At 43.7% G+C, this 72089-nt stretch overlaps 2 protein-coding genes across 2 annotated transcripts in view; one reads left to right on the top strand and one right to left on the bottom strand.

Annotated features, from left to right (window-relative positions):
- Nucleotides 1-30803: 30803 nt before the first annotated feature.
- Lrrc58 (leucine rich repeat containing 58) lies at nucleotides 30804-51305 on the bottom strand. The gene is made up of 4 exons (XM_038344973.2): nucleotides 50765-51305; nucleotides 39700-39828; nucleotides 38608-38885; nucleotides 30804-36363 (listed from the first exon to the last, which is right to left on the bottom strand). The coding sequence occupies exons 1-4, from the start codon at nucleotides 51247-51249 to the stop codon at nucleotides 36155-36157; spliced, it is 1101 nt and encodes a 366-aa protein (XP_038200901.1). The 5' UTR covers nucleotides 51250-51305; the 3' UTR covers nucleotides 30804-36154.
- A 9430-nt stretch (nucleotides 51306-60735) lies between these two features.
- LOC119825602 (V-set domain-containing T-cell activation inhibitor 1-like) overlaps nucleotides 60736-72089 on the top strand; it is an 11768-nt gene continuing 414 nt past the window's right edge. Inside the window, exons 1-3 of the mRNA XM_038346585.1 lie at nucleotides 60736-60787; nucleotides 64329-64730; nucleotides 66205-66489. Coding sequence (XP_038202513.1) covers nucleotides 60736-60787; nucleotides 64329-64730; nucleotides 66205-66489 — 739 coding nt within the window. The remainder of the gene's footprint in view (nucleotides 60788-64328; nucleotides 64731-66204; nucleotides 66490-72089) is intronic.

Below are 72089 nucleotides of genomic sequence, written 5' to 3'. Positions count from 1 at the left end.
AACTTTGTTTTTTAGTGTCTAGATTGCCTTTCCAAGCCCCCTCAGGTTTTATGTGAATTTAGTTAGGACACATTGGAGTGCCAATTTGTAGTTGGGTGCCAATTTGTTGTAGGAGGCCACTTGTCATTTCTAGCTGCTCAGCCCCAAAATAATGCCACAAAACCATATTATTTGCAATACTGTTTGGCCAATAGCTTAAGCATATTTCTTACTCATATCTTAAATTAACCATCTCCATTAATCTGTGTATCACCACGAGGCTGTGGTTCACTGGGTAAAGTTTCAGCCTCTGTCTCCAGTGGGCTACATGGTTTTTCCAAACTCCACCTTTCCCCTCCCAGCATTCACTTGAGTTTTCCCCACCTAGGTCTACTCTTTTCCCCTACCACAGGCCAAGACAGTTTCTTTATTCATTAACCAATAAAAGCAACACATATATAGAAGGACTTCCTACATCAGAGAGCCACCATGTGGGTGATGGGAACCAAGCTGTGGGCCCCTGAAGAACAGAGCTGTCTTAACCATCTCTCTAGTTCACTTACTTGGCTTCTTTTTTTTTTTTTTTTTTTTTTTTTTGGCAGGGTGGAGTTGGGTCAGGGTCTCACTAAGTAGCCCTGGCTGGCCTGAACTCGCCATGTACACCAGGTTGGCCTCAAACTCAGAAAGATTGGCTCTCTCCCCAGTACAAGGATTAAAAGCATATGCCACCATGCCTAGCCTCCAAGAAAAGTTTTGTTGATCCAGAATCTTGCTAGACTGGGATTTTCAAGTCCTTACCGCACCTTCAGCCCAGGCCACATTTTCAGGCTCTTGGCATTTCCTAGTTAAGAAGCTCACTTTTGATTTTTCTCTCAACGTCTTTCCAATTACCCTCAGGAATCCATGAAGGAGTGCCGGCAGTGCCCATGGACAGCCTGATGTTCCAGCAGAGGCAGTAGCCATGGGAAGCTTAGCGCACACTTGGTCAGACATTCCCACTGTCACTCTGGAACAATGCCATGCCATCATAGCAAGAGAAGAATTCCAACCAGCCAGAATGGAAGTTTCTGCCTGAGACCTTCCCATGCCATTTCCTGTTCTCACTCCAAGAAATGTTCTCCAACTCCAGGGCTCTGGCTAATCCAAAATCAGCCTTTTCTATCTGTGGGAACTGCCCCCGCCCCACTCCAGGGCTCTGACTAATCCACATACAGCCTTCTCTATCTGTGGGAACTGTTGTCCCTGACTCCAGAGCTCTGGCTAATCCACATACAGCCTTCTCTATCTGTGGGAACTGTTGTCCCTGACTCCAGAGCTCTGGCTAATCTACATACAGCCTTCTCTATCTGTGGGAACTGTTGTCTCTGACTCCAGAGCTCTGGATAATCCAAATACAGCCTTCTCTATCTGTAAAAACTGTAGTCCCTGACTCTAGGGCTCTGACTAATCCACATACAGCCTTCTCTATCTGTGGGAACTGTCCTCCCCACTTCAGAGCTCTGGCTAATCCACATACAGCCTTCTCTATATATCTGTGGGAACTATTGTCCCTGACTCCAGAGCTCTGGCTAATCCACATACAGCCAGGCTTTGCTATCTGAAAGGTTCTGCATCTATGGACTCTGTTGAGCACACACTGAAAATACTGGGGAAAGGAAAATTGTGTCTGTGCATAGACATTTTTTCTTGTCATCATTCCCTAAACAATAGAATATAGAATTGTTTACATTGCATTTACATTGTAATAGGTACCATAAATAATCTAGAATTATACAAGAGGATGTGTATAGGCTATATGCAAATATTATACTATTTCATATGAGAGTCATGAGCATCTGGAGACTTCGGTATCTGCAGGGGCTTCTGAACCAACCTGTCTCAGATACCCAAGGATGGTTATGTACCCAAAGATCCAACTGCTGCTCCCAAGACTGACGTCCCAGAACCATCATTTCCCCTATTACGTTCCCCATCACAGCATCACTGTGGAAGGCTATCACACTTAACATCCCTCATACCAATATCTATTCCAGGTTTAAAAAAATCAACTTCCCAGTAGATTAAAAAAAAAGTGTGGTCAGTTTTGAATAGGAACCTGCAGCCTGAAGGAAGGTGGTCTTCCCCTGTCCAGGGGCCATCATGCACACGACTTTGGTTCCACTGCTAGCTGTCGCCACAGTCCAGTCTGGTGGACTGGGATGATGACTTGGCAGCCCCATCGCTTAGCCTTTTGTTGCTTTTGTCTTAGGATTTTATTACTGTGAAGAGATGCCATGACTACGGCAACTCTTATAAAGGCAAGTGCTTAATTGCATCTGGCTTACAGTTCAGAGGTTTAGTCCATTGTTACCATGGCAGGAAGCATGTACCACAGTCAGACATAGTACTAGAGGACCTGAGAGTTCTGTATCCTGAGGACAGGCAGCAGGAAGAAAGAGACTTGAGCATCTGAGATCTCAAAGTCCACCTCTAGTGACACACTTCCTCCAACATGGCCACACCTCTCAGTGGTGCCATTCCCTATGGTCCTGTGGGGCCATTGTCATTCAGACCACCACACCTACTAGCCCTCGGCTGATGGATGCTGGATGAAGGGGTACTTAGACCCCAATCACCACCACTTAAGTAAAGGAATTATGATAGAGCTGAGAATCAGCACCAGCCTCTAAATCCTCTTTAACTTGGAGCATTTGCATTTTGTTAGGAGTAGTAAGGTGGGTACTGAGACCTGCACTGGTCCTGTCTGGGAATCACCTCCCTTAGATTAGATTGCACCAAGCCTCTCTCTAGACTGGACAGGACATCAGAGAACAGTTTAGAAGTACTTTCTACAACCATATCTCAAGATTTTGCCTTTGTTGGATGCATATCCCAAGAATGACTCAAAATCTGACCCAGTTTCTGACCAAAAGTTACATGGATACCTATGACAGACTAAAGTCCTGTCAATACCTTTGTCATTAGCTTTCTTGCTGGCCTGCTATCTGTCTCTATTTATCTGTCTGTCTGCCTGTCTATCTGCCTGTCTACCTATCATGTATCTTTCTTCCTTTCTATTTATCATCTATATATCATCCATCCATCCATCTATCTATCTGTCTGTCTGTCTGTCTGTCTGTCTGTCTGTCTGTCTGTCTGTCTATCCATCCATCTATCTATCTATCTACCTACCTACCTATCTACCTACCTACCTACCTACCTACCTACCTACCTACCTACCTACCTACCTACCTTTCTATCTCAGACAGAGTCTCACTATGTAGTCTGGCTTTCCTAGAACTCTACATACTCCAGGCTGGCCTTAACCTCACAGAGATTCTCCTGCCTTTGCTTCTTGAGTACTGGGGTTTAAGGTATGTGCTACCCACCAGCTTTGTCTGTTACGGAAACTTGGCCACCCATCCCCTCACCCTCTTGTACCTTCCTTACACCATACTGGCTCTTTGGTCCTGATTATAATACCTGATCTTATTATAATTCAAATTATAAATTTGTCCCTGGAGATGCCCTCTACACTGTAGCTGCAGGTCAGAGAGGCATCGGCCCTTCAGAATCCTACCCCAAAGACATTTCTTCTTTTGACTTATTTCTCCCATGGAAATCCTGCAGAGACTTCCCCTCTGCCCATAGACTCTCATGGCAGGAAGTCACAATTTAATTGACTTAACTGGATATAGTTAGCTTGTGTAGGCTCCATCCATGACAGAATCAGAGGAACTAAGCCGGTGACAAGACCGATCCCTTCATCCTAGCATTTGAGGTGTAAGCATCCCACTTTAATGAATCCTTCATTCTAGCACATTCTTTTCACTGACCCCTCCAAATCACATCTGGGAGTGTGCCACGTTAACAAGCCCTTCTCTTCTCAGCCATTTTAACAGTGCATGCTTGATGTGGGCACACTGGAAGCTCATAGTTTTCTGTGTGCTAATTATCTCCGTCTCTGGAGAGCAGGGTGCTCTAAGGTTGGCTTCAGTAGCACGGGATCATCTGAGGCTGTATCGTCTGTCTGTATGTCTCATGAGTATGACAAACAGCTCAGAAAAACGCCTTGAGAAATCTAGATGGAAACCAATGCCCCATGGAAAGACATAAATATTTGATCAGGTTCTGAACAAGACTCCTTCTCATGAATGTTTTAACACCTCAGTAGCATAGTGTTCAGAGGCTGATTAGCGTCAGCTTGTGCTGAGACTGGGAAGCTGGAGAGGAGGAGGGGCATATAACAGTGAGGGAGGAGGCATGGTGCACTGTCTCTTTTAAGGACCTAAAATACATCTAAGGAATACCTGAGGGCTCCTCTGATTTGCATGGGTGCTCATTTTCCAAGTGCTAGCCCCAGCAGAATATGAGGTAGAGCAGCTCCTAGCAGCAATGTCTCCAGAAGGACACCACAATGCCTGTCACTGAACCCGTCAATTTGCCATACTTCTCTCCGCACGGGGACACAGGAGGATTTTCTATTTCAAGTGAAATACTTAGGACTAAACAGAGGCAGAATCTATAAGCATAATCATAGCCGCTTTATTCAAAATAGCCCCAAACTGGAAACAACCTGAGTGTCCTATCAATAAGATCATAAATAAACATAACAGTACTATTCATACAACGGATACCCCCTTTCAAGGTGGTATTTATTTTATTTCAATAAAAGGAAATAACCTATTGATATACTCAACAGCAACAATAAATCTCACAGAGACTGCTGCAAAAAGATGTCAGACAAAGAGGATATCTATGCAAATGCATTTACGTGGGTGCAGGAGCCATTAACATCCAGGAAAGAGGAATCTACTGCTTCTGGATGGTGGGGGTGGCTAGAAAGAGGCATGAGGGAAATTTGAAGGAGTGAAATTTTGTGTATTTTGTTTGGGCTGCGTGGTCAAAACTGAACCGACTTCCAGCAGGCAAAGCTTAGGAACACCATTAAGATAAAGGAGTTCGCTGATCTCCAGACCATAGTTTCCCTATAAAGTATTGACTACCTGACTTCTAGTATTTTACTATTTTTTTTTTTAAATCTTGGTTTCACAAGCTTGGTGGGAGAGAGATAAGGCTTTGTGTTATTCATTACCTAAATTGATTCAATAATATCTGCTAATTGCTTATCATTTGCCAAGTAGGAACATAGCCATAAAACAACAAAAAAAATCTCTTGCTCTTACCGTGTTTCCAGTGGAGGATCTGTCTAACTGACAGAGACAGAGACAGAGACACAGCATTGAAAAGTGACAAATGCCAGGGGCATTCTCACTAAGGTCACAAGAATCGGGGGGAGATGAGCTCAGCAGTGAAAACCATAGGCAACAGATGTGACCTAGTGAAGTCAAGCACACCCCATCATGCAGGGCTGTGGTCACCTCTGATGGAGGACTGGGTTTTATTCAAGTGTGAGTTGAAGCTATTGGAAGATTTTACATGGGGGAGGGGGTGATAAATCCAACTGATATCTTAAGACATCTGTAATTTCTGCATTGGAGGCTGAGGCAGGAGGATTGAGAATTGGAGGCCAGCCTGGACTACATAAAAAGATCCTGTTGCAATAAATGAATGAATGAGTAAAAGAATAGCATCCGTGTGCATTTCTTCCTCTTGTCTTGTCTCTTTACCACATGTACTACCTTAAATTTGGAGGGGGATGGAGGAGAGAGGGGAGACAGAGAGAGAGAGAACACCCCTAAAACAAGAGATCTGTTGTCTTTTATGAGAGATTTATAAGAACAAAATTCATATAATATAATTAATATTTTCTCAAAAAAATCTTTCTAATATTTTTTTCTTAATCAGTTTCTGATTTAACCTTTGTCCAGGCCTGGGTCACATACATCTAAGTCTCAAACTCTTATTTTTTTATATATATTTTAAGATAATTAAAAGGGCTGGAAAGATGGGTAAGTGGTTAAGAGCACTGACTGCTCCTCCTGATTACCTGTGTTCCATTTCTAGCATGCACATGGTAGCTGACAACCACCTGTAATTACAGTTCCAGGTGGATCTGATGCCCCCTTCTGTTCTCCATGGGAAGTGCGTGCATGTGGTGCACAGACATATATGCAGTCAAAAACACATGCATAAAATAAAAATAGTTTTTGTTTTTGATTGTTTGTTTTTTATTGTTGTTTTTTTTTTTTTTTTTTTTTTGGTTTTTTCGAGACAGGCTTTCCCCATAGTTTCTAGAGCCTGTCCTGGAACTAGCTCTTGTAGACCAGCCTGGCCTCGAACTCAGAGATCCGCCTGCCTCTGCCTCCCGAGTGCTGGGATTAAAGGCGTGCGCCACCACCGCCCGGCTAGTTTTTGTTTTTGAGACAGGGTTTCTCTGTGTAGCCCTGGCTGTCCTGGAACTAGTTCTGTAGACCAGGCTAGCTTTGAACTCACAAAGATCCACCTCCCTCTGCTTTCTAAGTGTTGGGGTTAAAGGCATGCCCCACCAACCACCCAGCAATAAATTTTTAAAAATAAGATCATTAAAAGTTAATGAAAAGAAAGGTAGATAACTTCTGGGTATATATAAATTTTCTCATAATAAAGTGTTGGTATGAAAGAAGTGAGGGCTTTCTGCAAACAAGGGCTCCATCTGTTTTCTGTTCACCTATCAAGTCCAGCTTCTCTGCTCAAGTCAGCCTGCACTTCACAGCTCCTATGCTTCACAGGAGCCCTGGCCCAAGTTACTCCCTGAAAAACATTCAAGATCTGAAACAAAACATGCATTCCGTAGGTAAACTGCTTGCTGTGGAAGTGTTTGGATCCCCAGAACACAAATAAAACCAGATGTTATAGCGCATTAAGGCCTGGATCCCAGTCCTCTTTCCAGGAGGGGAGAGGCAGAGATGGGAGAATCCTTGGATTCTGGCCAACTATCCTGGTGCACACAGCAAACAAATACAAGAGACCCTGCCTCAAACAAGGTGGAAACAAGAACCCACACCTGTGGCATCCTCTGACTACATGTGCCTGCACACACAGACGCACAGACACATACAGACATGCAGGCGCACAGAGACTTTTTAAAAGGTAAATTTGAGGAGCGGGTGCACTTCTCAGGGGCCCCATTTTCTTCCAATACATCTTTCAAATACCTTTATGGACAAATAGGGAGCAAGTGAAATACAAGAGCCCTCATGAAGGAACAATGTGTCCAAGGCCTCTTCTCTGCAGGTGACCCCGTTCCTTTGATCATCCTTCCACTCTTTAGGCTGGAAGCTGCTTCCTGCTGTTTACCCTCCTCGCCTCTGCTGGGGGGACTTTCTATTTTCCCTAGACCAGGGCATGTCTGTCTCCAGATTGTTCTGCCTCTGACCAGGTCAACGCTAGGCATCAGGGAACAGAGAGAAGCTGAAAGTTGGAGGTGAGAGGCAGGTAAACAAAGAGACTATGCCAGATACAGTAGTGGTCCCGAAGGGGAATTGGACAGACAAAATGGGGACCAGAGAGCCCCTCCACTTTTTCTGAGAGAGCCCTGATTTAAGCTAAGTTTACCAAAGCATGTTAAAACCCAGACTCCAAGTGTCTGAAGCCCCCAGACAAGTGGATCCTCCTTCACTTATCTGTACACACCCATGTGTTCCTTCAGCAGCAGTGAAAACAACAACAAACAATTTACAAACTTGAAAGCCTGGCTGGTATTCCAACTGCTGGGAGAATCCTGCTATTGGTGGAGAAAAAGGTTGTTTTTTTCTTTACCTACCTGGCTGCCTAATTAACACACCAACACATAAGGTGCTTTTAAACTTCCACTGAAAAACCTTTTCTTTTTACCTCAGTATGCACACAGTGTCACCCTCTGAATCTCGTTTAAAGAACACAATGGAAAAGCCAATTTATTATAGGGTCAGGGCACAATTTACCTATTCCCCGTGCGTGCACCCAGAACAACAGTACATGGGTAAGAGCAGCCACGCCATCCTCCCCTAAGGATCTTACTCTTGAAATGGCAACATTTCAAGGACAACCAAGAAAGCAGCACGTGGTGCCTAGCTTTCTAAGTGCTGGCCAGAGCCAGGAACACTCGGGCGCCTGGAGCACTCCTCTGGTGCCCAGGAACAAAGCCATCACACAGAACGTACCCAGTGTAGTAAAACTTTTTTCCCAGACTTCAGAGTCAGGATGGGAAACTCTGCCCTGCCCTCCGGAGGAGCTTGCACCTGCAGGGTAGATTTGGGGTCAAGCCTGGAAATCTCCAGACTGTGGGGATTAGTTCTGAGACCTCTTTTTCAGCAGTTTGCCGCTTTTTCAACGAAACAGAGGAGTCACACTTTGTTCACACCCAGTTACAGCACTCTCTCCTCTTTTTGTTTTTCCCTCGCAAATTGCCATCTGCATCCCTGATGCGTGGCCACGCGTTCTTCCCTAATACTTTTTGGATTTCTTAAATCATTCCCGAATTCCCTGCTCAGGTTTTGAAGAGAAGGAAGTGCCCCTTCCCTCTCCACTTCTTACTGTAGAATTCAGGTGCCCCGTGTTTTGTGGACACACGGCATCCACCAAGAGCTCTTACAAAATCTCGCGTGTGGGGTCCTCAAGGGCGCATTGCTCACCTCGCGGGGTCCCTGGCCGCTGTGGCTGGGATGCGCGTGCTCTCCAGGTCTCTGGTGGGCACTCGGGGCTGGAAGGCGGCGGGAGGGACGCGGACGCGCCCATCGCCACGCTGACAACAGGAGTGGCAGCTGTGCGGTGTGCGCGGTGCCCTGCGGGTCGCCTCCTCCCCTGCCTGCACGCCGTCCCTCCTCTGGCGCCACCCCGCGCCGGGACCCGATTCTGCGCTCCGCCGCTGGCCGCTCCACCACTCCCTCATCCTCCCTTCCTCGGACCTCCACTCCCATCTGCCCACTTCGAGAGTCCCCGGGGCAGCTCCTCGCAGTGCGTTCAAAGTGCCCTGAGGGACGCTGTCTAGGAGCCCGCGGGCGGAGGATGCTCAGGTCCTGTGCCTGGTTCCTTAGACTCAGGTCCCAGACTGATTCCTGTTGTTCGAGAATTAGATAGCCATTAGTTTTCTCCGGGCCTTTGCGTCCCTCCCACCCCACGCCTTTCCTGTCTCTCTCCTTACTTCCCTCTCTCTTTCCCCCCTCTATTCTTTCATTTTCCTTATTCTTCTCTTTTATTTCTGTACTTTTTGATTCTTTGCATTGAGTTTAAGCTTATTTTAGAATCAGAAAGACAAGAATGTTGCTTATAATAGGAATGTACCTGTGTAGGACTCACTTAAGGAAAACCCGGCTTGGGCCCAGGTGGGGAGCGAGTGTGAGCTGGGTCCTGAGAATCTACTTTGAATTTCATATCTTCATTTATTTTATTCTAAAACTATGGACCCAAGTGTCCATGTACAGGATGTAGGGACGGCGATGTCTGTAGGATTCACTCAGGCAGGGAGCCACTTCTCAGACCCCCAAACACCACATTTTTACCACATACTTTAGGGACAGGAGAGGAGGGGGAACAGACTAGGGCTGCAGGGTTCAGATCACATGGCAGGGAGGGTTGGGTTTAACATTTTACATCCCGACTATGCCACTCAAAGGCTTCTTTTCACAGGAAAACACTCCATTAAAGAGAAAAGTATAAGGAAAGAAATAAAGCAAACGCTTTTTATAAGAAAATGAGCAAGACGTGACTTCTGGTTCTGCACAGCTAGAAACTGTCATGGAGGGGCCGAGGAGGTCCCTTTGATTCTCCACCTTTGGAGTTACTCTGTTTAAAAGGCCGTGGCGTTGTGGGGTGGGGGAGCTGGAACAATGCCCGAGGACCTGAGTCAGTTCTGACACCCCTGTTAAAAGCCCCAGTGACTATTTTCCCAAGGCCAGAGGAGGGAGTGCACGGGGTGCGGGGAGGAGGTGTGTGTGTAGGGACAGATCTCCGGCTTTGCTGGCCAGACAGTCTCAATTGGTAAGCTTCAGGTTCAGTGCGAGTGCCTGTCTCAAAACTAGGGCTGAGGACAACTGAGGAAGACAACGGCCATCAACTTCGGGCCTCCACGCGTATGTACGCGTGCGCGCTCATTCACACACACTTTTCCGGGACAACCTTTCTCTGCCAATGCTCACTTCAGAGTGCAGAGCTGGATCTTGAGCCTGTGGTTCCACATTAAGGATTTCCCCTCTGATCTCGGCAGCCTTTTACCTTTCTTTCCTCAGAGTCCCTCTAAACCAAGCCGGTTACTCTCAGTGCCCCTCAATATTGGTCTCCTTCCAGCTCGGTCCCTTTCCTCACCCTCTGTCCTTTTCCATTAAGCTGTCCCGCAGTTCCTCAGGTACTGGGCACCGATTTTTCATCTACCACATTTACTTCAGAAGTGTTTCTGGAGACTCTTCCCCTCTGCATTCCCACACTGCTGCCCTTGTTAGGTTTTAATTACCCTGGGCTGAATCATTTTATTAGTTTCCTAACAGGTTTTCTTGCCTCGGGTCTCCTCATGATCAGCACAGACTTGAGAATGTGTCACTTTCGTGGCAAAACAAACAAACCACCGCCTACTCCCGCAATCACTCAACATTTTAACACCGTCCAAGCTTTCACGGTTGGAGTGGCAGCTGCTTTTCCAACCCTCTGTCCTCTTCCATCAAGCCTTATCAACGCAGATCTCTGAATACATCCCAGACAGTCGAGGCATCTATTTCTTCCGTTCCTTCTCTTCCGCCATCCACATCTTTACCTGTTGAAATGCCCTCAGCCCTTCAATGTCTGAATCAAATGCCATGTGCTTCAACGTTATTCTTCCAGTTCTTACCATTCAGGTTGGTGAGGTGCGTGACCTTCTCCTTAGCATTCTGTCTGTTCCAGACCTAAGTTAGCTGTGCGCCACAGCAGGCTGTGTCTTCCTGTCACCCTGGTAACTACCCAAGTGTACAAGTCCAAGGATACTTCTGCCTCATCTTCATTCCCTAAAGGCATTGACCACCTATGTTTTTATTTTATTTAACAAGGTTTGCATCTCAGCCTGGCAATACTGGTGCATGCCTTTAATCCCAGCACTTGGGAGGCAGAGCCAGGAGAATCTTTGTATTTGTGGACAGCCTGGTCTACAGAGTGAGTTCCTGGATGGAAACCCTGTCTCAAACGAACGAACGAATGAATGAATGAACAAATAAATAAATAAATAAGCTTAAATCTCAATCTCTCTCTCTCTCTCTCCCTCCCTCTCCCCCTCCCTCCCTCTCTCTCTCTCTCTCTCTCTCTCTCTCTCTCTCTCTCTCTCTCTCTCTCCACACACACACACATTTATTCAGGCAGGGTCTCTCACTGAACTGATGCTTGCTGATTTGCCTCATCTAACTATCCAGCTTGCCCTGGGGTGGGGATTCCCCTCAAACTCCAACCCTCATATACAAGTGCTAAGTGTCTTATCCACTGACCCATCTTGTGTATTTTCTTGAGGATAGCCATTCTGAATGGGGTGAGATGGAATCGCTGTCATTTTTGAAAATGTTCTTCCCCTTTCTGTTTTATGGGATAGTGTGAGTATCTGTGTGATTCTTCAAAGGTCTGATAGAATTTGGCAGTGAATCTACCAGGTACTGGGCTTTTCTTCATTACAAGATTCTTCATTACTGCTTAATTCTCTCTGCTTGTTAATGACCTATATAGTTTGTTTGTACACTACTGGTTCTATTTTAGTAGGTCAAATGTGTCCATTTTTTCTTACATTTCTCATTTAATGGAAGGTGTGTTTTCAAAATTTTCTTTAGTGTCCTCTGGTTCAGTGGTATCTGCTGCAACTATGCCCCTTTTCACTGTCTATTTGGTTACTTTGGCTAAGAGTTTGCCATTTTTTCGAAGAATGAACCCTTTGTCTCATAGTTCCTTTGTATTATTTTTTAGTCTGCCTTTCATTAATTTCCACCCTGATCTTATTACTTCTTCCCACTTACGAATTTCAGGGTTAATTTGCTCTTCACTTTTTAAGACCTTGAAATAATAATTAGGTAATCTAATAATTTTGAGACAGCTCTGATTTTTCAACATAGGCCATTGTAGACCCAACCTTTCCTCTTGAACTTTCTTGGTTGTAGTCCTTTCTGGTAATTTTGTTTTCATTTTCATTCAACTCTAGGTTTAAAAAAATTCCTTAAATATTTTTTCCAATAAAATTTTTTTCCAATGCCCACTTGCCTACTGTTCATGCCAAAATACACTGTTCAGCCTCCATTGATTTGTAGACTCTCTAGGTGCCGATTTAAGTTTTTAATTGTGTCTAGTCTCACAAGATGTGAAGTTACTTTTATTTTGTTTTTGTTAGCAAATGCTTTATGGACGACTATTTTGGAGAAAATCCTATGGCCTTCTAAGAATATGCATCTCATGGTTATCGAATAGAATATACTGTAGAAGTCTGCTGAATCCATTTGATCTGCAGAACAGTCTGAATCTTAACTTGGTTGATTTTTGGAGGTATAATTTTTATCTATTGAGAGCAGGGTACTGACACTATACCCTTTTATTGTATCTCTAGCTATGTGTCCTTTTATGTTTGGAGTTGAATAAATCAATCAATTCTTTTTATTTATTTTTTTTTTGTTTTGTTTTTCGAGACAGGGTTTCTCTGTAGCTTTGGAGCCTGTCCTGGAACTAGCTCTTGTAGACCAGGCTGGTCTCGAACTCACAGAGATCCGCCTGCCTCTGCCTCCCGAGTGCTGGGATTAAAGGCGTGCGCCACTGCCGCCCGGCTATCAATCAATTCTTGAAGGATGTTCCCTTTATCAATTTGTATTGATCATTTTTATCTCTTTTAAATAAGTTTGGCTCAAAATCTACTTTGTCTGATATGAATAAAACTATACCTGATTAATTTTTGATTCTGTGAAATTAGAATATTTACATCTCTTTACTTTCAGTTTGTATGTGTGTTTGTTACTGAGGTGAGTTTCTTGCAGGCAGTGAATAGGAGGATCTTATTTTTAATGTCAACATTTAAACACAGTCTACTATAGCTTCTATTCACAAATATCTGTTATGCATTTCCAAGCCCCAAGTCCCTTCTTTCCTCAGATCCCTACTCTTTAGACTCCCCTCCCCCCTCCATAGTCTCCATTTCTACTACCTCCACTATTTTCTCCTGTTCTCCCTTCTCCTGAAGACAACCCTGGCCATGTCCTGTCTGCTTCTTTTCTCTCTGCTCTGGACTCTTCCAGATGCCTCTTCTGGGTTCTCTCTCTCCACTCCTCTCTCCCTCCCTCCCTCCCTCCCTCCATCCATCCCTCCATCCCTCCCTCCCTCTCTCTCCCTCTCTCTCTCTCTCTCTCTCTCTCTCTCTCTCTCTCTATATATATATATATATATATATATATATATATATATATATATGTCTCTCAATAAAAACCTTCCCCCTGATAACAGATCATCCATTTCAGCACTTTCTTTACTATGCCCCCTGTATATGGTCCTAACACCTTGCTTTTCAAGCTTGTGAGGTTTCTGTATCATGTGATTACCTTCTTAGTCTCTTCCTGTTCTGCACACAGCCCTGCACATGCTGTGCCCTTCTGCATATCTAGGAATGTGACAGCTTTTCAAATTCCCCTGCTTTTAAATTAAAAGGTTTTAAATTGTATTATATAGTGATACATAAGACCATTTTAATGGAAGTACACAATGTGTTTTGAACATACTCCACACCCTAATATCCATATTCCCATCTTCCCCATCTTCTAGACAGTTTTGTATATACTTTCATGTCATCTAGTTATCTGTGTCTTTGTTTGCCTATAATGTCTAGGACCTCCAAATGAGGGAAAATGTGTGATTTGTCTGAGATTGGCTTAATCTGTTTATTTCCAGTCACATTTGTTTTCCTGCAAATGGATTGACTTCATATTTCCTTATGGCTGAAAAAAATTCTATTTCATACAAACCACATTTCCCTTATTCATCTGCCTGCCTGCTGCCTGCCTGTCTGTCTGTCAGTCTATCTATCTATCTATCTATCTATCTATCTATCTATCTATCTATCTGAGAGAAGACCAGGGTTGGGTATTTAGTTCAGTTAGGTAGAGTTCTTGCCTAGAAAGCACAAAGCCCTGGATTTGGTCCTCAGCTCTGGAAGAGAGACAGAGACAGAGAGAGAGACAGAGACAAGAGACAGAGACAGAGAGAGCCTCATTATTGATTAGGCCTGTCTGGAATTCACTTCACTATGTGAAACAGTCTGGCCTTCAAGATTACAGGAAAGAGCCACCAAGCCCAACTTTATTTTTCAGATTTTTCTTTTAAACTTTCTTTCTTTTTTCCTTTCTTCCTCTCTCCTTCCTTCCCTCCCCCATCTCTCTTTTTTATTTCTCCTTTTTATTTTTTTCTTTTATTTTAATGGCTTTTTGAGCCAGGGTTTCTCTGTGTAGCCCTGGCTGTCCTGGAACCCACTCTGTGGACCAGGCTGGCCTAGAACTCAGAGCTCTGCCTGCCTCTACCTCCTGGGTTCTGTAATTAAAGGCATGTACTACCAACACCCAGCTCTTTTAAATTTCTTGGCCAGAATCTTGTTTGTCCTAACAGGTATTGCTGCCTCATGCAGCTGTGACATTGATCAGTTGCCACTCTTTTGAATAAGTATCTTGGATTGTACCAGCAGTCTATGGGTTGGTCAAACCATGAATAGACTTGGTTTTGTGTGTGTGTGTGTGTGTGTGTGTGTGTGTGTGTGTGTGTGCGTCTTTGTACACGTGTGTGTGCAGATGTGCATGTATTCGCTTACATGTGGAGGCTAGAGGTTGACATTGCCTTCCTCAATTGCTCTCTACCTTGTTTGAGATAGAGTCTCCTAGTGAACTGAGCTCACCAGTTGGTTTGACTAAGTTGGCCAATCACCTCCAGGGCACCACAAGGGTTTGATGTAGGCTTGAACCCAGGCTTTTTTTTTTTAACATGAGTTCTAGGGATCTGAACTCACTCAGCTCCTCACACTTACATGGCAAGCACTTCACCAACAGAGTCGTTCTTTCAGCCTCCTAGACTCCCCATTGTGATGGCATTATTAATAAGTGATAGAAACTTCCAGAAGTCACAGGAAGAAGTAGAGTGTTATATTTTTGGGGCCCTATCTTCTTCCAGGCCTCTGTCTGTGTCTGTCTCTCTGTCTCTCTTCTTTGGCCACCATGAAAAGAACAGTTTTGCTTTTCCTGGCCCTTCTGTTATTGCACTAAGCACAGTTTAGAACAAGCATTGGAGAAACCAGGATTGTCAATCACCCTGGTCTATGGATGCCTGGTCACCGGGAATGCTGGAGTGATGTGGTCAAACAACCTGGTGATTCTTTGCTATTCTATCAGGAGCCAGCTTCCACCTGAATCCCTCCAACATTGTTCGGCCCTAATCCTAACCCTGCAGTGAATAGGGCACATCCCTATGAAAGGGACCTCGAGAACTTTGCATCCTTCACCAACAGAATCTATCCTTGTGCTTATCACAGATCCTTCCTCTAGATCCTAGCCCTGAGCTCTGCTTATCAGCCAATAGAATTCATCCTTATTGTAAAGGTCACAGGTCACAAGTTCTACTGTGTTTAAATGCGTAAGAAAAGTAAATCACGAAGCCGGTCTCGGAAGATTTTGGCCTAGAGCTTGCAAAGATGGCACCGTCTTGAGTCTCCTTCTTCACCTCTCCTTAGGTTAGTCCCCTGCTGACTGTGAGGCGTGGGGGGGTCCCCCACATGCTGTGACAGTCTGTCTTATCCCATCCCACAAACCTCTACATCAACCACGTACTGTAACTTCTGAGATCATGAGCCCAAATAAACTCCCCCCGCATTATGTTGTGTTTCTTGGGTATTTTACTTCAAGGAAACTGTGGTGGTCTGAGTGAAAATGGCCCCCATAGCTCCACAGGGAGTGGCATTATAGGAGGTGTGGCCTTATGGGTGATGTTAACGGATATGGCATTAGAGTTCCTATGTTTAAAATAACTTGCTTTTTATTTTTTGTTTTTTTCCCTTTTTTATTTTGAGATAGGATCTCCCGCTATCCCAGGTGGCCTTGAATTTGCTATATAGCTGAGAATGACTTGAATTTCTGGTGTTCCTGTTTGTGTCTCCTGGGTGCTATGGTTACAGAAGGGGGCCACCTCCCCCAGTTTATAGTTGGTCCTAGGGACTGAACCCAGGGCCTCATGCTTGCCAGGTAAGCACTAATTAATTGAGTTATAGCCCCAGCATTCACTGTTGCTTTTTTAAAAAAAAAAAATTAAATTTATTTGCTTACTTACATTTTGTGTGTGTGTGTGCCCCTCTACATATGTACACTTACACAAAATACAGTATGAACTCTGGCAGTCAGAGGATAACTTAAGGGAGCCTCTTCTTCTCAGTTTTCTCCTTCCACCATGTGGGCTCCAGAGATCAAACTCGGGTCACCATGTTTAGCAGCACGTGCTTTCACCCCCTGAGCCATTTACTCAATCCCCATATTGGGTTTTTTTTAAAATTGATTACTCCATGTTAATATCTCATTTCCTCCAACAATATTGAATTCTTCATTCGTGTCATCGGAGAGATTTTTGAAATTTAGGTCTTGACACTTTGGGGGCCACTTTTCGAAGATACCTAACTTGTGAAGTGCTTCCAAAGTTGGAACAACTTACATGGCAAGATGAATTACTAATTGCAAGACGGCTGGCAGGAAGTTGAAGACAGACTGATGGTATACATGTGCACATTTCAGTAGAAACGGTCTGAGGATAAAATATCATTAGTGAGACTTTTTAAGGAGGGTGGGGAATTCAAGGTGAACAGAAGGAAAGGCACCCCTGTGCCCAGCTGGTGGATGAAATGTTTTCACAGAGGTCCAAGCACTGTTATTACCGAAGTTTATATCAATAGGTTATCAATTATCCGTTGTAGTTTGGCTAACTTAAGCCTTTCCACCCTAGCCCCTCTCAAAACCTGTAACTTTTGTTCTGGATTCTTATCGTGATTCCCTTTTCATTTTGTTCCTCATTAGACTTGAAAACAAAGTCCTAGGAGTTTTATCTTGAAATTCCCCAAAGGAAAAGACCCCTGTGCTTTGCAGAGACGCTGGGATGCCCAAGGCAAGAGCCCTATTTTGATTGAACTGCAGAGATTTTGCTGGGGAGTGAGGGGAGAGGACTGGTCCAGTAGGGTGGAACTAGAACATGCAGTTTCCTGACCACGGTCTAAACAGACAGTGGAGACTGATGGTTAAATGTCGGGGATGTTGAACAGAAACACAAGGCAGAGGGGTTCCCCACTGGGTCTAAAAACTACTTAGGGGGAAGGAAAACCATGTGACCGCCCTCCTCTACAACTGACTCGACAGGCAGGTGGAGCACTGCAAAACTGGCAGCGTCCTTCAAGACAGTCAAGGCCAAACATCTCCTTTTAAAAATGAAGAAAGAGTAGGCAGGGGTGGTGCATGCCTTTAATCCCAGCACTCAGCAGGGCAGAGGCAGGTGGATCTCTGTGAGTTCAAGGAGGTCAGCCTGACCTACAAGAGCTAGTTCCAGGACAGGTTCCAAAACTACAGAGAAACCCTGTCTTGAAAAACGAACGAATAATGATTAATAATAATAATAATAATAATAATAATAATAAATACAGTGAAGAAAGAAGTTCAGAGAGATGAAAAATTAACCATGTGCACACCGGGTGGTACCTAGAGAAATAAACAGTAATGTCAATGGGAGGAATCTGTTCTGAGGAAAGAGATCAGCAGCGGTGGCGGCGGCGGCGGCAGCAGCAGCAGCTTTGAAGAAGAGGGACCAGTGCCCCGTAGGATTCCAATAACCCAGTGGGTTAGAACTGTGTCAGGGACACAAATCAAATAACTTCCTACAACGTGAGTAGGGAAATCCTGGTCCTTATGTGTGGGTGTCTGTCTTGTGTGAACAAAGAGACTGAGTCATAGTTCTGAGCAGGCTTTCGTTAGGTCGTCCTTCTCATGTTACAGCCATGTCTAAGGCAGCACTTTGGTTACGCCTTTAGCTACCAGCAAGCCTTTTAAAGAAGTGAGTGTCCTCTTTGGTCAGTGCTTGGTTACACCCAAGGCCATAGGGGTAGAACACCACTGTGACTCTCAACAGGGACCTGTCTTCTTGGCCTCACCTGTCAGACCATGATTCCACAGGACAGGTAGGAACAAGACACCCAGGAGAAGACTTGTGGGAAATAGAAGTACACATTATATTAAGCAAAAAAAAAATTGCTGGGTGGCAGTGGTGCAAGCTTTTAATCCCAGCACTAGGGAGGCAAGGTCAAATGGATCTCTGGGTTCGAGGCCATCCCAGACCACATAGTGAGTTTCAGGGTTTTTCTTATACAGAGAAACCCTGTCTCAAAAGAAAATAAAACAAAGGCAAAAACAATTGAACTCTGTCTTAAGTTCTCTTGCTTTCCTTCTCTCTCTCTCTCTCTCTCTCTCTCTCTCTCTCTCTCTCTCTCTCTCTCTCTCTCTTTTCCTTCCTTTCTTCTTATCTTCCTTCATTTTTTCCTTTCTTTCAAGATTTACTTGATTTTATTTTATGTGTATGGATGTTTTGCCTTCATGTATGTCTGTGCGCTGTGTGTATGCCACACCGAAGGAGGCCAGAAGAAAGTATTGAATCTCCTGGGACTTGAAATTACAGGTGAGCCACCAACCTTGGTTCCCCTGCAAGAGCAGCCAGTACTCTCGGCTGCTGAGCCATCTCTCCAGCCTTTTAATTTGCTTTCTATTGCTGTGATAAAACCCCATGACCTAAAGCAACTTGAGGAGGAAAGGGTTTGTCTCACCTTACAGCTTACAGTCAGTCCATCTAAAGAGAAGTTAGAGGAGGAACTCGATGCAAGAACCTAGAGGCAGGAATTGAAGCAGAGACAATGGAGTAATGCTGCTGACTTTCTTAGACAGCCCAGGACCTCCTGCCTGCCAAGGTTAGCACTCCATACCGTGATCTGGGCCCTCTAACATCAATCATTGATCAAGAAAATGTGGGGGCTGTTCTTGCAAATGGCTTGGGTTAGATTCCTAGCACTTACATGGGGGCTCACAACTATCTGTAACTCCACTGTTCTCTTCTGACTTCTGTGGACAAGGTATCCATGTGATACACAGAAAGCATCCACACCATACAATAAAATAATTAAAAAGAAAACAAACAAATCCACTCTCACAGACTTGCCTACAGGTCAGTGTGTTGCATACAATTTCTTAACTGAGTTTCTCTCTTCCCAGTTATGTCTAAGTTTCTGGCAAAGGTTAACCAGCACCATCTCCAACCTTTGCTTTTGCCACCAAATATTTTATACACGATAGCTCCATGCTTTGTTTTATTTTTATAATTTTTAGATGTGTGTGTGTGTGTGTGTGTGTGTGTGTGCATGCACGTGTTCACATGGACCTGTAACTGCAGATGTATGCAGAGGCCAGAGGCATTGGATCCCCTGCTACTTGAATTATAGGTGGCTGTGTGAGTCACCTGACATGGGTTCTGGGACCCAAACTTGGGTCCTCTCCAAGAGCAGTACAGGCTCTTAACCACTGAAGCAACGTCCTCACCCTACAGTGGGCTTCATCGTGGTGTCTCTATACATATACATCACCATGCTTTGTTCTTATCCATCCCTCTCCCTCACTGGCCTCCCCTCTCCTCTTCAGCTGCTTCCTGTTCTTGCTCCACTTAGTTCCCAATTCTTCTTTCCTAGTACATGTATCCCATTACTTTCTGTTTTCTTCTTCCCCTCTCCTGATCCAGAGGGAGTTTTAACAGGACTCCTACACTCCTCCAAGCAAGATGTCCAGAGTCCAAACCCAGGCAGTCCTCTGAGGCTGGAAGCTTAATGGTTATCTTAGCTCTTCTTAAGATAGAAATTGAGAACGAAATACCTAGTCTTAATGTTTTTTGAGAACGAAATACCTAGTCTTAATGTTTTTACCTTTTCTCCCTGTTTCTGTGAGGTCCTGAATTCAATCCTACGATGCACACATGCACATACCTGTGTGTGTGTTGTCTGTATATGCATAATATCCATACATCATACATAAAAGTACATTTCTATGTGTGGAATATATGCATATATAATCACATGTTTGCGTATGACATGCATACATATAGATATGTATAATTACATTTTTATATATGACAGTTTACATACTTAAATCACCCTTTCTTTGTCCGTAAAGACTTCATTCTTTTTAAGGGTCGCTGGTACTCCACTATGTGAATGTGCCACTGTTTCAGCATTCTCCATTGATAAAATTCAAGCAGCCTCTAATGTTTCACTGACACGACACAATATTGACACTTGTTTTTTTTTTTTTTTTTTTTTTTTTTTTTTTTTTTGTGCTAGTATTTCTCAGAACTGGAGTGGCCGGGTCAAAGGGCATGAAAATACACTTATGTAACTCGCTACTTCAAACCTATTGCTTAATCCATCATGGAAGTCTTTCCAGACCATTAAATATCCAGCCGAGCTGCCAATATTATAATCTATGCATATGCTAGAAGCTATTCTCTGTGTTCTCAAGCAATCAAGATTGAGCTGCGTCTAAATGGTCACTATTAGAAACCACTTAGTAATATTGTAGCTTAGTCTTTGTAGGCAAGCTTAAACTCGGAGATGAACTCCAGAAACACAGGTGCTTGATTAAAAACGATAACTTCCATTATAGAAACAATACATTATTGTCCTTGACCAAGAAACACAGAGAGGTAAAACTGTCACAGCTGGACATCTTAGCTCCCAGAGGTAACTTCTGCTATCTATTCTGTGTGCTGTGCTTTTTGAATGTACAAGAGGGAGTGCATGCTACTTAGAGCCACTGATAATTAGACAACCTTTCAATTATATTCATCATTTTAAATGCCTGCATAGTTTTACATTAGGTACATGAAATCTTATTTCCACAAGCCTCGTTGCTGGGCGTTTAGCTTATCAATGAAATTTTTCTGGTGTGTGCAGTTTAGGTGGAAGCCACCCTCTCGCTGTTGAGGAGCCTTTAAGAAAGTCCCTGCGTATTCCACCAGGGACTAGGAGGCAGGAAAAGAGGCTAGGGGTGGAAAGGTCCAGTGTCGAAGTACAGAACGTGCTCCAGCAAGACTTTCAGTAAAGAGGAAGTGCCAGGGAAGCGCATCAGCCAATCCTAGAAGAGATCTCTGAATGGAGGAAGGTGCCCGAGGTTTGAAGATAAATTCAGTTCAGGTTGCAATTAACTGGCCGTGCCTCCGGTGTAGGAGGCTCGCCTAGCAAAGCCCACAGTCAGTTTTCAAAGGTCACATACGGGGTTTTTCCACAACAAATAACAAATTGCCACAATTTGCCCCATGTCCTTTCCTTCCTGAGCATGCAAGGGTGCCTGTAATTTAAGGGGAAGTTTGTCCGGTTGGCACAGCAAGTACCAAAATGATTTCCTTTGAGGTACATCTCTGACATTGAAGGGTACCGGTAGGGGAGAGGTGGGGAGACAGGGGACAACAAAGGGTTCCAGCAAAATTGGGCTACTGAGTCTCTGTGGTTCCTAAGCAGGCTGGGCCAGGTCTAAGGCAAGGTCAGATTGAGCCGACCCCATTCATCCTGGTTGAGGACTCTACTGGACTAAATCCTAAACTCGTGCCGTGTGAATGATGGCCCTGCTGTACAACGTAAGACAGTCCTGTTCTAGTTTTCCCTTTTAAAAAATCATCTGTTTTGGCTGGGTGGTGGTGTCACACGCCTTTAATCCGAGGAGGCAGAGGTAGGCTGATTTCTGTGAGTTCGAGGCCAGCCTGGTCTATAGAGGTAGTTTCAGGACAGGCTCCAAATCTATAGCAAAACCTTGTCTCAAACAAACAAGAAAACAAAACAAAAAACACCCCCAAAACCTAATGGATCCTTAGTCAATTATCCATTATGTGTATTACTTTGTTAAAATTTTTCAGCTCTAAGATTTAAATACTTTGAAATTTAAGGTCGAGTAAAGTGGTCTGATTGTCACCACATCGGGATTCTTGACGGTTGTTAAACCTTTCACGGTATCCCCTTTGGTCTCCATTGCTTCCCGCTGGCCCAGATAGGATCTGTTTTGCTCTTTTCAACCATAAATGAATGACTCTTCAGGCCTGTGGCCGGCATATGTGAGAATTCCTGGGTTTGATTAAAATACTATTCTATGATCATTATTATCTTGGCTATCAACCACAGGACAGCACTGTTCAGGCTCTTGGGGAGCAACAGGGAGTTCAATAAACTTTGCCCCTTAAAAATTTCTTCATTTCTTCTTAGTCTATCGAAGTAGTTCTCTAGGCCAGTCTTCAGAGCGGAGTTTTCCCTGGCCACCTCTGTTCCTGGAACCCTTCCCTTCAGTTGGTGTCTCTCTGTCTCTTCACAGGATCTCATGCATCCTAGGTTGTCCTCAATCTTCCCAGTGCTGGGATTATGTGCATGAACCACCTTGCCGTGTTCATGTGATGCCGGGGATCGAACCTGGATCTCCGTGCAAGCCCCCGCTGAGTTACATCCCTAGCCTTTGGTTGGTTATTAATTTAAAAGATTTATTTCTTTATTTTGCCTGCATGTGTGTGAGCCTGCAGTGAGATTATGCGTACCACATGAGTGCAGGAGCCTGCAGGGGAAGAAAGAACTCATTGAAACAGGAAGTACAAGCATTTATGGGCGGCCATGTGGGCTCTAGGAACCAAACCCAGGTCTTCTGAAAGAGCAGTAAGCACTCTGACTGAGATGGCTGAGAGCCATCCTCTCACCCTCCGATTCATTTGTTCTTCTTAATGAATGTAAATGTAAAATATAAGTAAGTGTTCTGTGGGTGTATTTAATGCTACTGAACTCCTTTAAATGAGCCAGGAATAGGGGCTCACGCCTTTAATCCCAGCACTTGGGAGATAGAGGCCCATGGATGGATCTCTTTGAGTCTACAGAGTGAGTTCCAGAACAGCCAAGGCTGTTACACAGTGAATGCTTTTCTCAAAAACAAAACAACCCCCCCCTCAAAAAAAGACAAAAAAAAGAAAGGAAGAATGGAAGGAAGGAAATTGTTAAAAATGTTAAATTTCTGTTGTGCCTATTTTTCTATAATTGGAAAGTTAAGTAAATAAGCATAGGTAAACTCACTTTAATAAAAATTACTTGCAGAAGAGAGAATGGCTGGGTGTGTGAGCAGCTCTGAGGTGGTATTCAAAACAAGCTTATTGCCAGTGTCTGTGACTCTCACAAGGCAGTTGAGGTTAACCTTGGCTTTTATGGGGCCCTCAGTAAGGAGCCAGGACACGCATATTCGCCTGGAGTAGGTTGAGAAGAACTTAGTCATTTTAAATTCCCATTTGAGCTGGAATTAGACTCTGTACTGTTGTGTGAAATTAAAGAGCAGGAAGATTTATTGGGCAGTGTGACCAGTTTTCTTCCTGAGTAACCAAGGGTTTGACTTGTACAGAACCTAGGTAAAACCTGGGCTGGATTCTTGTGGCTCATCCGTAGTCCTAGTCCCACAGACTCCTAGAATAGACCAGGGTATGCTCTACGTTTACATGAAGACAGGAGAGCCATGTTCCAGGCACGTGGATGGCAGGTGACTGAACCGAGGCCACACCTCACAATTCCAGCACTGGTTTCAATAATAATGACAAATTTTAAAACATCTCAAACATCTCCCTCCATCTCTTTCCTCAACTAGAGATCATAATTTTGGGTCTGGTGTTTGGTAATTCTTCTGATACATGATCTGGATTACTAATGCCTTTTCTAGAATATTCATGCCTATATTCTATACACGAGATTGGCCTGCAGTATTCTCCTTGCATATTATTATATTCACTGAATCTGTGATGTATACATTTCTGTTTTGATATCTCTGAAATCAGAATGCAGCGGAAAAGCTGCCCTTGGCCCGGCCTTTGTCCAGACCTGATGCTCATGGCCTCTGCTGGACAGGTCTGAAATGTTCCCATGACAACCTTTCTTTCCGAAAAAGTCATACTACCTGTATTTTGGTAGCACAGGGTACGACATTGTAGAGAAAGTCACTGACAGCATTCGAGACCCGAAAAGTAATCAGACAGAACCCTCGTTCTTTGAAACTTTAAAAATAGAATTAAAGCAGTGCTTTTATTAAATTTAAAACAAAAATTCTAAGAGCTTTTGTACTAGAACATAAAATGAAGTGAGTTTTGCAGCCCTTGGCATTTTCCATTGGATGATATAAACCATAAGGGTTTGATATTAAACCACGAAAGGGACTGACGAGAATCCTATTTAATTTTCTTCTAGGCTTTGTATAGGTGGAGTTTTCCTGTCCTGACTGCCTGCTCCCAAATAACCAGCAGCTGCTTCCCAAATAACTGACTCAGAGACTTAATATAAATTACAAATGCTTAGTCAATAGCTCTGGCTTATTACTAACTAGCTCTTACACCTTACCCCATTGTTATTAGTCTATGTGCTGCCCAAAGGCTCATGTTTTTTAATCTCTATCCCATTTTGTGTGTCTGATTCATTCTCTGGCTGGCTCCTCTGACTCCACCCTTCTTCCCATCATTCTCAGTCGTTTGGCTCACCTTACTTTATCCTGTTCGGCTAGTGGCCAGTCAGCATGTTTATTAAACCAATCATAGCAACATATATTCACACAATGTACAGAAGTATTATCCCACAGCAAGCTTGACTGTTTACAACATCATCAGAATTAGCAAGAGGCCCCTGATACTCCATTAAGAGCACATGGAAACCTGGTATTGTCTCCACACAGGATCTGAAAGGACCACTCCAAGCTTCCCTACAATTAATATCTTCTTCCGGTTTCACTTTGATAATTTGCATTTTCATGAGGAAACTGCCCACTGTTCTCAAAATTCCAGTTTGTTAGTGTAGCATCCTTACGGTTTTAATCTCTTCTCTCTGTGGCTCAGACTGCTTTCACTCAGTCCTGTCCCAAACACATCTGCACACCCTTTGTACATAAGGCTCTTATGTCCACCCAGTTTCTTCTTTTCTGCTAGAATCACTTGCTTTGTTTACCATCCTTAGCTGGTTTTTTTTTTAATCTATGAAAAACAAACTTTTATTTTCTCTTATTTAACACTGAAAACATTTATGGTAGATAGTTTTATTTTCCGAGTACAGTTTTCACTGTGACCTTTGGATTCTGGTAAAAAATATTTTCTTTCTGGTTGATTGTAAATACTTTACGCTTTGAAATTCTCTTCTCTTCACATGATTTTGATCATTTAAAAAATCCTAACTTTGTGTATGCATGCACACGCTTCTGTGTGGGTAGGGGCCTGTCAGTGCAGGTTACCTAGGAGGCTGCTGGATCCTCTGTCTTTTGAGTTCCAGGTGTTTGTGAGCTGTCTAGACTGCAAGCTGAGAGCCAAACTCCGGTCCTCTGTGAGGGAAGTACTGTATGAGTGCCTAATGGCTGAGCCATCGCTCTAGTCCCAATTTTGATAATTTTTATATGATCTAATTCCAACTTTATTCTTGTGAGATCAAAAACTATTTCTAAGGACACATCGCAGCAGTGCAGAGAAAAGCAAAAGGCCTTGGGTGACAGCCTCACCAATACAAAGCAACAGGACCAGAGGCTGTCCTTGTGAGAATTTGTTAACAATATTTTTGTTTTGTTTTTCAGGCAGGTTCTCACTGTGTAGCCCAGGCTGGCCTTGAACTCATGATCCTTCCTCCTCTACCTTCTGAATGCTGGAGTACAGTCTTCTCTCTTCAAGGATTAATTCATTATTAAGTATATCTTTTGTAAGTATTCTATGGATACCAAAATGTCTTATTTATTTTTTTAATATTTATTTATTATGCATACCATATTCTTTCTGCGCTTATGTCTGCAGGCCAGAAGAGGGCACCAGACCTCATTTACAGATGGTTGCAAGCCACCATGTGGTTGCCCGGAATTGAACTCAGGACCTTTGGAAGAGCAGGCAATGCTCTTAACCACTGAGCTATCTCTCCAGCCCTTGTTTTTATTTTATTTTTGTTCATTTGAGAGATGGAGTATTTATACATAGACACCCATTTTATCATGTTACTCTTTTGTTTCTGTTTTTAAAAAAGATCTGTCATGTATACAGTGTTCTGCCTGCATGTATCCTTGTGGGCCAGAAGAGGATACCAGATCTCATTATGGAAGGTTGTGAGCCACCATGTGGTTGCTGGGAATTGAACTCAGGACCTCTAGAAGAGCAGCCAGTGTTCTTAACTGCTGAACCATCTCTCCAGCCTGTTATTCAATTCTTTTACCATGCCATACCATACATAACATGTGCTCAAGATTTGACCAATTCTGAAACCAGCATATTGGAGTCTTTGGGTATAATTATTTTATCTAATTCTTCTTGCATGTCTTACAATTTGGACCTTATACATTTAGCCCTTGTGCTGTTTATTATGCATGCTTATACATTCACCATCTGTATTTTTATCTATGTACCTCTATTTCAATTTTTTAATTTATTGACTTTATTGAGCTCTACATTTTTCTCTGCTCCCCTCCCTTCCTCTCCCCTCCCCTTCAACCCTCTCCCATGGTCCCCATGCTCCCAATTTACTCAGATCTTCTTTTTCTACTTCCCATGTAGATTAGATCCATGTATGTCTCTCTTAGGGTCCTCATTGTTGTCTAGGTTCTCTGGGATTGTGGTTTATAGGCTGGCTTTCTTTGCTTTATGTTTAAATTCCACTTATGAGTGAATACATGTGATAATTGTCTTTCTGGGTCTTGGTTACCTTACTCAATATGATGTTTTCTAGCTCCATCCATTTGCCTACAATCTATTTCAATTTTCATTGCTCACTACCATGATCTCCCATTATCATCCTCCTAGCTCTGTTGGGATTTGTCTGTTGGTCGGTTAAATCCCCTCTTAAATGTTTTCTTCAAGTAGGAAAACAGGCATTAGCCTCCAACTTTTTGCGTATTTGTAAGTAGGGTGGAGTTTTGACTGGTCAAGGATTTCATGAGTTGGAGTCCTTTCCTAGCAGAAGTCTGTGGATATCATTGCACTAACTTCCAGAGATCAGATCCTGTTTGTTTTTGATGATTTATTTTACTAATATTTTAAATAAGGTTTAATAAGATTTATGTATTTTTATGTATTTCACCCACATGTATGTATACCAACTGCATATGGTACCTGAGGAGGCCAGAAGAGGGCATCATATCCTCTAGAGCTGGAGGATGATCAAAAGTTAGTTGTTCGTATGACAGAACTGAACCCTGGTCCTCTGCAAGAACATCAAATGCTCTTAACTTCCCAGTCCCCAGGTTCTTATTCCTGCCCTGTATCCTCTTGTAACCCCCACCCCAACCTCCCCCCCCCCCACAGTTTCAGATTTCATCAGGAACTTGCTAGGGTGAGTTCACAGTCTGGAATGTAATTCCCTGAGCACAGTGCTGAGATTTCTTGGTCTAAGAAAATTTCTCCTTTACAAGTTTGTTTCTTTTCTCTTCTCTGAGCCAGCTCCCGAAACACAACCCTAAACCCTTGGACTACTCACCCTCCAGTCTCACCTTCCTTCTGTGCTCTGAAGCATTTCCCACTTGATCTTTTAGCCCATTAATCTAGATCTCAGTAGTGATTAATTTCTCCTTTCATTTAGGTATAAAATCAAGTGCAAAAATCCTCTTTTAAAAAGGTCCCTTCTATGTTTGTCTATTTGTGTGTGTGTGGGGGGGGGGGGGGTACATGCACCACTGCGCATTTGTGGAGGTCGGAACTTGTGGGAGTTGGTTCTCTCTTTCCACCACTTGGATTCCCAGGATCAAACTCAGGCCATCCAACTTTGCAGCAAGTGCCTTTACCTTTCGAGGCATCTGGCTAGACCTCTGGTTTTTGAGACAGAGCCCAATTACATAGTCCTGACTCTTAACCTGAAAATCCTCCAATCTGCCTTCTGATCAGGTTACAGACAAACCTGATCTTCCTGTCCCTTAAGATACACTGTCATTTCTTTGTAGGCTCAGTGAGGTTTGGGGACTGGGGCTTTTGTGAAGTGCATGTTCCGAGCTGCAGAGGGAGGGAATGTGTTATCTTTCTCCAAGTTTCCTGTGGGAGGCAAGCTGTGCAGTGTTCTTCTGAAGCAGGGAGAAAGATACCTGCTGGCTGGTCTCCTCTCAGAGGATGGAGAGAGGACAGAAGAGGGAGGAGGGAAGGATGGAGGAGGAAGGGGCACCATTCACTGTTCAATCCTTCCTGACACTCTGGGACCCAGAAGTCACTTACACATGTGGAGTTTGAAATCAACTTCATCCCTAGGAGCCAGAAGATTTTGAGATCCAGCTTTTCCTTGGCTTTAGTAGTTTGTTCTTACTCTGCGGATTCCCAGTGGTAGAGGATGGGCAAGCCTTTTGACATGTTTTCTCTATTCTGAGACTCCTGCAGAACCCACAGCCTCATTTTCAGTCATACGCTCAGTAGGCTTCTAGTTACTGACTACTGCTGAGCGTTGGATGTTAACACGTGATTTCCTTTACATTTAATTGGGTGGCCTATGCATTATTATTATTATTATTATTATTAGAATGTCAAAGGAAGAATAGGAAAACAATGAGAAGGGGGGAAAAAGAAGGCAGGATAGCATGACAGAAGACCTTCTGACAATTGGTTCTGAGTTAGAAAACATTGCTTAGTGTCCCCCTCAGTTAAATTAAGTGTCCCCTCTGACATCCCCTCAACTTTCTAACTGTCCAGTTTTATGAGGACGTACACTAATGGGGTCTGTATTTCTGGATTTACTGGTTTTATGTCAGATCAAACACTTGGCCTTTGTTCCAGGATGGCTTCGTTCCTTTATTTCTCGAAAGAAAAAAAAAAGCTATCAGGGCCCTGGTGTCAACATTTATATCCTTCTGAGCCTTGTAGTCTAGTGAAAAGGCCACACATTCTGCTTCCTGTGGTCAGTAATTTTCCATCTTTAGATGTATCTACTTGCATAGCATCTGTGTGTATGTGTGCCCATACACCACACACACACACACACAAACACACACACCTGCGAAAGATGTTGGGCTTGTCTAAATGTACTGATAGAGCCCAATTCAATTGCTTTGTAAACAGTACCTGAAGAGATGATCTGACCTGAGAGTTCCTAACGACACCAGGGAATAAGTAAAAAAAAACTTCTCTTTGATGAGCAAATAATTCATTCACATAAAATCAATCATGAAAGCAGTTCACCAATGGACCCCAATGGGAACTAGTTGACCCCTGTGTCTATATTGGTCTATGTCCTAGTATAAGGTTGGAAGCTTCAGTCGAGAGCCTCTCTTTCCATAGTTTGACAGTCATTGCAGCTGGACCTGACTTGTGAATATGGAGCTCTGTGTGTGTGTGTGTGTGTGTGTGAACTGCCATCCCCTCGTGGGCCGAGTTCACAGTGATGAGAAAGTCACTAGATCACTAGGTGCACCAGCTCTATTCTGCTGTTGTGATAAGACACGTTGACCAAAAAGCAACCTGGTAGTTGGGGACAAGAATTTATCTGGCTTATACTTCCAGGTCCAATCTGTTATTGAGGGAATTCAGGGCAGAAACTGCAGAAATTTGACACAGCAACAATAGAAGACCAGTACTTGCTGGCCTAATCCCTGGCTCCTGCTCAGTTGGCTTTTTACATAACCACAGGACCACCAGCTCAAGAAAGGGGCCCACCCACAATGGGCTGGGCCTTCCTACATCAATTAACATGACAATCCCTCATAGACGTACCCACGACCAACCTAATCTAGGCAAACCCTCAGTCAAGGTTTCTTCAGATTTCTGGCTGTGTCAATTAACATGTATACGCATAGGTCTGTATGCTATTTATTGTACTCTTGCTGACGTATTTAATCTGGCTAGCACAGTTGTCCACTGCATATGTCTTCTCAGGCCCTCACTGGTGAACCTTTGATTCTGTGACTGCTTAGGATCGGAGAGAAATTCCTATTGCACACCTGCATAAAACGTATATCAGTAATATATAATTATGCCACTGGCATCCCCAAACCATATGGTTCACTCCTAGCCATTGGTCAATTACCACATGTCTTTCTTTTACAGAATGCAGAAATAAAAAACAAAAAAGAAACGATTATTTGTTTCAAAGCCGTTCCCTGTCATTGGAAGTGACATAAAGGCTGGAATTTTAATTACAGATGAGGTACCATTCTCATTAACCCACTAACTAGGCCCCTGGCTACACAGGCATTGCTTTAGGAGGAGAAAAAGACCTAAACAGGGGTGACTAAAAGGGGCATCGTGTGTGATTATAAGAATTTAAAAATATTTGAAAGCTACAAAAATAAAAGGATCATTTGCACACAGGTAATTGTAGACTCTAAAAGTTCGGAAGAACCTCAGATGCCATTTTTAAGGTTACAAAGGCTTTCAAATTAACAAAAAATTCAAAAATTATAGGAGCTCAGCAGCTGTAAAAGCTCATAAATTTTCTAAGAAGTTCAGACTTATTTTATAGATTTTTTTATTTACTGCACCTTTTAAAACTATCAGACTAACATTTTAAATTCAGTCTTTATAGGAAGTTTAAATACATATCAATAACGACACTTTAAGAATTTTAAGAACATTTTCTTGGGCTAGAGACACGGCTCAGTGCTTAAGAGCACTGGCTGTTCTAGAGGTCCTGAGTTCAATTCCCAGCAACCACATGGTGTCTCACAATCATCTGTAATAAGATCTGATGCCCTCTTCTGGCCTGCAGGCATACAAGCAGACAGGACACTGTATACATAATAAATAAACTTAAAAAAAGAATATTTTCTTTTTTATAGAGCTCCCATTCCATGATGCACAAACTGGGACTGACCGTGGCTGCAAGATGGTTAGAGCCTACACAAACAGGGTGGGGTAGCAACTCTCACAGCAGAACAAGCTCTGTATCTAGCATGCACAATAAATGCTAATACACATTGTATTTTTGGAGTTGTGTATTCAAATAAATTCAATAAACAAATAAGCAGTGATATACCAAATACAGGTATTATAAATTTTCTTTTTAAAATAAATGTTTGTTTAGAATAAAATGCTGTTACAAAGACCAGAATTGGAATCTAATAAAACAATTTACTAAAACAAGGCACAATGTTTAAGGCAAAATTCATGAAGAAAGTAAGTACATAAAGTTAATATAAGACCATATTTTTCATGTCCTTTGGAGGAGGAGGCACAAAAATTTAAATAGTTTAAGCATTCTTTTTAGAATATTAGCCATTATAAGGTAACATAAATTTGATATAACAGGACTATATCTTTTCCAGAAAACAAACTCCATTATTAATTCACATTTCTGACTTACATTTTAGTTATACATATATACTTATACAGATATTTCTAATACATAAGACTTTAGGTACTGAAAACTAATGAAGTCAGAGCACACATAGTAATTTGAAGTAACACCTTTTCAGCATCTTGTCGGCATCAGAAGCCCCCGACTCTACAGAAAGCGAAGGCTGATTATGCAGACAGTCTTTCCCACTGTGTTCTGTTCTAACAACACCAAGTGGACTCAGAATGCAACAAACCTCAGCACAAGTCTGCACATGACTGCTAGAAAGTGACACTGGGGTCAACACTGTTTCTCAGCAACACCAGTGCTGACCATGTGAACTGTGAGAACAGGATTCTCAACCATCCCTGTACACAAAGCCAGTCAACTTACTTATGGTTGCAGTAACAGCAATACCAATCTAATCCTAGTTTCTTCCTCCAGCTGGAGTTTTGAATGAACAATTTTATTCAGTTTACTCATGGCCAAGAGAATAGAGTATGTTCTAGTAAATGCAGTTTTCTGCATGTAAATAACCTTCACTAAGCTACTAGATTTAATGCACACGTAACACACGAGGCTGAATATTCTTCAATTACTGAGGCTGACAACTGCTAAGAGAAAGCCTAGCAGCACCCGTCAAGACCTCCTAAGTGTTCAGCTGTGAGCTAGTGGAATGTTTAATTCAATCCTTAGTAAATAGAGATCAAGAAAAACATAAGAACGGTGGCACTTGCACATATTAAACTACCCCTTTCAGCCTATAGGAAACGGTGATACAACATGCTATACCTCAGTGACAATATTTTCCTAAGATGCTATGACAACAGAGGAACTTCTGTTGTCCTTTGTGGTAGCATATACATTTAAATAAAATACTATATAAAAGATACACTTCTTTTCTGGGGGCAGGGTGGTGGTGGTGCTTGATTCTTGGTTCCAGAGGGCTCTTATCTCCTGGTACAGTATGATTAAGATTCCCTCCTCAGAAGCCCACCCCCCCCAAAAGAAACCAGCAGGCCTGTGGTGGCAAAGGACTCTCTCAGGATCAGACTTTCTCCTTCAAGTTAATGCAGAAGACCACATGGCCATTACTGACAATTTACCATATAATATACTTTATACTGTCCTTTGAGTTAAATGGAAGACTTAAGGCACTTACTCCCAGACCACAAAGGGTACTGCTACCAACTACACTATCAAAAAGAGTACACGATGATGAAAATATAAAACTACATGCTACGGAATCAATGTTACACAATATTAAATGCTTAACATACAGATGATGAAGCTAACTAAACACTTCTTTTCTAAGCAAAGAAACAGAGCTACATGCTACAGGTCCCACTGCCTGAAGCCTACACAGCACCCTTCACCAGGGTTACACTGCCTAGACTAACTTAAAAACTCAGTATGCTGATCTAAATGGAGAGCAATACTTAAAATCTACTTTTAGACGAAAGGCGAATCAATTAGGTAAAAATTAGGCACTTTAAACTAAATGCAGCTAAATAATTTTACATATACACTTTTACTGATAGTCATATCTATAAGCACTCATATGGGAACTTAGAGAATAAACATGTTTTTATGCAAAAAAGCTACTATTAAATGTTTAATTTGCAGTTCAAAAGAAAAAAGCGCAATTCACCAAGGCTACCTACTATACTAGTAAGGAGGCCAATGAGGAACTACCTTCCAACTCTGGGAAGAGCAAGGGTAAAAGAAAGCTACAGCTTGCTGGTTCTGCTTTACCAGAGCAATGGAACAGCCTCCAGCACAGGGACCAATAAAATACTAACAGTATTAAACTTAGTGACTAGGCTTTCAGATGCCAGCAACAGACCACTTGGCAAGTCAATTTTAAAACAATTCCTTATTATTCAACAGAGCTTCACTGGCGCAGGGATTTCCCTATGACTTAATTTTCCCTATCCTTTGCTGCTTCTAAAGATTTGTTTTTCTTAACATTCAAGCAAGGAACCTCTTCTTGAGTCTTTATTTAAACCCAGTATTTGCAGTGTCTGTCAGAACTGGTCTGCAGTGACATGCTGCACTATTGAGGGTTGCCTTTAATTTTTATTTACTTACCCCCAACTTTCTCATATTTGAAGTCAATTTACAACGTATGTTTATTTTTAACATTAGTGACAAAAATTTAAACGTCAAGACTTTCAGACCAGGAGGCACCTCTGGCACACTGAGCTGGGCCCGTGGTTACACCTGTGACTCGAGCAGCTGAAGCAAGACTGGGTTACACACAGTAAGTTCAAGGCTAGCCTGAGCTACACAGCCAGGCCCTGTCTCAGAAAATAAAACAGCTGTATTGTGAAAATTAGCCCTTGCCAATTCTGAAACTCTAAGAGTTCATTAGCTGGATAAATATGGGATTCATAACTAGCGAGACAGACTACCGCTACTACTACATTCAGCTGACTTCAGAAGATGACCAGAATCCTAGATGGCCAATTCCTATCTCACTAAGCTAATGTCTATAAAAGAAAAGATTTTAGTAATCATTGGCGGTTCTTGTAAAGGATAAGGCCTAAGATGGATTAAAAACAAACAAACAAAGGTAAAACAGCTACCAATGAAGACTTCATTAAAAGCTATCTGTGACTGTAGCTTGTTCAGCATGCACAAGGCCCTGCATCTACTCCTATAAACCCAACCCCTGCCCAAAAGACAGCTACATGCTGACCTGGCTCACTGTTCAGAGCTTAACTACACACATAAAAAACACTTCGTTGAAAGAACTACATAGGATACATCTACATGCCAAAGGCTGGAATATTTACACTTATGAAAGATGAAACGGTATACCTTCTCTCTAGGAAGCTGGAAAGGGTAGCATTAGATGCTCTATTTACAAGGCTATTTACAAGTAATTCCTAAAAGGCTACTCAAGCTATTACTTAGTACTAGAGGATTATCAATCAAAAAACTACAAGTATTTAAACCAGAAGAATAGGGTCCCATCATCTGAACATTTTCCATGAAAATATTCTGTGTTGTGTAAGTAAAGTCATCTAATTACAAAGCATTTACAAGTTTGACACTTGGGCACTGTCCAAGTGTCACTGCCTGTCCTAACCCAGCAGTCCGCAGCTTACAGCTGCACACTTGGGGAAGTACAAAGACTATAACTTCTACCGTACAATTAACTATGCTAGCAGTAGAAACATCACTTCTATAAACACAGGAAGAAAATTCCTAAATAAAAATTATCTTACTACACTATTTTGAGGAAAAGGTAAGGGGACTCACTATAGCAGCGTTTCACAACTGCAGCCACGAAACTCTCGTGTTTCATGGCGTGACACAAACACACACAAACCCTGAATTACCCTATAATCTACTAATATAATCTACTAAAATAAAAGTAATATATACAAGAAACCTACCACGCAAATATTGTCGGCATACAGCCGGCTTCTAACAAAGCACACTTCAAGAGATCACCGGCGCCCTGATGTGATCTGAACCTACTGTTAGCGCTTACCAACCGGTCTTCATGCTACTACATGCAGGCTGCTTATTCGATCACCAGTATCGAGAGTCAATGTTTCCTAATTCCAACTTAGTTTTAATATTAGTTTTTATTGAATAATCAACTAGCTGGCAAATCTGTTAATTTCCAATGACAATAATTTGTGTTGCTATTTTTCTCCTACACTTTAACATTTTAGCGTTTTCTGTCCTGTTTTATTGATGCTTCTTTCTCAGTGCTCAATGGCTCTATTGTGGATGAACATAATGAGCTCCACCTCAGACTATCATTGACTATCTTCCACTGTCATGTCGTCTAGTTGTAGTTTCTTTCAAGTGCAGAGAAAGTTTTGGGTTACTGTATGATACAAGCAAAGGAGACACATTTGATGGTTAAAATCCACCCCCACCCTAACCCACCCCGACTCTGAGACAAGTTTTCATGAATATATCCCAGGCTGGCCTCAACCTCACTATGGCGCCTAGGCTAACTACGAAACTCATCTTCTGCCTCTACCTCCTAGTGCTGGTTTGGAGGTATGCACAATCATGGCCAACTTTTCTTGGTTTAGTCCACTATTATAAAGCAGTTTTTCTTAGATCACTTGCCATCTTAATTTTCCTGTTGGCAAATATTATTATAGATTATTCTATCTTTTGGCAAATTGATTGATCACAACTGCAGCCTCCCGTAAGTATAAAAGCCATGCTAACAAGAGATCATTGCAATTAACAAAATGAAGTTAAGAGGGCCATGGAGGCAGGTGGTGGCACACACCTTTAAGGCCCGCAGCAGGAGGATCTGAGTTCCTGGCCAGCCCATTCTACACAGAGTTCCAGGCCTGTAGGGCTCAGGTATATCTACACAGTTCTTTAGCTAGCACATTTCCAAGTCTTCTGCAGAGTGTCAGGCTGCAGGCTTCTCTGAAATCATCTCTAGAATAAGCTTCCATATCCTTGCTGGGATTAAGGCACTGTAACACATCACAGCTAGACTGCATATAGTTAATAACAATCACACAAAACCAGAGCTGGAGCTTAAATATTCCATTTAAAAGTGACAGTCCTCACGGTACCAGTTAGTTGGTCAGAAAGGCTCAATAATGGATGACGCTCATTATTTACAACCTAGTGCTCAGCACAGATCAGGACAACTCTGGAAGCACAATTGTGATGACGTCTTAGTCAACCCAACGGCCCCAGGTAACACCACTCCAGGCTGATTGTGACTGCTCCTCAGAGTGTACCATTCTTCTAATGTTTCAGCAAAGACTTAGTAAAAATTGTGACCAACCAGCTGATGAATTTTGAACTGCCATGCAGAATAAATTACACTCAAAGAACCTAAGCACAGAACTAGACTCAATCTTTCTGAACGGATAGATCACTGCAACTCTTACATGGACATTCAAGATGAAAACACTAAGGTTTCTAATCAACTTCCAGCTTCATTGTCTTTCTGAATCATCTTTGTTTAGTTTTAGCATTGTCAACACCCACTGCTGCTCAGCCAAGAAGGACCTTCTGCATCCTGTGCGCGGCAACACTGGCCTCATCTTCGGAGTCAGACTCACTCTGGGACGTGGAGCTGTGCGAGGCAGAGCTGCAGGGGGAAGAGCATTCTGGAGAACACAAATAGTGCATCAGGGGGAGGCGATACTTCCCACAGAAGTCCACAAACTTAATTTGTCTGACACAGCAGTCAAAATAGACTCCTAGAGAGAAGAAGAATATAAATCAGTAAAAGCAAAGATGCAGTTTTTTTCTTAAAAACAAACAAAGAAACAAACAACAACAACAACAAAAACCCACCACCACCACCATTCTGAAAAAGCTTGATTTCCAGATCCTCCTGCCTCCACCCCTCCCAAGGGTTTAGGATTACACATGTGCACCATCACTGGGAGAGCAAAACTGACAGAAACAAAAGGCCATTCTACATTTATGCTGGCTCTAAATCTCTAGGTTACAAAGCTGATGATCTCATTTAGTGTATGTAAAATCAAAATATACTTTGGTAGATTAAAACTGGTACTTCCCTTACTTGGTTCTTCAGTGCTCCTGTACTATGACCCTTCAGTGAAGTAGACCTACCTACAGCCAGAGTTGAGAGGAAAGCAAGGTCACCATGTCTCAGACTCTAGCTGGTCCTTTAGAAATACTTTACACACCCAAGGCCATCCCTATGCCTGCAGTATAACCAAACTATGGAGATTTGTGTCCACTGTCTCTCTGAAGAAAAATCTCAACTTCAAGCCTAAGTTTCCCAACCATTCTCTATCCCACAATGGAACAAAACAAAGTAATGTGGTCTAATCAAAGGAGAACTCCCCACTGACAAGACCCCCTCGCTAATGTTTTAATGGCAGGACCTTACTAAGTAACCCCGCTGGCCCGGAACTCTCTCTGTGTAGATCAGGATGGCCTCCAGCTCACAGAGCTCCTTGCCTGTGCATCCTGAGTGTGGGAATAAAAGCATGTGCCAATCTGGCTCCCCATAACCCTTTATGGCTTGCTACTCTGAACAACTGAGAAAGTAGACACATTCAATAGGTTTATAATAAAGCCTCATAACTAGGTTAGCTCCCTGTAATACCAGTCATCTCTAAGATTTCAAACCATACAGAGAAAATGTCTCATAAATGAGACAATTTTTAACTTATAATTCAATAAGGAACCTGGGATGGTGGGAATAGGAAAGCATGATTGATTTTATTTTGCTTATTTATTGTAGCGAGGAGCTGCGGGTAGGGCCTGCTTTTCGTCCCGTCCAGCTTCCGCATGGCTAGCTTTACACCCGAAATAACAACACACAAATTGTATTCATTTAAACACTGCCTGGCCCATTAGCTCTAGCCTCTTACTGACTAATTCTTACATTTTGCTTTAACCTGTATTTAGTAATCTGTGTAGCACCACAAAGTTGTGGCTTACCGGGAAAGATTCAGCACGTCTGACCTGGTGGCTGGCTTCATGGCATCTGTCCCAGAGAGGAGAGGCATGACAATTGCCTGAGGCCTCCCAGCATCCTGTTCTGTCTGCTCCACCCACCTATGTTCTGACCTATCAGGCCAAGCAGTTTTCTTTATTAATTAACCAATGAAATCAACAGATAGATAGAAGACCCTCCTCCATCAATTTATCAATGTTATCTGAAAATTTAAACTTGTAATTTTTAAGGCATTCCTAAGATAAGCAACTCTTTAGAATACTAAAGAAGTCAATAAAAACCCGGCAAAGAGAAGAGTTCTTTTCTCTTTAGAGGGCCATTCCCAAAAGGGCAGACACTGGATTCCACAGGAAGCAATGGTGCAAATGCTGCCTCTTACAAATCTTCACACCCAGTTTCAACAGTTCCTGCCTCTGCCAAAGCCACTTCAGGACAGACAGAGGTCCACAGAGGAAGACAGCAACCCTTGCTTCTGAGAGGAGATGGCCAAACCAGCTCAGAGAATGCTTTTCTTTTTAAACCCAGCCTTTTTGTCTTGCAACAATCTTTGAGAAATTTAACTTTTGTTTTCCTCTGTTACCTCTCATCTTAAGATGACCCTTTCTGGGAACAACCTCACCTGCTCCGATAACGCTGTGCCAGCCACACTCTTCTCGGTATTTACACTTATCCTCATGCCAGCACCTTTCCATACTCATTAAAAACGGACTTACATGGAAGATAGCCCAACATTTTCAAACTATTTTAAGGAATTAGAACCATTTATACTTCTTTGTGTTTCCTTTCATCTTATCATCTTACTTTCAACAAAATGTTCCAAAGCAGGAAGACAGCTCCTGGGTATTTTCCTTGTGTTTGAAAGAAAACTAGTGTGAAAATAATTTCTAAGGAAGGAGGCACAGGGGGTAAATGCCTTTGTGTGAAGACACTTTAGCTAATTAAATCAACGCAGAATCAATTTGTACAAATAGCTAACCGAGTGAAAAAGGCTGACATCAGACTCACTCACCACCACATTTTGGGTTTGGGCAGTTGCTGGCTGAACCCAGGTATCTAAGGAGATTCCCAGGAAGATCATAAGGAGTGTAAGAAACACTTCGGATCTTAATGGTCCTTGCAGCTAATTCCAGAAGAGTTGGAGGGTCATATGTTAAATCCCTAACAAAACGGACAACCAATGGATTTCCTCGCAAACTCAACTCTTCCAGATGAATAAGGTTGAGGATCTCACGAGGCAGGTATGTCAGCAAGTTATTGTGGAGACTCAGGGAACGAAGAGAATGCAACCTAGAGGGAACACAACACAGAAGTCAAGGGCAGCGGATGAGCAGAGCAGCCTAGAAAGCTACGTTTACATACATTTCTATACGTACATAAGCACGTCTATGTGTGTATACTCTGAGCTTTCCAGATGAATGAACAATTAGGACTGAGGCCAATAAAGGAAAAATTAAAGTGTCAAAACAGCTCAAAATACAGCTTTACAAATGCTACCAAAGACTTTCCCTCTGGGATCTTAAGAGTACTTAAAACATTTACAAAGTATTCTGAAGTCCTAGCTTACACACACACACACACACACACACACACACAGAGAGAGAAAGAGAGAGAGAGAAAGAGAGAGAGAGAGAGAGAGCGCGCGCAAGCTGAGCAAATAACTTAGGAAATAAGCCAGAACACTTATTAAAAATTACTCATCTCGGGCTGGAGAGATGGCTCAGAGGTTAAGAGCACTTACTGCTCTTCCAGAGGTCCTGAGTTCAATTCCCAGCAACCACATGGTGGCTCACAGTCATCTATAATGAGATCTGGTGCCCTCTTCTGGCATATAAACATACATGGAAGGGATGTTGTATACATAATAAATAAATAAATCTTAAAAAAATTTAAAAAAAATTACTCATCTCAAAACAAACTTTTTTTTGACTACCTATTTCTTTTCCTTTTCTTTATGAATCAAGTTGGTCTTAAGACACTCCTGTCTTGGCCTCCCTAGTGCTGATTACTGGCACACTCTTCATTCTTTCCCATATAGAAGGCACGAGAGCGTTGACAGTGGTTCCCAACCACAGCTGTGTGACTAGAAGCCGAGACTACTCACTGTGAGAGCTGAGGAGGCACACTCTGGATTTTGTTGTCACATAACACCAAGTAATTCAGAGAAGGGAGATTTGCTAATTCTGGTGGGATTTCTTTAATGAAGTTTCCTCCAAGGTATAAGCATTCTAAACTGCAAAAACAAATTGTAAAAAAATAAATAAACACAAGCTGGTCAAGGCATTTCATTGCCTCCACTGTAACAGACACATTTCATCTACTCATTCACTATACGTCTTACTCAGGATTTGCTATAAAATAGCAAGTGGTTCTCAATGCTGCAGCCCCTTAATACAGTTCCTCGTGTTCTGGTGACCCCCAACCATAAATTAGTTTCACTGATAACTCATAACTCTAATTTTGCTACTGTTAATCATAATGTAAGTATCTGATATAATGAAACTGTTCTTAGGTTAGTTATCCCTGTGATAGGGTCATTTGACCACAAAAGGGTTACCACCCATAGGTTGAGAAACTGTGAGAGGCAGTCTCCAGAGAATGAAATCCCCAGGGAGTTGATACCTTATCTTGTTAGACAAGACACATATGATTAAACCACCAAAACCAGAGGAACTTCAGGGGCACTGAAAGAGAACAGGAAGGGTCACAGCAGCTCTCATTGGAAAAGCTTCCCAGAGTACTGTGAACCCAGCTGGGCTATGAACTTAGCCCATAGACAGAGAAAAAGAGATTTCCAGGTAGAGGAGGGGGCTTTTTTAAAGACTCAACAGGCACATCTGTTAACTAAAGAGAATTTTTCCTGAATCCAGACAAGGCTGGAGATGCCAGATTACAGGCACCACGAGATTCCATGCTGGCATGCTTGTACTGGATGCATTTACTAATAGGCAACAGGGAAACCAATAGCCCTGCCCACGCCCGGAAAAGGGCAGAAAACCATATACAAAGTTTCTACATAAAAGTTTTTCCTTTGCTCTTAATAAAGCAAGTACATTCTTCAGAGGCAACCTGAATAAATTATGTAAAACCAACCATTACTATGAAGTTCAAGTTTTAGCTAAGGCTGTTTTCTTAACAAAATAACATCTTAGAGGTAGGGTGCATTTATTGTAACAAAATATAACTCCATTTTCTTATGACTGCTGAAAGGCTCCAAAGGGATTTTTTTTGGGGGAGGGGGGGAGGGAGGTTGTAGTCAGCTCTTACAATATTCAAAAATAGACAGAACATACACTTATAACGCATTTGAAACTTGCCCACTATTACTTTTGGTTTTGTTATTCTGCTCAGAACTATCATTCTTTCAAACACTTTCAAGTAAAACATCAAAACAACAGCTTTAAAGTGGGAAAAAAATCAGGCTACCACACTGTTATCCAAAACAGGAATTACCTGGTGGGCACTTCACTTTTTGTACATGTGTGTGCGCAGATATGCATGTGAGTGGAAGCTAGAGTGAGCGTGAGTGTCCTCCCACTGCTCTCTACCCACAGCATCCAGATCCACCTGCTCATCAGCATTCTCTGGTGATCCTGGCTCCACCTCAAACCATACCCACTGCCAACACTCTAGTTTTCTGAAGATAATTTGATGGTGTAAGAAAGGTGCCATTCTGCACTTTCCACCTACAGAGCTGCAGTTTACTAATTTGTGAAATTTAGTATTGTCTTTCTGTGTTCTGGCCATTTGCATTCAGAGCATTTCCTGTTCATACCATTTTCCCATGGGTTAGACAATTTCCATTAGCTTGTCGAGAGCATTGCTGTTAAATGTGTTCTGCATAGCTTTGTTCCTTTGTGACCTCCTTTTGTCTGTTTTATACATATTACAAGAATTCTTAGTGACTTTGTAAAAGGAGCAATTCAGAAGCTCTAGTTTGTCATCTGCCTTCTTACTGGATGTTAGTCTCCTACATAACCATAGCGTTCCCTTTAGAGGTCTGCTATTTTTTGCTCCCAATATACCCAAGCTACACTGCAGGTATATCAAGTTTCTGACTCCTAAAACTTCCTGTTGGAGTATTACTTAATTCATATCAAGTATTTCTGTTTCTTTAAATCCATTTTGCTTTGAAATCTACTTCCCTTGATTATGAATACTGCTTCCAGCTTTTGTTGTTGCTGTCAGCATTTATTTCATTCAATTCTACTACTTCCTGGCCTGAGAATTAGGGCCAGCTATTTGCTACTTATTAAATGGTATAGAATTATAAAGCACACAAAATATCCAGTCAGCAAATATGAACACCTACCATGTGCCAGGCACCATTTCAGTGTCATTTAGTCGAGCTGTTGAAGAAGCACGTCTCTTAGGGCACACAGCACTTACAGGAGAGAGGGGGTCAATCAGAAAGTAATGGGTGGCCAGGAGAGCTTTCTCTTGGGAGATTTTGCGATGTGAGCAGAGCTGAGTGAGCTGACTATGAGCTCCAGAGGGAAGTGACCGCTACAATGCAACGCTATATGTAGCATGGCTGGTGTGGGGAGATCAGACTGCGGTGGAAATGAGGAAGTAAACAGGCAGCCTGGGAAGGTCGATCACAAAGCCTCACAAGAATTTTGAATATTATCCTAGCAATGATGAGTGGGTTTTAATACTTAATTTTCTGTGATTATTTACATATATGCATATGTGTGTGGTGCTCAGAGAAGTCAGAAGTCATTGGATCCCCAGAGCTGGAGTTACAGGCAGTTCTGAGGCACCCAATCTTAGTGGTGGGAACCTAACTCCAACCCTTTCCAAGACAGCTCTTAACAGCGTCATCTCTCAACCCTCTGGTGCATGGGGTTTAAATGAAAGCTAGCTGCGTCACTTCAGTTTAGAAGAATCACAATTAGTTGGATGAGTGTGTGTGGCTGGAACACTGTGCAATTCCGATGAGAAGTAGTATGTTTTCACTTTTAACTAAGTGTTTTTAAGGACCTTTCACGGACAAACAGGGAACAACCTGATTGCTGATGCTAGGGTGCAGGTTCTACAACGACCTATCAGTATACTGTCTCCCTACAGTTCTGCCTTTTCTTACGGGCACAGTTCCTTTCTTTCACTCATTTCCCCGACTGTTCTGGGTCATAAATGCTACTTCTATTTGCTGGCAGATGTCCTTCAATCTCCTTCCACAACTGGCCTCATTATCTCACCACAGTCACTGCTACTAAGGTTCCTTTTCTCTTTAGCAGCTCTATGGTCATCCACAGTGGCCCCATGTGTTCCTACTGTGAATGCTTGGTCCCCACTGGAGGTGCTAGTCTAGAAACTTAGGGAGGTGGGGCCTCGCTGGTACAAGCGGGTCACTAGTGGCAGACCGCTCAGTTATACTCCTTCCCCGGCTCTTGCCATCTACCATGTAAGGGCCAACCTCTGCCACACATTCCATCATGAACTAAGCTGCTTCCCACGCTTTCCAACCACAAGGCTGATACTGTCTGAAACTGTGAGCCAGTTCTTTCCTCAAGTTACTCTGTTAGGAATTCTGTTCCAGTTAAGCAAAAACAATCACCAAGGCAGCTACTAAGTGATTAACAGGCAGGCAGGCCTACAGAGTACTGAGGCAGATGAGGGGGACCAAGGAGCAGAGAGCAAGGTGGGAACCAGGGACAGGGCAGCACCTCCAAAGGCCCATTCAGATTTTGGATGGAGCAACTCAAGATTTCATCATGATTCTCAGAATGGACTGCAACTTCAAAGTGATGAAATGTTTATTTCTAGAATTCTGCATGTAATATATCTGGGTCACAGTTGACTGTGAGTACCTGAAAGCCAGTAAATAAAATCATGAATAGATGCAGGAGGCAGCTGCACATTTTTCTAAGAATTCTAATTGTGTTTCCATAAACGTTCATTTCAAAACTTCTCTTACTATTTCACTGAGAAATTTCCCCATTCATGGCCACCCATCAGATACATTCTCAGGCAAAATTGATCGCTCCCATCTATTAAATTCCACTTGCCTTTTATAAGCTTGCCGTCCCTTGCTCTGGGGGTGATTCTAAGAGTCAGCCTGAAGCTGAAGCTGTTTTTTAACTCTGTCAATGGTATGCTCTTTTCTAGTTCCCATTATGTAAAGCTTTTCAAGCTTGCGATTCTCTCTAGACAAATGTTAACACTTAGAAAAGTAAAGCAGACAGGCACTGTGTGGCGTTTATAGTTTTTCTTTCTAAGATTACTCTGTAGCAAAAACAATACAAACCACCTGACCACCTAGACAAAGAAGCACTCTGGTTCTAAAGCGCATCTTTTCCACCAGTAAGTATCTAAACACTAATGAACAACAAAATCCTAGGCAGGATGTTTTGTTTCTACCAAGTATGGGTTAATAAGTTAATGCTCAGACTCTCAGAGCACAACACGGAGGAGTTCCAGGCCAGCCCGGGCTACACAATGAGAGTGTCTCGAAACAAGACAGAGCAACACAACAACAGTTTTTGAAATTCACACAACAAAACTATCCTGCAAGAGGAATTATTTTAATAAGAACACTACTGGGGAGAAAAGTTTACCAAACCTGGAAGTTTTTAATCAAGAATTCAATAGTGAAGTGGCAGCATGCTCCAGAGCGAGGATAAACAGCGTTATGAATGCAAATGCTCTTTCCAGGTGGAAACCCTAATCCTTAAGAGGTGTCATTAGGAAGTAGCTGTCTCTGGTGACTGGTTATCACACATGCTCTACAGGTAGGCTAGAGAATGACTCACGGACTAGATGCCATCCACCAGTGGCTGTTCTGACTTTGCAAGAGAAAGATCTGAAGTTCTGAAATATAGCCTGTGATTTTGAAACGATGCATTCATAAATCCTCTTTTGTAACTCATAGATATCACTAATCATGTCATGATCAGAATATTAAACCTACACTGTCAGGATTATTTCTCACTTTCAAACTCAAATAATTCCCAAAGCTCTAGGGACTTAAAATCTTTCAACGATTTTTGAGAATTAAAACTTCTAAGCAGCCGGGCAGTGGTGGCGCACGCCTTTAATCCCAGCACTCAGGAGGCAGAGGCAGGCGGATCTCTGAGTTCGAGGCCAGCCAGCCTGGTCTACAAGAGCTAGTTCCAGGATAGGCACTAGAAACTACAGGGAAACCCTGTCTCGAAAAACCAAAAAAAACTTCTAAGCAAACATCTATTCTAAACATCCTTTTCTGTAGTTAGAAAGGCAACTGCTGAATTTTTTTTTTTTGTTTTTGTTTTTTTTTGTTTTTTGTTTTTTGTTTTTCGAGACAGGGTTTCTCTGTAGCTTTGGAGCCTGTCCTGGAACTAGCTCTTGTAGACCAGGCTGGTCTCGAACTCACAGAGATCCGCCTGCCTCTGCCTCCCGAGTGCTGGGATTAAAGGTGTGCGCCACCGCCGCCCAGCTGCAACTGCTGAATTTAAAGCAAATCATAGTGTTTAAAACACACTGGGGGCTGAAGAGACGGCTCAGCAGTTAAGTGGTTTAATTCCCAGCACCCACATGACAGCTCACAACTATCTCTAACTGTTGTTCCAGGGGACCCGACACCCTCACAAAGTCATACATGCAGAGAAAATACTAATGCACATAAAATAAAAGCATATAGTGTGTGTAAATAATTTATATATTTAAACATCTGTCAGCCTTGACCTATTCTATCAGAACTGGGGTAACCCATTCTTCCAGTGTTGACATACACAGAAAACAAGAAAATAATTTATCACCAAACTAATGGAATGAGTTTTCTCTTTTTAATATTAATATACCAATCCTGAATTTGTTCCTGATGGCTGGCTCTGCCTGCTTTCTTTCTTTCCTTCTTTCTTTCTTTCTTTCTTTCTTTCTTTCTTTCTTTCTTTCTTTCTTTTTCTTTTGGTTTTTCTTTTTTTTTAAACTTATTTATTATGTATATAGTGTTCTGGGCACCAGATCTCATTATAGATGGGTGTGAGCCATCATGTGGTTGCTGGGAATTGAACTCAGGACCTCCGGAACAGCAGTCAGTTCTCTTAACCTCTGAGCCATCTCTCCAGCCCCTCTTTGGGTTTTTCAAGACAGGGTTTCTCTGTGTAGTACTGGCATCTTGGAACTAGCTCTGTAGACCAGGCTGGCCTGGCCTTGAACTCAAGAGATCTGCCTGCCTCTGCTTCCTGAGTGCTGGGGATTAAAGGTGCGTGCCATACGACCTGGCTTCTTTCTTTCTGTTTAGTGGGCAGCTATTATAACATTTATTAAAATAATGCTACAAGTTAGTAGAAACAGCAGAAAACCCAATCCAGTCTGCTTTCTTAGTAGCTAGCACCCGGGACCACCGTCCAGGAGTGGCATCACCCACAGTGAGCTGGGTCCTCCCACATCAATCATCAATTAGGAAAATGCAGCACAGGCCAGTCTGGCAGGGGAATTTGCTCAATTGAGATTCCCTTTTCCCAAATGACTGTAGCTTGTATCAAGCTGACATAAAACTAGCCAGCAGAATACCCCAACTATAACATACTAGGAATAGTTTACTTCTTTTCTGAGTTGTGGTCAATGGGTCTTAGAGACCCCTAAATATCACAGGCTCTTGTCACTGCTTTTGGCTAAGCTTGATGGTTAGACACATTGCTGAAGACATACATATGTGAATCATAAACCATGGAGAAATCAACTGGTACTGCCCTGAAAACTCCACCTCTCCTGGCTAGCTAGGAGTTATGTTCAATACCAGAGCAAAGTAATCATCAATCTCAGCCAGCTGTGAACCCTTCAGGCTACAGGAACTGGCCAGGCAAGAGATGCCACTGTGGCAGTGAACGCTACAGCAGGAAACCAACCACTTTCTGATTGGACTTGAAGGCCTCTTCTATAACTTCAAGGAAGCAGTATTTTCTATACACAAGAGGACTGTTGCACACACTAACTCACAGCAACTGTGACAGCATGCAAATGACCTGAGCAAGCTCAACCCCCACAAAATCCCAGCTCCCGACTGGAGGATGTGGAACAAAGTCCCACCAGGAGCTGAGTAACTACTTAGGCATTCGACAGCACCTGGGAGGGAAAGAGTCAGTTTTCTTTAATAGTGTAACCCCCATTCCATCACACTCCAGGACAGGCCCTGCAATCAAGAGTAGCAGGGTAATAGGAACCATGACCTTGGTGGGTTTAAAAGAAAAACAAACAAAAAGAGAACTTGAAGTAGGATGGGGAGGGAGGTAGAATTGAACCTAGGAGGGAGGGAGGGGGAGAGAGAGAGAGAGGGCACGAGAGCGTGCCAGCCAGAGGTGGCATGGGGGGGGGGTGACTAGCCTCAAAATAGTATGAAATTAAAGGAAATCAACACAAATTCAATGAAAGGCTTTAAACGGGCACACTGTTTTATTTAAATTTTAGCACATTTTCTACTTATCTTGTTGGAGCTAGTCATTCCTAGGATAGCTACAATAGCTTTAACACTCCAGGGATTGCCATCTCGTCTTGTCACAATCCTCCTAAACCACACTAAACAGACACCAATAGACGGCCACTAAAAAAAGACACTGCTTTTTTAAAAAGATGAGAAAAGGACCCATGAAACTCGCTTGGCTCAGATTCAGTCTCCAAATAGCATCCAGAGTCACACAACTGCTCAGTTTGTTGCTCAGTGAGGAATAAATTTAAGCCCTTCTTCAATTAGTTTCTGAATTGAGGAATAAAACCTAAGGTCATTAGAAGAAACTGTGAACCACTCCTACCTATTCAGCACTGTAAACAAAAACAAGTCTGCCTACACAAAGCTGAAAACTTACACTTATTTGCTGAAGAACCTATATTTTAATGAACAGAATTTATATTTATACGATGGCCTGACTTACTGGGGGGGAATGAAGCCAGTCATAAAAATAAACAAGACTTCCAGTACCCATTTGCTTGTTATTTGTCTGAAAGTCATCTTTTAGAATTTTTTTTCAAGACAGGGTTTCTCTGTAGCTTTGAGACCTGTCCTGGACCTAGCTCTTGTAGACCAGGCTGGCCTCGAACTCACAGAGATCCGCCTGCCTCTGTCTCCCAAATGCTGGGATTAAAGGCATGCGCCACCACTTCCCGGCCCTAGAATATTTTTTTTTAACTCAGATTTTTGCCACTAGGGGAAAAATCAACAAGCAGAATGAAGCTAAATCTAACACACACAGGAAAACCTGGACAGGCCAATGCACACAAAACCAAGATTTGTTACCCTTCCTGGAACAGTAACAGGTGGAGAAGGGGAAAATTCTGTGGTCATTGCCCTGTGTAACTTTTAAAAATTGTTCTTAACTGTTCTGTAAAAGGACAGAATGTTCTTCATGTGCCAAAATATTAGACTGGCTCAAGAAGTGGCTCTTGCCGAGATGGAAGGTCACGTGGTCCACCCTCAGCACCAGAAGGGTGGAGAGGAGCAGAGCAGCACAGCACAGCACAGGCCAGGTTCACAACAAAGAGCGGTTACACAGAACCCGGAAGGACACGGTGTTTAAGAGCTATATAGGCTCCAAGCGACTGCGACACCACCAACCTCCCCATTTTCCAGTTATTCAAAATAGTTAACAGTCTTTGGGAACTGAACCACTGAGCGAGCTCTCATTGTGGTCAAGATTTGGCTCCAAGCAACTCATTCACATGAAATCTCAGCTTCCTCATCCGTGAAAAGAAGGAAATGAACGAGGTCATGGCCAAAGCTGCTTCTTTCTCTAGGAATACAATTCTGTATGACCCTTCTGGCCTACATCCAACTAGAATTCATTATCTAACCTTTGCTGATTCCTATCAGTAGAGAAATAAAGCATAGGACTGACAACAAAAATCACGATGCAAAAAGTCCCACAATTTATCAAGTCAGAGACTTAAAAACTAACAACCTTCAGTAGCAGGTATCAGGCCAGAAAATCAGGTCAACCATTTATAAATGACCTGAAGCAGTTCTTGGGATCACTCGTGCCAGCACAACAGAAGCCTAGGGACTCAGGTCCTAGCCTTATTCACTAATGGAAAATTCATGGGTTTGGTAACAAGACCTCAGAAGTCAAACCCAGTTCTACTACTTAATGGGTTTGTGATCTTGAGACTTCTCTGAACCTTTGTTCCTCACCTCATCTTAGAGAATGTTAGCGCCCTAAGACGGGGCACTAACATAGTTTTATGTTTTCCATACATGTAGTTTGCCTACTTCTTTTTCAATGTGGAGATAATACTCTCCCTGGGTTCCTCTTAATATGCTGGAATTGGAATGAAAAGGTTGAATTACATAATATCAGAATTAAAGAGAACACAAGCCTGTCCTTAACTGCCCTACATCCGCTCTTTCCCAAGCACACAGCCTACTGTAGACTACCATCATTTCTATTCTTCTACACCGGCCTCCTAAGCAGCCTCAAAACCCCGTCTCCCCACATCGCAGGTGCACTCGGAATGGAACCCACGCTCTACTGCAGTCTTCAAGCTGTGCTGCAGCCTGAGGAGCCCCAGTTTCTACCCTCCACTTTCTAGTACAATGCCCATCTTTCAGCAGTCTGGGCCATTATTCTCCTCCTCATTTCTGGGCTTTCCCAGTCACCCTTCTCTACTTGGAGTGACCCCAATGGCTCCCACTCAGGTTAACCTTCACTGTTCCTTCCTTCAAAAGCCTGACTCAAATGGCACTTACTCCAGGACCAAAATAGGTCACATCCCTGTTCTTCTGGTTCTCCTGTCTCGAGGGGCTCTCACAGCCCAGGACTGACTTCTAACCACTGTAATTTAATAAGAAAGTCTATGACGCATTAGCGTCTACCCTTTGCTAATATATATGTTAGCTCCATGCAGGCAGGGCATGCTCATGTCTCCCCAGAACCTAAGAAAACATTGGACACCCTAAGTACTCTGTAAGCATCTATCAAGGAGCAAATTAAGGGCCGCAGTATCCAGATGCCTCATTTTGCAAATAGGACACGTTGAGTGGCCCGCCTAAGGCTGAGATGTTAATTTTTTATTCCCAGGTCAATGTTTTCCCTGTTAACTCAAAGGTTCTTCACTGCTCCACATTCTTTTATCTTGGCTCATCCCAGGAAGGAGCTGAAGATACTTCATTGCTGCTGTTTTACTTCCAACTTCCCTGCAGGGCGCCCTAGGATACGTTCAGTCCCCTTTTCCTGTACCTCCTTGCCCCATTAAATTCTACATTATTGAATAGCCTACTTAGGTGAGGTAGACAACTCCTGTAAGGAAGAAATTATAGTCAATAAGATAAACGCAATGGTTTAACGAGTGAGACAGAGACGAAGCAGTTTGGCTGTAATTGTTCAGGGAACAGTAAAAAAAGGGAGTCACAAGATGGGCCGTGGTGGAGCATGTTTCAGGCAGGGGCCTGAACTCTCTGAGTTCGAGGCCAGCCTGGTCTACAGAGTGAGTTCCAGGACAGGGAGGGCTACACAGTGAAACTGTCTCAAAAAACCTGAAAGAAAAGGAAAAGGAAAAGAAAGAAAGGAATAACGGAAGCAACTCCTAAAATAAGATTTTGAAGTGTAAATAAGTTCCCAGGAAAAGGCTTTGCATCCACCCAATCCAATCCACATTTAGCAAGTGACAAGCTGCCTTTCCAACACGATGGGAAATGCAGATGCTCACTAACTCCACAAACAGTATTTACAGTTACGCTACAGAGAAGAGGGATCTGGAAACAATAAAAAACAAGGGAGTAGGCCAGAGCACCTCCTACGCCATGTTAAAGGGCACGCACTTTGATGCAAGGGCATGGAAAGTCATGGAAGGCTTTCTAGTTAGAAATCGACCACCTCCGTTAATGGGTGCCCTCTTGGTTGTTTCTCTAGACTCAAGAAATAAGGCAAAGCCGGATTTCGGGGCGCACGCCTTTAATCCCAGAACCTGGGAGGCGGAGACAAGGGCATCTCTGTGAGTTCGCGGCAGCCTGGTCTACAGAGCGAGTTCTAGAGTCCATCGTTGGGGAGAGTGGGGGGGAGGAATTCTGCCGCTAAACTGCCTCGAACATCTGCGCAGGCCAAACCCGATCCAAACGCCATGACCCACTCAACCTCATCTGTATGCTCCCACTGGCGATGGCCCGGCAGTCCTCGCTTCCACCTTGGTGCCACGGAGCTCGGGCCACCGCCCTGCTCTCCACCCCATCCCCACCCCCATCCCGTCCCGCCGCCTCTCACCTCTGCAAGTTCTCGATCTCGGCGGGGATGCTCTGCAGCTGGTTGCCGCCCAGGCTGAGGGTCTGCAGCGCCCGCAGCTCCAGCAGCGAGGGGGGCACCTCCTGGAAGCAGTTGCCGCTGAGGTTGAGCACCTGGAGGCTGCGGCAGAGCGGCGAGAGGGCCAGGCCCTTGGGCAGCGAGCCCGGGCCGCCGAGCCGGTTGTTCCTGGCCAGCAGCGTGCGCAGGCCGCTCAGCGTCAGCAGCTCGGGCCCCAGCGCCGTGAGCGCGTTGCCGCTCACGTCCAGGAGCTGGAGGTGCGGGAAACCGCCGCCCAGCGCCCGCGGCAGCGACGTCAGCCGGGTGTAGGGCAGCAGCAGCCGCAGCAGCGCCTCCCGCGAGCCCCGCCGCTCCTCGGCGCGCGCCTCCAGCTCCGACTCCAGGGCCTCGGCCGACACGTTAAGGCGAGACCAGTTGAGTTCGGCATCCCCGATCGCGGCCTCCTCCATCCCGCCCGAAGCCCAGGCCGCCGCCGCCGCCCCCGCGGCGCGCCCCGGAACCTCAGGCCGAGCGCAGCGTCGGAAGTGGCGCGGCCCGGGGCGGCCGCCGCTCACCCCGCGCGCCGCGCACACCCCGCGCGCCGGCCCGAGTCACGCGACGCCCTGCGCCGGGTGCGCGCGCCGCTCGGGGGCGGGCTCCGGCTCACGTGGCGCGCGGCGCTGCGGCCGCTGGGAGCGAGCCGGGGCCTGGGCTTGCAGGAAGCCGCCGGGGCGAGCTCCGCCTCTCGTGGCTCCGGAGGCGCTGATCGCTGCTGGGCAAGCGGAAGCCCGTGGCGCTCTGAGCCCCGCCGCGCGTCCTTTATAGCCCGGCGGCCCGCGGCCTCGGCTCTGAGTAAACAGCTCCAGGGCTGAAGAGCCCGCCCGAGGGCCTGCGCGTCACGGGGCGCCACCCCCTTTGTTCTCACTTGAGGCCAGGCCCCCAAATCTGTGGATTTGGAGAGCACAGCAATGACGGGAACTGACCCGGAGAATTTCTAGTCTGCGGGCGAACAGGCCTGGTGGCGCACGCCTCTAGTCCCGGGACTGGAATATAGAGGCAGGGATATGGAGTTCGAGGCCAGCCTGCCCTAGGAAGCGAGTCCCAGGCCAGTCAGGGCGACGTGGTCTAGAACAAAACCCTCTTCCAAGCTAAGGCCCAAATCAGATTTAACTCCCCATCCGGAAAACATACTTAAGGACCTTCCCGACTTTCCCTCCAAGGTTTTTTTCTTTTGGCTTTTAAAGCAGCGTTCTATAAAGCCACAGAGGACTGGTCAGCAGCTCCCACGGTGCAGGCCACTGAGTGAGCTGAAGCCACTATTGAGTGGTCCTGAGCTCCTCTGCAGACAACTAAGCAAAAGGAAAAAAAGGTGGAAGGAAAATAAAGTTCCTATAAGCTGTCAAAGAAAAAAAAAAGGAATGTGTGTCGAATGAGAACTTTGCCCACTTCAACGACAGATCGCGTGGGCTTTGATCTGCCCTTGTGGATGGGAATGAATTTGGATTGAGGAGGTCCCTTGGTTTGAGCTAGTTTCCGCTGAGCTCAGTTTGAGAAAGCACTGAGTCCACTGCAGGTGACAGCCAGAGTTTAATTGGGAAACTCTTGACTTGGGCAATTCCTGTTCCTGTATGTTCATTCTTATCCCAATTTCAATCTTTTCTGAAATTGCTTCAGAAAATTACTTCGTAATTTTAAAGTCGTTAATGGACATGAGAAAAATACTTAGTGTTTCTTATTGAGCTTAAATACAAAAGAGCTACATGGTTATGTATACAGCAGATGTCACTAAATTGCTTTCTTCCTAAAAACAAACAAACAGAAAAACCCTGTGTCGTCACTCATGTAGATGACAGGCTTCATGCTTCTTCACAGCTAAACATTATGATTGAGTTCTCATAGGACGGTATAGTTTGTCAGTTTAACAACCTATGGGTGGAATTTAAAAAAAAAGACTGTCTCAGGCATAGTGAGGCAGAGGCATAGGCAGGCCGGTCTCTGAGGTAGAGGCCAGCCTGGTCTACAGAGTGAGTTCCGTGACAGCCAGGGCTACACAGAGAAACCCTGTCTGGAAAAACAAACACAAAAAAGTGTCTTGCAGGTATCTGATCTGAAAGTTCCTTTTTTAAAAAATGGGCCTTATTTCAGATCAAACTAACATTCTAGAAGTAGTTCACTGTAATCACCGACAATAACACAACTTCATGCTTTAAAAAAGTCTATTGATTAACAATTAGTGTAAAATAAAAAATGTGATTCAGAAAAAGAGTGAAGATTACACACCAGGTAACAGAGCAAAGATAATCTCAATAGTAGAAAATGAAGCTACGTGAAAAGTTTCGAGTAGGACAGAAACTAATTTTTAAAAAAAGTGAAGAGGGTAGAAAATGGAGCTTTAGCAAAATTTTAAGTTTACTGCTTGCAGAACTGAGGTGTGACCTATTTTAATGACGATTTGAACTCTTAGTATCTATTTGTTGAATTTAGGACAGGTATAAAAATGGACAGAAACTGTCGTCTAAAAGCTGAACACAGTATTGTTTTTGAAGCTCTAACAAACTGTATCAGTGTAAACAGGGTATCTCTTCAGTTAGAATAGCCCCCCCCCACCCCACAGGAAAGCTCCTCCTTTTCCCTTTTGTGTAGTCCCCTACATTAGCTTCCCATCATTACAAGTATGATTTCTTTTAATGCCAGCGTACTAATAGGTTTCTTCATGACCTTTTCATACATGTATATCATTGCATTTGCTCCTTCAGTCTACCTTCTCCTTCCCTTGTCCCTCACCCAACTTCCCTGCAAACTATCCCCTCTGGTTTCATGTTCTACAGGAGGGTATACAATTGTCTTTTTCCCTCCCCTTCAGAACAAACCCTTCTAATCCTTACACACACACACACACACACACACACACACACACACAATCAAATGCACACACGCAAAAACATCTGTCTATATATGTATCTTATCTAACTATGGAGAGATTTTGATTCTAAACTATAGATTCATGTATGAGAAAAACCATGGGACATTTGTCTTTCTGAGTCTGGTGTACTCCCCTTTACATGATGATCTCTGTTCTACTCTGTGGGTTTGTTTGTTTGTTTGTTTGGTGGTGGCGGTGGTTTTTTGTTTTTATTTGTTTTGTATGTGTGGGTTTTTCGGTTTTGTTTGTTTTGTTTTCTCTGTGTAGTAGCCCTGGCTCTCCTGGAACTCACAGAGATCTGCCTGCCTCTGCTTCCCAAATGCAGGGATTAAAGTAACTAGGCACCCCATTTTTACAGGTGGAATTTTTTTAAAATTTACTTTTATTTTGTGTTCAATAGTGTTTTATTTATTTTTTATTTTTATTTATTTATTTGGCTGCATGTATGTCTGTGTGAGGGTGTCAGATCCCCTGGAACTGGAGTCACAGACAGTTGTGAGCTGCCCTGTGAGTGCTGGGGATTGAACCTGGGTCCTCTGGAAGAGCAGCCAGTGCTCTAATCTGCTGAGCCATCACTCCAGCCTCTAGGAGTAATTTCTTTCAGATAATTTTCACTGATTGGACTAGTGTGTCGTGTGTCTGACTTACCGGGTTGATTTTTATTTTATTTTTTTATTATTATTATTTTTAGTGATTTGGTTAGATTGAAAGAGCCTTGAGAGGAGTGTCTTCAGTTGTGAATTTGTCCGCAATCTCCACAGTGACTAAGCTTTTGAGTAGCAGAATATTTATAAATATTTTTAGTTGAAAGAGGGCTAACATTTATTAAGCACCCATATTTATCAAGAACTTGATATTTCATTTGATTTTCCACATCAGATAAATTACATTTTAAACAACTTGTAATTTGATGTAATTTATTTAAAGGAGCTTTTGGCCCCACTTTAAAGGGGAGGAACCCTAAACTGAGAAGAGTAAATGTCTCCTATGACATAGATGGTGACAAGCATAGTAAAAATTTAGCATCACGTTTGTGTGGCTCCAAAGTCCGTGACCTTTAAATTACGACACACTAACTCATTGAACTTAGTCTAGTGTGCTTTCTTTTTCCTTATTCAGAATGATAAGATTGTTCAAATAGTGGGTAGATAGGATTTCAAAAGATATCTACCCACTTGTGGCATTTCAAAAATACTGTGATTATTAGACTGAAAGGGCATTTGTTGAGGTTGGAGATTTTGTGGGCGTCGAACACACAGCCAGAGTGGACCACTTACTTAGGTAGAAATAAAATTCGAGGTGCCGTGCTTTTGCTGTGTGACTGTACTTCAGGGTCACGGGTGCTGAGCAAGACAAGCCCGTCTGTAGGCTGGAGACCTATCATTTGTACAACACTGCCCAAGTGAAGAAGCAGAAGTGTGCACCTGTGTCTGTGTGCAGTTGTTAGGCTCTGGCAGGAGAACCCAAGCCACCCAGAGGGAAATTATGGAAGCAGACTAGAAAGAGACATAGAGTGCCAATAATTTTTGCCAGTTGTAAAACCCATGTGCAACGACTTGCTGATGTCTAGGGTTATTGTTGCCTATCAGATGAAGGACAAATGCTCAGATTGGCATACTGGGTTATTTCCATGGCAGAATCTTTTCACTTTGGCTTATCCAAGGGTATGGATGGATTAAAGTTCTTTTATCTTCCTATCGCTCTAGTTCAAGTCTTTAGAAAAAGATCAGTAACTCGGGGTCAGGCATGGTGGAACATGACTTTAGTCCCAGCACTCAGGAGGAAGAGGCAGGTGGATCTCTGTGATTTGGGGGACAGCCTTGTCTACATACTGAGTTCTAGATCAGTCAGGGCTACATGGTGACCCTGTCTCAACAAACGCATAAAAAAAAAAAAACCTCAAAACAGTAACTCCCTATCTGAGGCAAAATTAAAGGTAGACTTTAGTAATTCTTTTCATTTTTTAATTGTTATTTTTAGTAAGTATACAAAAATAATGGATTTCTTCATGATATTGTGCATATATGTGTCCTTTGCTGGAAGTTGTAGTGTGTCAGATACCGTCCTATGGGCTTTGTATAAATATTTTACTAAACCTATCTCCAAACTATAGATAGTATTATCTCCATTTTACATACAATAAAATCAAGATATGGGAGAATTAATTAATTTTCCAAGCTACAAGATATGGTGGAGCTGGGTGCCAACACAACAGAACTTAATTATAGTAGTCATATTTTTTTTAAAGCCTTTAATCACTGCCTGGCTTAGTTACTTTTCTATTACTGTGAAAAAAAACACCATTACCAAGACAAAATATAGAAAACAATTGATTTGGCTTACAGTTGCAGAGGGATAATAGTCCATGTTGGCGGAGCAGAGGTAGCAGGTGGTGAGCAGCCACAGCTGAGAACTCAAGTCAGAACTCCAAACAGGGAAAGAAACCACAGCACACTAGAAAGGATGCTTGGCTTTTGAAGTCTCAAAACCCACTTGTTGTGGGATATTTGGTCACACTGTGATACCCCGAGACTGTGTTAACAAAGTTCCTTGAATCAGGGGGCGGAACCAGTGATTAGCTGACCAGAATTAGTCATAGAAAAAGCAGGGATATGGATAGAGAAGATGCACAGGAAGGAGTAGGGAGACACTTGGAAATTTTGCACTGTCTTTGATCTGGGAAGTGTCGAGAGAAGGTAAGCTGGTCGCTCCTCTGCTGCCTCTTCAATATATCAGGTTTTTTTTACCCCACTATCTGACTCTGGGTCTTTATTGGTAATAGAAGAACTTAGATAAACACAACATCCATCCCCAGTGACATACTGCCTTCAACAAGACCACACCTAAACCTACCCAAGTAATGTCACCAACTGGAGACCAAGTCCTTAGATGCCCAAGAATATAGGGGACTGTCTCATTCAATACCACACTGTGTTTAAGGAACTTTCTGTTTATGAATAAGAAGAAAGCACGAATCATTGAAAACTGCGATTTTAGAAGGGAAAAAGGTAACTATCACTCAAGCGGTGATAAACATTATTAGCCATCTGGGAACTAGGAGTAAAAGCCATAGCAAGTTACTTATGTTGTTTTTCTGTCGGCGTAGTGGCTGCACCTGAATCTACTGATATTTTAATTACCATCTGCAGGCCCCATGGTCCCACAGTCATAGCCCTTGGTCTGGTGGGATTTCTGGTCCAGTCATTACCAATTCTGCTTCAGCTGCCAAATATAGTTGTTAACTAAGTCTTTATCATTCCATTTACCAATAAAGACTAGGGAGCCAGATGTTGGGGTGGAAACCTACTAGCTCAGAGAAATTGAGAAGCAACCAGCTGACGTTCCTTTTTGGCTGGAGACCCAGGAAGAGTGTTTCTTCAGCCATCTAAACCAAAAAAAAAAAAAAAAAAGACACTCCCCTCAGAACTCCAAGTCCCTCCCTATTGCTTCTGTGCATCTGTCTTCCTGGGTCCTCCGTGCTCGATGGCTAATTTCTGTCACCTAGTTACTGGCTCCACCCCTCATCCAAGGTTGATTTTATTAATAATTTTGGGTTTCACAGTGTGATAAAATATCCTGTAATACCCATGCCCACCTAGAAAAGCTAAAATCAAATGGTGACTCGCGCTGGTGCATATGTGAATAACAGTAACCCTCACAGGCTGACAGTGGGAATGAAAAATGGTGTAGTCACTTTGGAAACCCGTCTGGACAGTCTGAAAAAGTTTAAAACTGGAGTTGTCTTATGACACAGCAGTCTGTCTCTCGGGTACATACCAAAGAGAAAATGAAAACGTCATCCCAGGTGTGTACACACGAATGTTTGTCACATCATTATCCATCACAGTGGGCGGTGGGATTAACCCCAAATCCCTAAACCAATAGAGGGTAGATAAAACGTGGTAGATGCACACAGCGGAACACATTCAGCAACAGAAATAAAAGAAATGCCAATCTATGTTACATGGACTACTCTGGAAGACTGTGTGCTAACCTCTCTGTTGTGATGGACTCACATCCTGGTCCATAGTTCACCTCCGCTATTCTGAGGGTCAGCATGCAGTCAACCCAGTTAAGATGAGATGGTAATTTATATGCTGTGTAGATGGGAAAGGGAAGGAGATGCCTTAATAAAAAATTTCTTGCCGGGTGGTGGTGGCGGCACACGCCTTTAATTCTAACACTTGGGAGGCAGAGGCAGGCGGATCTCTGTGAGTTCGAGGATAACCTGATCTACAGAGCGAGGTCCAGGACACCCAGGGCTGCACAAAGAAACCCTGTCTTGACAAACCAAAACAGAACGGAACAAAAAAGGAGCTTTCCATTACTGAATTTGAGTCTGTGGGTTAATGGATGAGGCTTCAGGAGGACACAAAACATACCAACAAGAGGGGGAAACTGAGGACTCTCTCCTTTACTCACTTTTTCCTGGACCTTCACTCTCTATCACAGTAAGTGTAAAAGTCTGCCACTCTGCTATCGTTCCACGTGTAGTCTTTGTTATAATGTGATAGAAAAGGTCACTAACGTGGGAGTACAATATGAAAGCACTAGAATTGCAATGCCACCATCAAGAAATAATTCCTGTCATTATTATCATGATAAATTTATTTTCTCCCTCCATGAGCACACACGTTCCTTCACGAGGCTGACATTATATATCATGCTATCACGTGCGTATAAAGTTCCATACTCTGTTTTTTTTTCACTAAAATTATATAGTAAGCCTTACCCACATGCTATTTTATTTGTCTTCAAATTTTTGATTTAAAAGAAAAATTGAGTGCCGAATAATTGCCCAGCAGAGGCTGAGAGTTTTCTTTTTAATTCTCAGCGTAACACCCTGAAAGACTTTTTCCAGCTAATAATTATGACTGTGAAAATACAGGAGGTCTTCACCGAGCACCTGTGGCAACAGGTTGGTAAGAGCAGCTCTCTGAGCCTTCTCCCTGAGGACCGCCACACAACTATCCCTTCAAAGACACGCTGGCTTCTGACTTGCTTCCGAGCTGGCTGAGCAGGGAAACCAGCAGGCTAACAGGTAAGCTCTTTGTCTAAAGTGACTGTCTATTTGGGAGGAATTGGTGGCCAGTCAAGCAGCTCACAGCGTGACTAGCGTGTCGAGTTGGCTGTGCCAACTGTGTCTTGTCCCTTCCTGTTCACATTGTCACAGTGATGCTTCAAAGACGTCTCTGGGGTTTCTCCCCAGATCAGACATGGAGAAGGGATAACCGCTAGAGCCAAGGCCTGGCTACATGACCGGGATTTTCTGCTTCAGGATAATTTACTCTCGTTATTATTAGTACATAAAGCTCTTGTTTGTTTTGAGTTGGGGGAGGGGGGTTTGCTGTTTTATTTTTTTCCCTTTATACAGTAAAACTTTGTAAAAATATCAAATCAGATGCAATTAATTCTACTAATGGATGTAAACTATATGGACTACTCTGGTAGATGTTTAAAACAGAGGAGCACCTAGTCCAGGAAAGCTGTAGTCTAATATGAATATAAACAGCTATAAGACAAAGTAGATAAGTTGAGAGTGACTTTAATGTTCTCGTCTATTAAAAGTATTTTTACATTGAGCCTGTGTTACTGTTGGGACCGTTGAGAACAAGCTTTAATAAACGCATCAGAGGATTACAGAGCAGTGCAAAGGGCAGAGGAGAGAAATTCTGTCCAACCGGAGTCGAAAGGGAATGAGGAAGGCCTTGGAGTTTCTGTCTTTTCTAATGATGAAAAGCTTTCGTGTAAGACAAAGCTGACCAAATTTCATTGAACTATAAAAAAATACCATATCATATTTTTAGAACCTTTTCTCCCTGACATTTTCTTTTTTTTTCTTTCTTTCTTTTTTTTTTTTTTTTTTTTTTTTTTTGGTTTTTCGAGACAGGGTTTCTCTGCAGCTTTTTTAGAGCCTGTCCTGGAACTAGCTCTTGTAGACCAGGCTGGCCTCGAACTCACAGAGATCCGCCTGCCTCTGCCTCCCGAGTGCTGGGATTAAAGGCGTGCGCCACCACCGCCCGGCTTCCCTGACATTTTCTTATTCCTTTTCTCTGTTAACTACAATAGTCCTAGTGGCTGTCATATTACTCCTTAAATTTATATTAATTTAGGTCTAGTTTCAAGGCATTTTACTGTATCTTCCATGGACGCATAGTTAGCACTTAGCACTGAGCTGTATGGTAAATAGTGGTGGGGGACAGCGGTGGGATGTTCCCCCACAAACCAAATAACAGGAAAGAAAGGAGACAAGACTACATGCCAAGAGGGAGTCTTGGTCCTGCCTGTAAAACAGAAAGAGATAAAGAACATGTGAAAACTAACTGCGTACAGTGTGATTTGTGCAATGGAATTATGCTTAGGGCGACGCGGAAGGAATGACCAGCCGGTTGTGAGGTGAGAAGGACGTCAGGGGGGCCACCTTTAACAGCGTATGTGTGTGGGAGCACTGAGGTCAGGGGTGACACAGGCAATGATGGGGGTGGGTGGAGAGGGGGGAGTGGCACCATGATTTGGGGATGTATTTGTGGAGAAATAGCCCAGAAAGTGTTGGCACACACCTTTAACCCCAGCACTCCGGAGGCAGAGACAGGTGGATCTCGGAGTTTGAGGCCAGCCTGGTCTACAGATTGAGTTCCAGTACAGTCAGGGCTACACAGAGAAACCTTGTCTCAAAAAAACAAAGCCAAACAAAACAACATACAAACAAAACAAGACACCCCCCTCCAAAAAAAGAGGCTAAGTGGGAAGCTGGATTCAGTTTGAGTGTTGAACTTTTACCTGCCTACAGATATACTTCTGAGTTAGAACTCCAGGAAGTGGTGGGGCATTGTCACCCAGATGTCATTGGCACATGGAGGACAGGTTATGGGGCCTGCTCAGCTGAGGAGGTAGACTTGGTGCTGATGAAGACCCGCCCCCCCAACACACACACACACACACACACACACGCACGCACACACAGGTGGCTGTGGATGTGGGGCCCAGATCATCTCTTCCCTAAAGCAAATTTCTGCTTTTTCCTTGTTACAGAATGGCTTTCTTTTGGATGTGGGCCAACCTACTTCTACTTCTTCACGGTGCAGGTGAGTCATTTTTCCAAAACTTTTGGAAATGTTTTGGAAACCATTTTGGAGCTAGTGAGGACAGTGATGTAGGAAAAAAAAAAAAAACAACTAACCAACAAAAATGACCAGTCTAGAAAGGGTTTAATCTCTTAAAATCCCAGTCCTGTTATTTATTAAATGTGAAAAGCAAATATTATATTTGCTTTGCAATATGTGGCAAAATGTGTTGGAGACTATAGCATACCTTTTGCAGCCTTAATTCTATCTGTTCTAACGAGAAACCCCTCCCTCCAAATTAGATTTGTCCATTTGAAGCCAGCCATATACCAACTTGATCCCCATGTTGATTGCAAACTTCGCAAAAGAAAAGACATTCAGAACCCCTACCTTCCAGTGACTTCGCAAAGTATCAAATTTTATAGTCTCAGAATATTTGAAATCAACCATGTCCTAAAAAATACAACTCAATTTTTTAATTTCACTTTATGTACTCAAGTCTGCAACAAGGTGGGTGATGCAACAGGTGTGGATTTTGCAATTGTTAACGTGACTGAGCTAACCTGAAGCATATGACTGGAAGCTTCTAAAAGGTTACTGTGCAGGCAAGGCCTGCCATCTAACTACTCCACACAGCGACCAGACACATTACAGTCCTCAGGGACACGCAATGTCACAGGAACAGTGGTCTGATCTCTGATGGGCAGCAGCAGTTTGAAAGTATCCTTAAGCCCCAGACATAACTCAGAAGTTAGTGCAAGTCTTGGTCCACTGGGTGATATTTCTTGGCTCTTTTCACTTGATGATGGAGGTGTGAGTGTGAGTGTGTGTGTGCGTGCGTGCGTGTGTAGGTAAAGGGACAAAGGCAAAGTGAGCTGACAGTCTCTCACACTGAAAGTGCTACAAAAATGTTAAAAAGAATGCAGATGAGAATGGGGAAGATACATCTACTATTATATTTTTGAACAATACTGTCAACCTGGTAAGCTGTGCCAGGTGCTATAGCAGTGCGTTAGATACTCATATTTTTCGTATAAATTTTAAAGTGTTTTTCTACATTGTTAGCTTTTTGGTGCATTTTTTTCTTGGACTTTTTGAACTGGGGTCGCTAAAGACACAACAGCCTAGAAACAACAGTTTGAGGAAGATGAAAGACATATTTAGATAGGAGTAGGGCCTTGTGCAGACACACCAGTTAGGGGTTGGTGACTTCCATCCTCGGCCGGTCATGTCTGTCTTAGATTCCAGAGTGGGAGGCTTTTCCTTCCAAGGCCATAGACAGTACAGCTGTAGCAAGAGCTCAGAGGCTGAATCCTAGATAACAAGCCAGCGATCTATTAAAGAGGAAAATACATGTTCTTAGGAGAGAGGTTGGAGTGAGGGCAGCTACACATCTGGTCTCTTCCCTGTGTCCCTCTGGAAGATGACTGAATCATGTCACAGAAAAACAGTCACCAAATCCCAGGGTGTTTCACAACACCTGGAGCAGGTGGTGTTCTGATTATAGATACAGAAATAAACTCAGGGAGATGAATCGCCTGAAGCCACACGATTAGTAAGGGTTACTTAGCACTGGAGCTTGGATTTGTAAATCTTCAGACCAGTACTTTAGGAACTGCTATTAAAAATGTACAAACCCAGCCGGGCGGTGGTGGCGCACGCCTTTAATCCCAGCACTTGGGAGGCAGAGGCAGGCGGATCTCTGTGAGTTCGAGGCCAGCCTGGTCTACAAGAGCTAGTTCCAGGACAGGCTCTAAAGCTGCAGAGAAACCCTGTCTCGAAAAACCAAAAAAAAAAAAAAAATGTACAAACCCATCCTTCTAGACAATGCATAAGTTGTCTCTTCCTACGCTGCCCCTTCTGTCGTGCCTTTCTTTGTATTCACCCGTTTCCTCAGTAATTGATTTGCTCGTCAACTTTAGAAAGAATGATTACTCTTAGCTGAAAGAACACATCTCAAATAGAGAGCTCTGGAACCAGAGTCCTGAGATTCAGCAGTCTCCTCCCACCCACAGAGTGAACTGTGCATCCCTAAACAACCCACCTCCTGGTACTAAATAGTATCTGCTTCAATGTCGTCTGCAGATGAAGGTTAAATCCAGAAGAGAAAGGTCTTACAATATGTTTAGCATATTGTAAACACAAAATAAATGTAAGCTGATAGAGTCGGGGTTCTCCAGCATGCATGTGTACACACACACACACACACACACACACACACACACAGAGAGAGAGAGAGAGAGAGAGAGAGAGAGAGAGAGAGAGAGAGAGAGAGAGAGAGAGAGAGAGAGAGAGAGGCATGACCTGATCTGAGTCCTAGGACTGAGACCCGAAAGGAGCCCATGTCTCACTTCAGGTATGAAGGTGTGGAGAGATTGCCCAGGCATTTGAGCAGGCGTCCTGATGGCTGGTAGGGCCGTCAGCTGTTTTGTTCTATTCTGGATTCAGATAGAGTGGGAGGGTAACTGCTTTACTCAAGTTTGTCCTTTCAACTGTTAACCTAACACAAAATGGCCTTCATAAACTCCCATAGTAACATTTGACCAAGTATCTGACAGCACCGTCAGCTGCCACCAGGTCCCTGCACGCTGGGATGGGCAGACTGTGTCTCTGTCCTCTACTGGCTGGCTGGCTGGCTGCACTTGGCTTATGGCTTGGAAGCTTCCTTGCCCACTTAGTGTGATACCCAGATTTGCTCTTAGTGCTTAAGTTAGTTTTCTTCTATTTTTGTCATAGATTTTTATACCAAACAACACCCTTACCGAGGCTGCCACTCACCAATTCTTCCTCCTTTTATTCCTGGCATTTACAGCCTTCACCTGTTGCTGGTGACAGCCTCTGAGTGGGTTCTGGGGGAAATAGTTTGAAAATGTCCAGTCAGGTGACTTGTCAACCTTCAGCTCTCACATGCCAGGGGTTTACCCCATGCTAAGAATCCATGAGTTCTATATAGTCCATGGCTGTGGTCTCCACTGCCATCATGCCCCCAGTGAGAGGTATTTATGGCAGGTAGAATAGGTTAGTTTACTGAACGATTTTCACTTATAAACACCTTTCCGCCATCCCAATGTGCCTTCCTGGATTACTGAAACGCAGAGTAAAGAATGTTCTCAAGAACGTTTCAGTGTTGAGGTTCTGGGAGCGATACCTGCACTGTCAGTCAGACATGTTTACAGAAGGGCTGAGCTGGTACCTGACAGAAGAGATGGAAAGGTTATGGCGCACGGTGCCTGCAATAGTTTTCTTTTGCCAGTGTCAATCTGGCAAGCCCGGCTTGGTTTTGGAGCCAACACCCGCAGCAACACAGCTTCCGTCAGGTCAGCTCTGACAGACGCACTTTGCTGTGTCATTGTTTGCCCAGCAAGAGGCCAGGGCAGGCAGAGCACACGTGACAAGCCGCACCCTCCCTGCCCATCTTTGGGCGCACTTCTCCAGGCTTCTGGTGATTTTATAAATGACCAGTCCCCTGCAGTGGATCTCTCTGCCTCCACTGCTGTTGTCCCTTACCCAGTGCGTGCTCATTGGCTTTTTTACTGACTTCATTTCCTCTTTGACAATCCAGCATTGGCAGATGAGGTGCGTGCCCACCCGTTCACGGATGTGACCCTCGACTGCGAGTTCTCCTTTATAGAGGGCACGGAAAACCTCGAGTTCTACTGGGAGCGAGAAGACATAATAGAGGAGTATGAAGCGGGAGATCGCGAGTTTTACCGCTTCTTCACGCACTACGACTTCTTTCAAGTGTTCACAAAGGTGGTTTACCAGTTCTACGATAACGCAGAGCAACTGGAAGACCAGAATGCCTTGTATGAGGGAAGGGTCTCTGTGGACCAGAACGAGATTTCCGAGGGGATTCTGTCCCTTCTGCTGCGAAACGTGGATTTCATGGATGAAGCCGTGTACAAGTGCTGGGCTGTCACTCCTAACGGCAGAGGGGAGAATAAGGTCAAGCTGATAGTGGAAGGTAAAGAGACTTCGTGGACGAGCTTGGCTTCAAGTCTGGGATCTTCATAAGCTCTAAATTTTCTCTCTTGGGGGAAGGGACTCATTTTTTCTAGCTCAAATTACTTTATTTCTATGATAAGAATAATGGAATATTGTCGGGCTGTGGTGGCGCACGCCTTTAATCCTATCACTCGGGTTGCAGAGGCAGGCAGATCTCCGTGAGTTCAAGGCCAGTCTGGTCTACAAGAGCTAGTTGCACCAAAAACTCCAGAGAAACCCTGTCTCGAAAATCAAAAAAAAAAAAAAAAAAAAAGAATAATGGAATATCAATTTGCTTTATTTAAAACTGTTTCTCTGAACAGAAGGTATGATGTCTGTACCGGGAGGCATCATTCATTATATGAATGAACTGGGGCAGCCAAAGCAGCACTGGCTGAATCCCAAGTGTTACATATTGTAACAGCATCCCCCCCACGCACGCACGCACGCGCCTGATACGACGCTAAAGTCAGACACAATTCAGAACTGGGAATCAGGAGGCTGAGTTCGAATCGGGACGATGCTGGGCAGTCCGTCAGTTTCTGTAGGCCTCATTCTTCTCACCACAAAGCAGAGGTTTCAGGCCTGGAGAGACAGTCCCTTGGTTAAAGCACTGGTTTGATTCCTAGCAGCACCTACACGGTAGCTCACAGTCGGCTGTAACTCCAGTTCCAGGGGAGCCAACCCTCTTCTGGCCTCCATGAGCGTGTGGCATGTACACGGTACACTGAAATAAGTGTCGGTAATATATACACATAAAATAAAAAATGTAAAACCTAAAAAGTAGTTTGAAAAACATTGATTGGGTTGGGAATCCACATTCCTCCAGTGTTATACCTTATCCTCCAGTGTTTCATGGAAAACTGTTTCCTTTCTGGCAGAGCCAGGCGGCTGTGGGTCCCGCGAGGCAGCCACCCTCCAGGGTAAGAGATGGGAAGATGGCGAGAAGGGTTCTCAATTCTTTGTTGTTGTTTTGTGAGACGGAATCTTTCTATGTAGGCTGGTCTGGGCTTGCACTCACAGCAATCCTCCTGCCTCAGCCTTCCTTCTGAGTGGTGGTAATTACAGGTTCATGCCACTTCCCGGCTTTATTACTTATCTTCTGGGATTCCCCCATCTAAGGACTAAGTAGGCCCGGCCTTGCTTAGCTTCTGAGATCAGATGAGATTGAGTTCGTTCAGAGTGGTGTGGTTATGGACTCTGAGGTCAGTGGACAATCTGGAGGGAACCCACCCAATAAGGGAAGATCCTCCCAATAAAGACAGCAGCAGTAGGGGCCTAGGTGGCAAGAGAAATCTCATATTCTCCTTTTCTCTCACAATGCTTGGGCCAAAATTTTAGCTACGGTGAACCTAGGAACATATTGTCTCCATAGGGTTCGTATAAACCCTGAAGGCTTTGGCCTCCTGGGACAAAACAAAAAAGGAACTGTTTTGTTATTTTTTCCCAACCAGATTCTGAAATGCCGCAGGTGAAGTTTGACAAGATTGATGATGAAGATGTGGTTACGTGCACATCTAAGGGCTGGTACCTCACACCCAACGTGACCTGGTTAGACCGGGGAGAAAGGGACCTTAGCAACCACAGTACGGTGGAGGTCCTGGAGGAGCAGATGAACGGCTTGTACAGAGTGTACTCTGTCCTCAAATACCCAGTCAAGTTAAACGAAAAATATGTCTGCCATATCACGGAGACGAATGAAAACAACAGACCCATCAGATCCATCCGGCGGTACCCAAGTAAGTGCAGCTCTGAGGGGAAGCGTGAGAGCAGGCTCGGCTCGCCACACAGAAGCCACCACTTGTTAATATTTACCAAATGCCAAATGTGGCGGCCACTTCTGAGCACTTTGGGGATTTAAGAAGCGCCAGGAGCACGAGCTTGTAGCCTGAGGTCAGAAATGGTGGTGATGTGGAGTCTCCCTGGGTTGGAAAAAAGACTGTGCTTGGGGGAAAGGAATGACAGCTCTCACCAGACAGAGGTGACTCTTCCTCCTGGTGAGTCTTCTGTTCTTCCGCTTCAGCTTCCTGGTGTGACAGGCTGAGTAGTCATAGCAGCATCTGCGGGCCACTTACCACGTGCCTGGATCTTTACATATGTGTTGTGTGTGTATATGCGTCTGTGTGTACACATGTGTGCTTGGGTGCAAATGCATGTGTGCAAGGATGGAGGTCGGAGGCCGCTGTTAGTGTTCTTCCACTGTTAGTGTTAGTGGTCTTCCGCTGTTAGTGTTCCTGTTCTTCCACTGGTAGTGTCCTTCCGCTGTTGTTAGTGTTCCTCCGCTGGTAGTGTTCTTCCCCAGTTACGTCTCTTTATTTTTCGAGATAGGCTTTTCTCACTGAACCTGGAGGTCACTGATCCAGCTACACCAGCTAGGCAGGGAGCCCCAAGAATCCTCCTGGCTCTGCTCCCCCAGGGATGGGATCACACGTGGGCAGTGCTGCACCCCGTTTTTATTTGGACGCCAGAGACCCATACTCAGGCCTTCACGCTCATGTAGCCATCTCCCCAGCCCACATCTGCTGTGTTTAAGACCTTAACTCAGCCCTGAAACATAATTGCTATTACTGTCCCTTTCTGTATGAGGAAATAAGAACTTTAAATAATTTGACCAATATCTTGACTAATGAACACAAATTTTAAATTTTCTGCCAACCAATTATGTCATCTATGTCAAATATTCTATATCTAAAATATATTAATATTATTTATCAAATTTAACTAGATCCCCCTACATTTTATCTGATAAAATATAGCTGTAGGAACATCTAGTACGAGAAGGGAAAGTTGAAGCTCAGTGATGGTAGCGTGGGAGCATCCACCCCTCTGGAAGAAGGCAAAGGAAGCATTAGAAAGCTCTGCCTGGTTGAGGATGCAGGCGGGTGCCCCAGGCCAGCAACAGGGAACTCAAGGACGGTTTCTTGGGTCCCATTGTGGGAAAGTAAATCCTGGGGAGACTCAGTACTGATATTTGATATGACCTCCAGATGATCCTGACCCACACTCAAGTCCAAGACACACTGGTGTCGAATGTAAGCTGTAGCCGGTAATAACGACGCCCAGGGCACCTCTGTCCTTTCCATGCATGAGGGGGACAGGGTGCAGTCTCCTCAGAGCTGTGTCTGCACGGGGAGGAAGGCAGAGCTCCCATGACCTTCCCTCAGTCTAGCAAAACAGGAAGAAACCACACAGACTCATGCATTTACATTTCCCACATGAGTTGGCCTTTCCTTCAGAGGGAGAAAGGGGGGAGGGGCTCACTTTATCTGCCAGACTCCTAAGTCTTTCCCACACATTCAGATGAACTTGGTATCTGTGAACCTTAGAGTGGGCCTCGGACTTCCTTCTGAGAACACCAGGATACATTATTAATGGCTTGACTTCAAAAGAAACACTGTTGTTTCTATCCTCGTAGATTTCAGCACCCTTCAAATGCCCTAGAACTATCTAAAAAGCCCTCATATTTTGCTTCTCTCTCTATCCTCTCATCTGTTTATTTATATGAGACCCTTGAGATCTGACATCTGCCTGTTTTTCCAGCTCTGTAGCCTCGGTGTCTCCTGACACAGCCGTTGCTCATGGCTCTGGCCTTACCAAGTCCTGTGGCTTTCAGACTGTTTTTTTTTTCCACAGTGCCAAGCCTTTGTGAAGACTCTGCCTCCCTCAGAATACCTTTCTTCTCTTGATCTGCACCTCAAACTCCTGCCCATTTCCCAAGACTTGGCTCACATTCGGAGTCCTTCTCTTACGCTCATTTCTATTTGTTCAATATTTGGCTCATTTGCACATCAAATATTTGTGGTCTCCAACTCTGTGCCATATCCTCTTTGTAGGTGCTAGATGCATCCCAGTGAATATAATGAATTCTTATACGCTTGAAATGTTTATACTGTTCGTGGGAAAGAAATACATAGTAAACAGATCATGAAAATGTGTTGTATGTCACCATATGAACCCGTTTACATGAAATTCAGTAACGGGCTGGGGGATGGGAAAAATCATCTATACTGTGTGAAGGAAGTCAGAATGCATCCCTTGGAGTGCAGATGTAAAGAGACTAGAACATGAGGAGATTTCTAGGGTACAGATATTATTCCCGTTATGGGTGTGGGTGCTGGTTATATGGTAGTATTCAGTTTGCAAGAGGTTTGCATGGTGCTGGACACTTACTTTTCTGTATGTATTTTTCAACATAAAGGAAAACATGTATTATATCATATGGTGACTGGTCCCATTACGGAACACAACACACTGGAGGCTGATCAGAAAGAAGGGAGTAGGGAGGGAGAGCCGTGATGTCAGACTGTCCATAGACAGCCTCACTTCCATGTGAAGTTCCAACAAAGACTTGAACAGAGATGTGGAAGCCAGGCCCAGAGGTCAGCAGGAATGTTGGCAGCACGGAGGCTGGCCAGGGGCTGGAATGGAAAGAACTAGTGACAGAATGTGGAGAGAGAGAGATGAGAGATGTAGGAGAGGAGAAAGATGAGAGGCAGCCGCTAGCACTGCGCAGTTTCTAGTAGAGCCTTCCCGAGGATTTGTCTCAGTTGCGCAGCCACTGGTGGCTTTTGAGCAGAGGAGGGAAATGATCTGACTCGGGCTTTATAAAGCTCTTGCCTGCCACTCTTGAGGGTGGTACAGGGTGGCCAGGTGGATTGTTGTGATAATCCAGGCAAGAGAAGATGGTGTCAGGACCCCATGGTAGGAGTGGGAGTAACAAAAAGAGGCTGGATCGTGTTTACATTTCTGAAGGCAGAGCAACGGTGGTTTGTTGAAACAGTAAGTGAAGGGTGTGAGGAAAAGAGAGGAGCCCATGATCACTAAGATTTCTCTCAGCTAGAGGTGTCGTCCCGAGTAACTTATCCCTAAATGAATTCACAGAACCCGGATTCCGGTGCAAATTACATGAAGGTCCTTAATATACAAACTCGAGTTTGGACCACACCCTTCCAGAGCACCCCAGTATGGTGGGTGCAGAAGGTGTGGAGGCAAGCCTGGGGAGGGGAGAACTTCTAAAGGGGAAACACTGCAATCAGGGGAGTTCATGTCCTGTTGTTTGTGGATTGGGTAAGGAGAGCATAGGGTCAAGTACTTTCTGAAGCTATTGGTCAATTTTTAGGCGTGAAAACCTTAACAAAGAGCCGTTAATATCTGACAAGGAATCTTCAAGGACAGGATGCCTCCTAGGAACATCTGGACCTTGTTAAATTTTATGGCAGTGCTCCCTAGATCCTTAATCAACTACTTTTAGAATATCCATTCAAATTCTGCTATTGTGGCACATTTCTGGAGCTGAGATCAGCACCCCCCCACACCCCATTATATGACTTAAGATGAAGCCCCTTCTTTAAAATGGAGTTTGCAAAGTCAGGGCCTCACAGAGCGTGAATGGGTAGTTTCATATTTGTCTAGGTTTCATTAGGGGCATCTTTAGAGAAACCCACGTGAGCCACTGGAGGGGGAGGGGGAGTACATAGTCATTTCTTCAATTAAGAAAAAGAGACAGACTCAGAAGCAAAGCCCGGGAACTGGGAACTACAGGTGGGATTTGAAATTCTGAGGCTAGATGTGCTCACCATGGAAGTAGAATGCAAAAATGTAGAAACAAACAAACAAGACAAGTTTGGGTACTGGAGCTTGGGCCCCTCTCCCCTGCCCTTCCTGACGTCCTGGGGGTGAGGGAGATGTAGGAACGCAGTAAAGGAGAAGGGGTGAAACAAATGGAAAACCGAGAGGACGGCGTAACTTGAAAACCAGGAAAAAGCTTTCGGAGAGAAAGGAATGTTCAACTATGCAGAATATTACTGAGGAATCAAAAACAATGAAGATGGAAAAAAGATTGCTTGAGAGAGAAGTTGAGCAGGAATCAATTCATAAGCTGAGGGCAAAGCTAGGCATGCCGGGGTTGAGAAAGACTAAGACAACTGTCTAGAAGAGACAACTAAAGGAATAGGACAGGTTTTTTTTTTGTTTGTTGTTTGCTTGTTTGTTTGTTTGTTTTGTAGCACTAAAAACATTTTGGAAGTTCTTGATCATTAAATTGAAACAAGGACACTGGGAACTACTGCGTGTTTTCCTTCGGTCTCAGTTATCTGAGTGTAGGCACACAATGGTATTAGAGTTTTTTTCATGCTGCCCAACAGATGGAGACAGAAGGGTGTGGCATGGTAGCATGTCAGCCGTGGAGTTTTAGATGCACTGGAAAGGTGAAGGGTGGAAGGGAGGAAAGGACGAGAAAAGGTGGTAAGAGGGTGTGGTTGTGTCTCCGTGGAAGCACACGTGCCTAGCGTTCATGCAGCCCTGGGTTCTACCCCTAATATTTCCCCAGAAGCTGTAGCGTCATTAGATTCTAGGTCCTGCTGGCATTAAAAAAAAATATTTATGTTGGGGGACTTGAGAAGGTGAATTGGAAAGACAGAGGCAATGGTTAAAGAGTAGGAATCTTGCCAGGCAGTAGTGGCGCACACCTTTAATCCCAGCAATCGGGAGGCAGAGGCAGGAGGATCTCTGTGAGTTTGAGGCCAGCCTGGGCTACAGAATGAGTACCAGGACAGTCAGGACTGTTACCCAGAGAAACCCTGTCTCTTAAAACAAAAAAACAAAAAAAGAAAAAAGAAAAAAGTAGTAAGAGTTTTGAAATTGAGAAAGGGGAGAAGTTATAGTTATTGCTAATATCATCATCTAAGTAATAGCCATGGGGATGATGACTAAAACAAGATGTAGGCGAGAATCGTACAAGAGAGGAGGGCAAGGCTCAAACGGATGGAGTACACATGGGATAATGGCATTGACACCAGGAAGTAAGAGATAGAAAGCTTGAGAGAGTAGCAGCTAAGTCAGAGTGGCGAGAATTGAAGAGGGACAGCAGGAGGGTGTGGCACGGGAGGGCAGTGGGCAGTAAAGTGAATGAGACTTAGGTCTAAGCCAGAAGTTTGTAGAGAGCCAGGCAGGGGAACGTTGCAGTCTGCAATCTTTCCTTGTCTGGGCTGATTTTCTCCCCAGGGCGTCCTGGAATGTGATGTGAGTTGCTGACCTATGATGTCAGCTTCCTCTCCGTGTGGCCCCAGTCCCACACAGCTAACAGACAAGGGAGGGCTGCCTGAGGCTCTGGGACTGTGCTGCTCTTTTATCTTTTTATCTCTGAAAGTTGGTAGGAAATACTATTTTTCCCTGTCCTGTTTCCTTTAATCTCCTCTAATTGTTCTCCAAAAAAAATTGTTGAGTGAATGAATGAATGAATGAATGAACTAGTAAAACCAAATTTCATCTTATAAATGGACAGCAATTTAGAAAACACCCAGAGTATTTTAGAGCCCCTTAGAGGATTACTTTCTTAGAG

The sequence above is a fragment of the Arvicola amphibius genome, chromosome 10 (genome assembly GCF_903992535.2).
Source record: "Arvicola amphibius chromosome 10, mArvAmp1.2, whole genome shotgun sequence".
NCBI classification, from domain to species: Eukaryota; Metazoa; Chordata; class Mammalia; order Rodentia; family Cricetidae; genus Arvicola; species Arvicola amphibius.
Note: the sequence above shows the minus strand (reverse complement) of the source record. Positions and strands in the feature narration are given on the sequence as shown.

Excerpts from the sequence above, each read along its gene's own strand:
- Lrrc58 (XM_038344973.2), bottom strand. The coding sequence starts at position 51,249 with ATGGAGGAGGCCGCGATCGGGGATGCCGAACTCAACTGGTCTCGCCTT. Across the intron at positions 39,829-50,764 it reads GAGATCGAGAACTTGCAGAG|TTTAGAATGCTTATACCTTG; the intron begins GTGAGAGGCGGC and ends TTGTTTTTGCAG. Across the intron at positions 38,886-39,699 it reads GTGCCTCCTCAGCTCTCACA|GTTGCATTCTCTTCGTTCCC; the intron begins GTGAGTAGTCTC and ends TGTTCCCTCTAG.